Below are 72,089 nucleotides of genomic sequence, written 5' to 3'. Positions count from 1 at the left end.
AAATGTAATGCAACTTGAAATTTATGTTTCCAATTATTTTGTTTACAGTTAATCCCCTGTAACATACATGTGTAAGGTGCCCAGAGCTGTAGTCATGGGCGAGCTGTTGCTTCTAGACACACTGGCACCCCACAAACCTTGTCCCAGTCCATTAGTGTCGTACTGTGTACGTTGCATTGTACTCAGTTGCAGGCCGGAGGCCTCCGCTACATCCACGTCCTCTGGTCCAGGATCAGCCACACACACATATCACTGGACACCGGGTCAAATTCAAATTTACTGGACAGCTCAAGTATATTAGTCTTTAACATGCAGTATTGGGCACAACACCCTCCAGTTCCAGTTTCATCAACAACGTAGATTTCAAGCCTCTGCTCACTCTCAGCTCGGACTATTCCTACACTTGAGACTCCTGTCAGCCCCATGGATTTCCCATCCAGCACCACAGCACTCGCCAGGATCTGTTACATTTCTCTCACATATTTCCCCATCTGGTTTCCTCTCTATGGAAGGGATTAAGGCACACTTCCGAGTGCCTAGTTCAGGACATAGGCTGTGGACATAACTGGAATGTCTGCAAGAAATTCGGTATGACCTCACGCTGCCAGAATGCTATGAACTTCACGTGCCTCCAGCCCACTGCCACTTGAACTCGAATTTGTCACAAACTTTACACTACATCTTACTCAGACTGACTAAACCAGGAAATGCTTCCCCTTTTTTGCTTGACCTTTCCACCTCCCATGCTGTGCTGGTCCCATATATTTAACTGTATCCTATTCTGTACACCAGTAGTCCCCAACCTTTCTAACCTTGAGAGGGTTTGCTAGCCAAATCCAGTTCCCGCCCCCCTCACAGTAGTGGCAACCAAAGCCCCCATTATGGGTATAATGATAACCAAAGCTTTTCCACAGAAATCACCCCGAAGCAGTATACCAAGATCCAGGGGTTCCCACAATACCCCCACTCTGTATTCTCCCATCAAGTACTCTTAAAGCATTGTCGCATCCAGTTTCCAGCTCCTCCTCTGACAGGTAATAATAATAATTTTTATTTATATAGCACCAATATATTCCGCAGCACTCTACAATTAAGTAGGGACAAGTACAGACAACATAAACAATACAATGTATTAAATTTCAACAGTTACAGGGGGAGTGAGGGCCCTGCTCGCAAGCTTACAATCTATATGGATATGGTAGACACAATAGGTAGAACATGGTCATCAGCCATTATCTGTCTAAGAGCAGTTAACGTGTGCTATTGGGTGCATACAGGATGTGGAGACAGATGAATAGGCAGGAGCTGATTAAGATTAACATTTAGGAGGGAACAGGGGAGAGTTAGGTAGGTGAGTTGAGGTGATAGGCTTGGCTAAACAGATGTGATTTTAAAGCACATTTTAAGACTGGGGGGTAGATATTAGTCGGATTGTATGGGGCAGTGCATCCCAGAAAACTGGCGCAGCACGAGAGAAGTCTTGGAGATGGAGGTGTGAGGTTTGGATTAAAGAGGATGTTAGTCTTACATTAGTTGCGGAACAGAAGGCGCGGGAGGGGTGATAGACAGAAATGAGGGATGAGTTTGTATTGTATTCTGTGGTGAATGGGTAACCAGTCCAATGGCTGCCACAGGGTAGAGGCATCGGTGAAGTGGCCTGATAGAAATACGACCCTGGCTGCTGCATTCAGAATGGATTGGAGAGGAGAAAGTTTGTCTAGAGGGAGACAGATTAGAAGAGAGTTGCAGTGGTCCAGACGAGAGTAAATAAGAGAGACAGTAAGAGTTTTTGCAGTATCAAAGGTGAGAAAAGGTCGGATTCTGGAGATGTTTTTAAGGTGCAGGTGACATGAGCGAGTGAGTGATTGTATACTGGTAATAAAGGAAAGTTGTGTGTCAAATATGACTCAAAGACAGCAAGCTTGCTGCTTGGGAGTTATGTTGGCACCACCCAAAGAAATTGCAAAGTCAGGTATAGATAGGGTAGTAGAGGGAGGAAGAACAAGGAGTTCAGTTTTGGAGAGATTCAGTTTCAGATAGAGGGGGGACATGATGTTAGAGACAGCGGACAGACAATCACTGGTATTTTGTATTAGAGTGGGGGTGATGTCAGATGAAGAGGTGTATAGTTGGGTGTCATCAGCATAGAGATGATACTGGAAACCAAATCAGCTGATGGTTTGTCAAATAGGGGCAGTATACAAGGAGAAGAGGAGGGGACCTAGGACTGATCCTTGTGGAACCCGGATAGTAAGGGGACGATTAGAGGAAGAAGAGCCGGCAAAAGATTCCATGAAGGAGTGGTCAGAGAGATAGGAGGAGAACCAGCAGAGAGTGGCGTCCTTGAGGCCTATAGAGCAGAGCATAATGAGGAGGAGCTGGTGGTCCACGGTGTCAAAAGCGGCAGAGAGATCCAGGAGTAACATCAGGGAGTAGAGACCATTAGATTTAGTTGTTAGTAGATCATTAGAGACTTTAGTGAGGGCAGTTTCAGTAGAGTGTGAGGAGCGGAAACCAGATTGTAAATGATCGAGAAGAGAGGAATCTGAGAGATAGGAGATTAGACGCGAGTGGACCAAGCGTTCCAGGAGTATAGAGATGAAGGGAAGATTAGAGACTGGTCTGTTGTTAGCAGTGCATTTCTGGTCCAAGGATGGCTTTTTAAGTAAAGGGGTTATGATGGTATGTTTGGTTGAAGAGGAAAAGATACCCGAAGAAAGAGAGAGGTTAAATAATTTAGTTAGGTGGGTAGTGACTAGTGTTGAGCCACCCCCGTAGTGTTCGAGTTCGGTTCGGTTCGTCGAACACCCGTGTGTTCGCCGAACTGTTCGTCGAACTGTTCGTCGAACACCTTCGAACACCGTTAAAACCAATGGCAGGCAAACAAAAACACATAGAAACACATAGAAAACACCTTCAAAGGTGTCCAAAAGCTGACAAACTGCTCAGAAGACATAACTAACACATGGAAAAGTGACAAGTACATATAGTCATGCGAAAATAAAAGAGGTGGAGGAGTAAAAGGAGGGGGAGACACAGAAATAGGCATGTCATGCCCTTCTAAAATCCAAAAAGTGAGAAGCCGACACGGCCAGTCCGCTCCTGCCCGTGCCACCTCCGTGTCGCCGGGTTTGTGCCAGAGCCGCGGTGAACCCTGATGGCCAGCCCCCCTCTCCCAATACTGGTGCCTGTCCGCTGGTGGGTCGAGCGAGCCCCCATGTGGTGGAGGCAGCTCTAAGCTTTTTAATTTAAATTGTCTCTCTAATTTGAATGAATACACTTTAAATCCATTTACAAGGATCTATTGGAGGGCAAGTCTCATGCCAGCAGCCGCGTAATTCCAGCTCCAGTAGCGTCCACTAAAGCTGCTGCAGTTAAAAAGCTTTTATAAGGATCGAGCTCGGCTGTCCACCGCAAGGCATCCTACTGCCAGTCCCAGCCCCTATGCCTTGGGGTGCCTCCTGATGCTCTTCACTGAGTATCCCATGGTCCCGAAGCATTTCCTTTGAAAAAATTAAGTGTCTAAACTACAGGTGGTGTAGCTTGCTTAACAGCCGGGATAATCCGCTGACTAGCAGACACTGCTACTAGGCACAAAGTATTTCCTGGGCTAGATGCAGTTAAAAATTTGGAATTAGATACTCTCGTTGGATGCTGAGAAAGCATTCCATAGAGTCTCCTGGCACGCCATATATGATTCTCTTAAAAAGCTTGGGGTAGGGGTCTAGGGGACCCTTTTATAGCCAAAATCACGGCCCTGTATCACAATACGTCACCTAGGCTGAAGATAAATGGAACTGTAGCACCCTGAGGGCTCGGTTGCTACAGAGGTATTGCACCTCACCCAGAGGTGTGATATCTCACTCTCAGGTAAGGATGGAGTGTGGATCAGGACCCGACACCTGCATGCATTACACCACATTGCCGTGGGGCAGGGCGACCAATATGCTTCTGAGATGGGCACGACAGTCCCTGTCCCTGGCTGGAGTGGGGGGAGGGAACACTGAGGAAGGGGAACCCTGTAGTGCAGGAGCAGGGAGGAAGCAGTTCCTGGGTGCATTGAGAAGGGAGTATAAAAGGTGGGCACCATCTTAGTTCAGTGCAGAGAAGTCTGAGCAGAAATGGCAGGGAGCAGGGGCTCTGCATGAGCTCTGCTCTGGAGGCGGGCCTAGTAACAGAGGCCCAGGCCTGGAAGAGGGAGAAGGAAGGAAGAGGAGCGGAGAAGGCTCCAGGAACGAGGAATGAATGGATCCCAGGGGTGCGGACGGGCGAGTCGCCACCGCACGCCCGAATCCACCTGCGTGGAGGGGTCAGGCCAAAGGGGGAGACCGGTCCCCGAAACTAGTGGAGGCAGGAAACGACCCTCAGCTAGAAACCAGAGGCTGTGACATTTTATGTGGCACAGCCCCTCGCTTCACCCGCTAGGAAGGCACCACATAGGGTCAGGGAAACTGGCGCCAAGTTTACCAAGAGGAGGACCGAGGCAGCCGGACAGAAGGGTTGGTAAGAAAGGCCAGACAAAGGACACACAAAGGGGGTCCTGTGAAGCGCTCCAAAGTTACCTGGGAGTTGTCTGAGCCCCTCACCTGGTGAGCACAGTACGACGTGGGCAGCCGTTACCTGCAGACGTGGTCTGGATAATAAGAACTGTGAGTAAAGGCCCTGGACTGCATCACTGACTCTGTGTCGTTACTGCTGCTGCCCTGCACCATCACCCCCATCCTCCGCATACACTGCCCTGAGGCTATACTCCTCCCGTGGGGAGTTATGCTACGCTCTGCTGCACCCACAACACCAGCCTCAGCTGTCTGCCCTGCAGCGGCGGTTCACTCTGACCGCAATCCACGGGTGGCGTAGTCGGACATTTAAACATCAAAACCACATAAATAGTTCCGCCACTGGTTTGACCACCCTGAGCCATGGAACCGGGTCGCCGCCACGAAGACTACAACCACCAGCATCCACCAAAAAGGGTCCGGCTCCGGGTGTCCCAAGGCCCAGGGGTTGCATCAGAACATTTTCATCACCTTTCACAATCACCAATGGGACAAGGCAGGGATGTCCTCTGTCCCCTCTCTTATACATCCTAGTGACGGAGCACCTGCTCTCATCAATTCGCCATAACCCCAATATTAGGTGGATTGAGGTGGGAGGCACCGAGTACAAGTGCTCTCTATTTGCTGATGATGTCCTAGTATATATCACTCAATCACATATATCCATCCATGCTGTTATGGCTGAAATAGATCACTTTGTTACATGGTCAAATTTTAAAATCAATGCAGCGAAGTCTGAGGCCCTCGATGTCTCCCTCCCCAAATCCATATAGGATTCCATCCAGTCCAACTTTCCCTTTGCCTGGCCCTCACAGGGTATCAAATACTTAGGAATTCCTATTCATAGAGACCTCTCCCATCTATGTTATCTTAATTTTGGGCCCTTTATTGAACAACTCCATACAGACCACGGTTGGCAAGTTAGAACTGTAAGATTCACTACGTGAACCACTGGTGTTTTGTGGAAAAGCACATGTACACTGCGTTCCAAATTATTATGCAAAGAGTGTTTAGGAGTGATAAGGGAAGAATTTGTTTGTCAGTTAAACTCATTGATGGTGATGTGTGTCAGGGCTCTTTATATCACTGTAAGCAATTGCAGACACCTGTGCTAATTAGTTTGGCAGGTGTGTCCAATGAAAGGCAAGACTACTTAAGAAGTCTGTCTCACATTATTAAGCAGCCTACATTTTCTGCCAAAATGGGAAAGAAAAAGGATGTGTCGGCTGCTGAGAAGCAACAAATTGTGGAGTGTTTAGGTCAAGGCATGACTACAATCAACATTGTGCGATGATCAGGATGAAGTGTCTTGGCAATCAAGAAGTATGTAGCTGATTCACAGTACACATGTGTGCGTGCTGATAAGGGCAAATTGAGGACTCTTTCCTACAGGCAATTACGTCAGGTTGAAAGAGCAGCGGCAAAAAAGCCTTGTCATAGCAGCAGACAAGTTTTTGAAGCTGCTTGTGCCTCCAACGTCCCCCGAACAACAAGATGCAGGGTCCTTCAGAGGTTTGCAGCTGTGCATATGCCATCCTGTCGACCTCCTCTATCCACTTCACACAAGCAGAAACGGCTCCAGTGGGCCAAACATTACATGAAGACTGATTTCAAAACTGTTTTGTTCACGGATGAGTGCCGTGCAGCGCTCGATGGTCCAGATGGATGGAGTGGAGGATGGCTGGTTGATGGACACCCCACGCAAACACGGCTACAGCGCCAACAAGGAGGAGGTGGAGTAATGTTTTGGGCTGGAATCATGGGGAGAGAGATTGTCGGCCCCTTTAGGATCCCTGAAGGCGCTAAAGATGAACTCCATAATGTATGTGGATTTTCTCAAACAGCACTTCCTGCCATGGTTCAAGAAGAAGAACCGTGTATTTCACAGCAAGATCATTTTTCTGCATGATAATGCACCATCTCATGCTGCACATAAAACATCTGCATCTCTGGCTGATATGGGCATAAAAGGGGACAAACTTATGGTGTGACCCCCATGCTCCCCTGACCTGTACCCCATTCAGAACCTTTGGAGCATCATTAAAAGGATTGTCTATGATGGCGGGAGGCAGTTCACATCTAAGCAACAGCTCTGGGAGGGTATTCTGTCCTCATGCAAAACAATTGAAGCAGAAACCATCCAAAACCTGACAAAATCAATGGGCGAGAGAGTTCAGAAGCTTCTTTCGAACAAGGGGTCCTATGTGAAAATGTAACATCACCTAGAATAAAGTTTTGAGTTGAAAACTGTTTGATTTCAGTTTCTAACAACCTGCTAATGCTTATAATTTCAAAAATGACCATTTTTTTGGTCTTTATTAAAATGAAAAGGTTGATCGAAAAGTTTGGGGGATCTAAGAGTGTGGCAACCCAGTAGTCATGATTACTTCGAATTCTGACAATATGAGGGTCATGCTGCAGGTAGTGCAGGAAGAAGGCACTTATGTGTCTTGCGCATCTCGGAGCCCCAAAATTATTTTCCGGGCTAGATGCAGCTAAAAATTATTATTAATTTTAAATCTGGTGAAGCTTTAGTATAGATGGCCTAATAGGATCAGTGCTGCACACTGCTACAAAGCCCAAATTATTTTCCAGCCAAGATACAGATAAACATGATTAGTAATTTGAAAGCTTAAAACGGTTGGTAGGGTGATTTTAACCAATTATCAAGCTTTTACTCTCCCCAGGATGACACAGGGGTAGAAAAGTCGTTTCGGATCCATGATTTGTTCATCTTTATGAACGTGAGTCTGTCTACATTATCAGTGGAGAGCCACGTGCGCTTATCTGTCAGCACACCACCAGCAGCGCTAAACACACATTCAGACAGAACGCTGGCTGCGGGGCATGACAAGATCTCCAAGGCGTAAGTGGCTAGCTCCGGCCATTTATCCAGATTGGAAGCCCAAAAAGAGCAAGGGTCCAGTGACACAGTCGTGGCTTCAATGTTTACTTGGAGATACTCCTGTACCATCGTCTCTAGGCGTTGACTATGTGTCAGACTTCTTGTCTCCTGTGGCCTTGCAAAGGATGGGCTAAAAAAGTGGTGAAATGATTCCGCAAAATTGATGTTATCAGCAGATACTGTGGTTCTGTTACGGTTTGAGTGCTGAACACTTGACGGTCCCACGGTTGGCAAGTTGGAACTGTGAGATTCACTACGTGCACCACTGGTATTTTGTGGAAAAGCACATGTAAGATTCTGCAACAGTCTCTGCTGATACTCCTGCATGCGTGCATCCCTTTCTATGGCAGGAATAATTTCTGCAAATTTACTTTTGTACCGGGGATCTAACAGTGTGGCAACCCAGTAGTCAGGATTATTTCTAATTCTCACAATTCGAGGGTCATGTTGCAGGTAGTGCAGCAAGAAGGCACTCATGTGTGTTGCGCATCCAGGAGCACCAAGTCCCTGTTGTGTTGGTGGCGAGGTAACAATCATGCTTCCTTCCTATGTCCTCTCCCCCCAACCTCGCACAACAGAAATGTGATCAAGGTCTCCCTCATCTGATGAGTCTTCCATCAGTTCGTCCTCCACTTCTTCCTGGGCTCCTGCACCTTCCTCACTAGTTTGGCTGCTACCATGCGCCCTGGTAAAACCATCTCCCCCACCCTCACATGCCTGCCGCCTTGGTGCTGCCGACCGTCTGGACCTTGCAGATGTTAGCCCTTCCGCATACAACTCCTCCTCCTCTACTTCCTCCACCTCCTCTTGTGCCACCACCTGACTCCGAATTCTGTTTAACATGTGCTCCAGCATGTAAATCACCGGAATAGTCATGCTGATAATGGCATCGTCAGCACTAAACATCTTCGTCGCCATTTCAAAACTGTGCAGAAGGGTGCATAGGTCCCTGATCTGAGACCACTCCTCCAGCGTGATTTGCCCCACCTCTGAATCTCGTTGGCCCAGGCTATACGTCAGAACGTATTGCACCAGGGCTTGTCGGTGCTGCCACAGTCGCTGCAACATGTGCAGAGTTGAATTCCACCGGGTAGGCACATCGCATTTTAGCCGGTGAAGTGGCAGGCCCAACGACTTCTGTAGAGATGTAAGTCGCTGAGCTGCGGGATGCGAACGGCGGAAGTGAGCACACAGCGACCGTGCCCTCTGCAGAAGGCCATCTAGTCTGGGATAGTGGGCTAAAAATTGCTGGACAACCAGGTTCAACACGTGAGCCATACAAGGCACGTGTGTGACATTGCCCCGGCGAAGGGCCGCACCCAGGTTTGCAGTATTGTCGCACACGGCCTTCCCTGGTTTCAGGTCCAGTGGAGACAACCATTCATGAAATTGGTTCTCCAGAGCTGACCACAACTCCTCAGCTGTGTGACTCACATTTCCCAGACATTTCAATGTAAAAACCGCCTGATGACGTTGAGCCCTACTGCCAGCATAGTAAGGAGGTGTGCAGGATCCCTTCTGCGCAGTTAGAAAGCTTGTGGCATGACCAGACAGGCTTTGGGTGCAGGTGGAAGACCGAGAGGAGGTTGAGGAGGCAGAAGCAGTGGAGGAATTTTGACATAAAGAGGATTGACGCACAACTCGTGGGGACGGCAAGACTTGGACAGCAGCCCCTTGTCCTGCTGTCACCATAGTTACCCAGTGCCCAGTCAGCGACATGTAACGCCCCTGTCCATGCCTACTCGTCCAAGTGTCTGCGGTGAAATGCACCCTGTCACACACAGAGTTTCTCAAAGAAGCGGTGATGTTGTGTGCGACATGCTGGTGGAGCGCAGGCACACCTTTCTTTGAGAAGCAGTGCCGACTGGGCATCTGGTACTGGGGCACTGCGACGGACATAAGGTCTCGAAAATCCTCTGTGTCCAACAGGCGGAAAGGCAGCATTTCTGTAGCCAAGAGCTTGCATATGGTGAAATTCAACCTCTTAGCTTTCTCATGGCTAGGAGGAAATGGTCTTTTACTTGTCCACATCTGAGGGACCGAGGGCTGGCTATTGTGCTTAGACGGGGTTGATAAGGGTGTCCCCGGCAAACTGCCGGTCTGTGAGGAAGATGCAGGCGGACATGTTAGGTTGCCTTGATCCAAAGGTGGTGCTATCGATGTCGGACAGCGCTCAACACCAGCTGGTGTTACCACCTCCAAAGAAAATGATGACCTGCCAATCACGCTGGCTGTTGCGGGTAAAGAGGTGGCAGGTCTGCGCCCCAAAACAGGTGTGACTGCTGTCCCCCCAGTCACAGAGGATGAAGAGGCCGCGGCTGCACAAGATATGGCAGACGGTGGTTGGCCCGGCCGGCTAGGCCGCAGTGTAGCACACTGAGCTTCCCACTGCAACTTATGCTTCATGTTCATGTGCCGGTTCATGCATGAAGTACTCAAACTATGTATTTTTTGGCCTCTACTTAGCTTTTGCTGACAAATGTTACAGATAACACGAGTTGGGTCATCTTTATCGATCTGAAAAAATGCCCAGGCTATGCAAGGCTTAGCACCCATGCGACCTGAAGAGCCACCACGACTTGTGGTGAGAGGCAGAGTTGTGTTTGAGGATGCAGTTGTTGACGTTCTTCCAGTACTACGTCTCTGTCCAGGAAGGCGCAACCTGACCTCGTCGTCACTAGCATCTTCCTCCACCTCCTCTGCTGACCTCATCTCTTGGCTGACTGTGGGTTGACAGTAAGTGGGATCTCCAACCTCATCATCATCACCCTGTGCGTTATCACACCCGTCGTCCTCAGAGCCAACCTGTTCCTGCCCTGACAAAAAACTAAAGTTGTCGCTCCAATCAGGTATTTGAGTCTTATCATCGTCTTCCTCATTGTCTCCACCAACAGGAGTTACAGTTTGGGAATGAGGGTCTACATTATGGTCAGAACCTTCTGCGTCTGGTCCTGGATCCGACTCATAAAGATTCTGGGCATCAGTGCAGATCATTTCCTCGTCTGGATTCATAGAAGCGCTGGAGTCGACCTCTGATTCCCAGGCTATAGTATGAGTAAACAGCTCCGCAGACTCAACCATCTGTTCTACCTCATACTCAGACGGGCAGCTGGAGATTTGGGAGCTGTGAGGAAGCAAGTGCGATTGGGGTGACACCTTTGAGGACTGGAGTATTTGTGATGTTGAAGTTGATGTGGAGGAGAGCCCACTTAAAGGAGCACTTGATATCCGTTGAAGCACCTGCTGTTTTTGTGCCTCATCTGGAATTTGTAGCGATTGGCGTGGCCGTAAGAAAGGGATCTTATCACATTGTCCGCTAAAAGAAGTAGACATTTTAGTTTGGCTGGAAGATGGTCTTTCTTCTGCAGATGTTACTGTTGCTTTAACACCTACCCCACGGACACAACCTTTTTTCCCCTTCCCAACACGCCTATTCCCCTTTCCACCAGCAGCAGGCCTTTTTCCACTCATTTTGGTGGTTAACTAATTCACAACTCTGGAGTTGTTTGCACAAAAAAACAATGGATGGGAACCGAGCAGAGCTGAGTGGCCAAACAGTGGTATTAGGCCAAAACTATTGGCTGGGTTAGATGCAGAAAAAAATTATATTCAATTTGCAACCTGATGGAGGTCTGTATAGATGGATTAATAGAACAAGTCCCACACACAGCTAGAAGCCCAATATTTTTTCAGAGGTAGATGCAGAAAAAAATATATTCAGTTTGCAACCTGATGGAGGTCAGTATAGATGGACTAATACAACAAGTCCCACACACAGCTAGAAGCCCAATATTTTTTCAGAGCTAGATGCAGAAAAAAATATATTCAGTTTGCAACCTGATGGAGGTCTGTATAGATGGATTAATAGAACAAGTCCCACACACAGCTAGAAGCCCAATATTTTTTCAGAGGTAGATGCAGAAAAAAATATATTCAGTTTGCAACCTGATGGAGGTCAGTATAGATGGACTAATACAACAAGTCCCACACACAGCTAGAAGCCCAATATTTTTTCAGAGGTAGATGCAGAAAAAAATATATTCAGTTTGCAACCTGATGGAGGTCAGTATAGATGGACTAATACAACAAGTCCCACACACAGCTAGAAGCCCAATATTTTTTCAGAGGTAGATGCAGAAAAAAATATATTCAGTTTGCAACCTGATGGAGGTCTGTATAGATGGATTAATAGAACAAGTCCCACACACAGCTAGAAGCCCAATATTTTTTCAGAGGTAGATGCAGAAAAAAATATATTCAGTTTGCAACCTGATGGAGGTCAGTATAGATGGACTAATACAACAAGTCCCACACACAGCTAGAAGCCCAATATTTTTTCAGAGGTAGATGCAGAAAAAAATATATTCAGTTTGCAACCTGATGGAGGTCAGTATAGATGGACTAATACAACAAGTCCCACACACAGCTAGAAGCCCAATATTTTTTCAGAGGTAGATGCAGAAAACAATATATTCAGTTTGCAACCTGATGGAGGTCTGTATAGATGGATTAATAGAACAAGTCCCACACACAGCTAGAAGCCCAATATTTTTTCAGAGGTAGATGCAGAAAAAAATATATTCAGTTTGCAACCTGATGGAGGTCTGTATAGATGGATTAATAGAACAAGTCCCACACACAGCTAGAAGCCCAATATTTTTTCAGAGGTAGATGCAGAAAAAAATATATTCAGTTTGCAACCTGATGGAGGTCTGTATAGATGGATTAATAGAACAAGTCCCACACACAGCTAGAAGCCCAATATTTTTTCAGAGGTAGATGCAGAAAAAAATATATTCAGTTTGCAACCTGATGGAGGTCTGTATAGATGGATTAATAGAACAAGTCCCACACACAGCTAGAAGCCCAATATTTTTTCAGAGGTAGATGCAGAAAAAAATATATTCAGTTTGCAACCTGATGGAGGTCTGTATAGATGGATTAATAGAACAAGTCCCACACACAGCTAGAAGCCCAATATTTTTTCAGAGCTAGATGCAGAAAAAAATTATATTCAATTTGCAACCTGATGGAGGTCAGTATAGATGGACTAATAGAATGATGCTATGCCCAAAAGATTTTACTTCACTAGGTACAGTAAAAAAATTGGTATTCTATACACAGGTGGTATATCTTGCAACACAGATAGGCTACTCCACTGACTAACACACTCTGCAATAGGCCAAAAAGGATTAGCTTTGCTAGATTCAGCCAAATGCTGTGAAAAAAACTTGCACAGCACTGGCACAGACCTGCCTGGCAAAAACTGATAGGAACTGATGTAACCTAGTCCTGAAAAGGACTCCAATTACAATTAGTCTTTACTCCCACAATCTATCTATTTAAGAGCACAGACCTGCCTGATAAAAGTCGTAGGAAATGCTGTAATCACAACTATTCCCTACTCCCAAGCTATCTGTAGATTTGTGCGAAAATTGGCTTGAAATTAACAAGGTATAGCGCACACAGCAACAGCGGTGCCGTCTAACACGCAGCTGCAGCAGTGAGAAAATGGTGGCGACGGGGAAAATGGCTTGGTCTTATAGGGCAAGGACATGTGACATACACTGCCAATGACACATGCCCTTGCTTGTGTGAAAAAAAGCACTTCGCTCCGTGTGTGCACTGCTGATAGGCTGACAGATTGCACCTCCCCACTGCAAATGCGGGAAAGAGAAAAAAAAATGGAGATCTTCATTGTTCCTGCAGAGATCCATCCCCTGCCCCTCCCCCCACCCCGCTGTACACTCAAACTGCGTATTAACATTAATTTTCATCATTACTGAGAAAAAATCCAGTTATGATTTTGGTGCACGAACAGTTATCGAACATAACCTCGAACAGCCGAATTTTACTCAAATTGTTCGTGTTCGCCGAACGGCTCGAACACCGCCCAAAACAGCTCGAATTTGAGATTGGCGAACAGTTCGAGTAGAACAACGCTCATCTCTAGTAGTGACAGCTGGGGAAAGGAACTGAAGGAGATGTGAGGGAATAGGGTCAATATTGCAGGTTGTAGGGCGAGAAGAAGCGAGAAGTCTGGTCAATTCTTCTTCTGTGACCGGCTCGAAGATGGAAAGAAAACTTGAGGTGCGGGAGGGAAGGGGATTCAGACTGTGAGGGGATTGTGCAAAAATGTCTTGACAGATATGATTGATTTTTTGCAAGTAAGTGGCCAGATCGTCAGCGCTTAGGTTGGTCACAGTGTTCTGTACTTTAGGGCTCAGTAGGGAGTGGAAGGTTTCAAAGAGTCATTTAGGATTGTTGGCTAGAGATGCGATGAGAATGGTAATACCAGGTAGTATCATCCAGTCTCCAGCGTACCATACTTAAATTATGTCTAAACCCCCTAATATCAGTATATGGGCGTCCAGACCTGCTCTTCTGTGCAGCGCTACTCACAAAATTAAACATTTTGAGATGTGATCTTCATACCTGTTTGCTAGACCTGGAGCTAATGCATCAAGCTGGCAGACAGCCACGAGCCACAATTCATGTGGCTCCCGAGCTATAAGTTGGGGACCACTGCTGTACACTTATAAGCTCCACCACTGCCTATCTGTCCTAATGTTTTTATCCATCACTAACTAAGCCATAAACTATGTTCTACACTTTCCTTATGCCTGAGCTTAGTGTACCATGTTACCTTAGGCATTATCAGTACTGTACCAACGCAGCAGTATCAGTACCTATAACACTCTATATATTTTACACATTTCACATTACACAATAAAATGCACTAAAACCCAAGTTCATATTCACATTACAATTGTTGTCTTTAGGGGCAGATATACGACAGTCTCTGTCACAGAAGGAAATCCAGCTCACCACCTGCAGTTCCACACTTCTGGAGCACGGATAGCACCTGGGCATGGCGTAGCATCCAATAGAGAAAGCAGAAAAATCCTGCTCACAGAAAAAGTTCAAAAAAGTGCATTTTATTTTCCAAGGTACATGAAGCAAAGATTAAAATTGTGTGTTCACAAAAAAGAGAATACGGGCATCTTTCATTTCATTGATTTTATGCTTCTTATCTCATATGCAATATTCTGCTGATTTCTGCAAAAACATGTTATGGGGACAGGGTGAATAAAGTCATCATGATCTGGGGAATAGGGGAGCTACACGGGCTACATTGAGTTGCATTGGTTGTACATGGTATAAGAGATAATATTATTTGTTTGTATAAACAGAAATTGATTTGCTCACGACCTGTATGCAGTCCTTTGTCCTCACTGGTGATCTGGCATATCTGACTTTGGGTCAGAACAAAAACAGCTACAACAGTTTTGCACCAAACGTGGGACCGTGGTAACCAGCCTATTCGGAAGCTGTATGTGGGAGTTTCCTGAGAGATTGAAACTTCAAAATCCAGCTGCATCAAGGTAAGAAGACTTGATTCTTTCACCTTGTCTTTGTGCTTCCAATCTCTTGGAACTCTTGCAATATCTCTGGGTAAAGGCTGCAAAAACCACAGTTCAAGAACCGACATCACCAGTGAGTTTTGTGATTTCATGTATGAGAGCTGAATAATAGAGTAATCAGATTATAAGTATTATCTGTATTATTTGTCTGTCTACTAACTTGTTGTGTAGGGCAGAGCTGCAGACTTGGGGCAGTCTTTGTGTGATTCTATTGCTGTGACCATCTCGTATTGGTAGTACATTGTTTAAGGCTGTATAGGCTGTGTTTATGTAAGTGGTTTTGGGTGTTACCGGAGTATCAGTGAGCACAACAATCCTTAGAAGTTTGTACTTATTCCTAGGTTCAGTAGACAGGCAGTGAGGTTTGTGTGAATTTTTGTATATATGTTATGAGAACCTCTGAATGACATGAGTGATGAGTAACTAAGCATAAATGATAAATAAATAAATCCTTGATTGATATAAGGAGTTCCATTAGGCATGGTCCAATGTATGACAGAGGACATTCAACTCACTTTGAGTTGAAACATACGGAGTCATTGAGATAAGGGACTCATCCTGAATGATCCCTGAATGAGCATGCATGAAAGAATCATCACTTGTCATTCTGTGATTCTGTGAAAGGTGCACAGAAGAGTCCTGGGTTTAGTATGCCAGGCTGAGTACTACAAGATTTTCCTGTGGAATTTTTGGAGTTTCTGTGTTATGCTGAACAAATATAATAAGCCTGTTAAGAAACCATCATATTTGCTGCATTCCTTTAGTTCTGTTCTTATCTCTATGTTGTGCTAGTTGGGAGGGGCTGCTCCTGTGCACAGGGGAGTGAAGCTGCTGCAGCTACGTGCCTGCAAGTTTCCGTGCTGAGAAATGTGTGTGCTTTTAAAGAGACTGCACTGTACTGTACTGCCCACTCAAAGTAAATATTGTGCCTATTTTAGGAAAATTTGAAAGTGATTATCTGGTCATCAGTGTGTGTTTGTGCCTGCTTCCAGCTGTGTGTTCTGTGGTTGCTGTGCAGCTGGTTAAGGATCAGCAGATGGGGTAACCAACTGCATGCCTAGTCTAGTAGGTGAGAGGCCTATCATACAAGGGCCTTTCTACTTTAGTCAGCAGGTTTTTAGAGGGTGAGAGAGCTGTGTGAGCCTTCCCACTGTCCATGGAGCTGGTCTGGTAGGTGAGAGGCCTATCACATCTGGGCCTGCCTATTACAGTCAGCTGGTCTAACGGGTAAAAGATCTGCCAGAGCCTTCCCATTACACCCTGTAGGTCTACTTGGTGAGAGAGCTATGAGAGCCTTCCAGCTACCCCTTGCCAGCTCATTCTGACTGGCTAGAGTGTGGCCTGTGGACAAAGTTCAGGCACACTGAGAGGGCATTTGCATAAAGGTGAGCTGTGTGAAGAATAAGTTGAAGTCATGGGAAAAAGTAGCAATAGACAGAGAAGGAAAGGATGCAGTGAAAAATGTGGGACAAATACTGAAAAAGGCAGACATGCCAGAGTGTGGTTGTTTGGATGTGCAAAAATGGCACAGTTTCAGGGAGTGAAATAAGAGTTGGATAAAAGACAAGTGAAGAGAACAACAAGTGAATAAATGGTGTCAAGTGGCTAAGGAAGTGCATCAGTATGGCTGTAAAGAGACTTCAGACTGTGACTGCTACAGTTCCACCTTTACATGAACAGAGACCCAGACAAGATGGATGGACTTGTAAACATTGTGGTCATCCAATCCCAGACTGGGGAGATACTTGTGCGACATGTGCTACCACCCGATCTAAGCGAGTTACACTAAATCCTGTTCAGACAAGATCACATGTAGTGAAAGAAGATGCTGACACAGAAGCGGGGCCTTTGACTTTTGGGGAAGAAGCTGACAGTAATCCTGAGTGGGAGGAAGAAGTGGAACATCATGTCACCCTCACTGAACATCCTATCACCTCCACCACCAGACAACCATCCACATCAGGACCAAGCAGCATGAGTAGAGTAAGACAGATACAGGAGTATTATCCCTGGAGCCCTTCTGACCAGGTAGCTATGCTGAAACAGTTGCCTGACCCTGAGAACCAACCTTTCCCATTTTACAAACAAATACCGACAATACAAAGGATGTACAGTGGTGGCCAAAAGTATTGGCACCCCTGCAATTCTGTCAGATAATATTCATTTTCTTCCTGAAAATGATTGCAATCACAAATTCTTTGGCATTATTATCTTCATTTAATTTGTCTTCAATGAAAAAACACAAAAAGAATTGTCCTAAAGCCAAATTGGATATAATTCTACACCAAACTTAAAAAAGGGGGTGGACAAAAGTATTGGCACTGTTTGAAAAATCATGTGATAGTTCTCTAATTCGTGTAATTAACAGCACCTGTAACTTACCTGTGGCACCTAACAGGTGTTGGCAATAACTAAATCACACTTGCAGCCAGTTAACATGGATTAAAGTTGACTCAACCTCTGTCCTGTGTCCTTGTGTGTACCACATTGAGCATGGAGAAAAGAAAGAAGACCAAAGAACTGTCTGTGGACTTGAGAAACCAAATTGTGAAGAAGCATGAGCAATCTCAAGGCTACAAGTCCATCTCCAAAGACCTGAATGTTCCTGTGTCTTCCGAGCACAGTGTCATCAAGAAGTTTAAAGCCTATGGCACTGTGGCTAACCTCCCTAGATGTGGACGGAAAAGAAAAATTGACGAGAGATTTCAACATAAGATTGTAAGATTGTGCGGATGGTGGATAAAGAACCTCGACTAACATCCAAACAAGTTCAAGCTGCCCTGCAGTCCGAGGGTACAACAATGTCAACCGGTACTATCCGTCGGCATCTGAATAAAAAAGGACTGTATGGTAGGATATCCAGGAAGACCCCACTTCTTACCCCGAGACATAAAAAAGCCAGGCTGGAGTTTGTCCAAAACTTACCTGAGAAAGCCTAAAACGTTTTGGAAGAATGTTCTCTGGTCAGATGAGACAAAAGTAGAGCTTTTTGGGAAAAAGCATCAACATAGAGTGTACAGGAAAAAAAAAGAGGTATTCAAAGAAAAGAACACGGACCCTACAGTCACACATGGCGGAAGTTCCCTGATGTTTTGGGGTTGCTTTGCTGCCTCTGGCACTGGACTGCTTGACCGTGTGCATGGCATAATGAAGTCTGAAGACTACCAACAAATTTTGCAGCATAATATAGGACCCAGTGTGAGAAAGCTGTGTCTCCCTCAGTGGTCATGGGTCTTCCAGCAGGACAATGACCCAAAACACACTTCCAAAAGCACTATAAAATGGTTTGAGAGAAAGCACTGGAGACTTCTAAGGTGGCCAGCAATGAGTCCAGACCTAAATCCCATAGGATACCTGTGGAGAGATCTCAAAATGGCAGTTTGAAGAAGGCACCCTTCAAATATCAGGGACCTGGAGCAGTTTGCCAAAGAAGATTGGTCTACAATTCCAGCAGAGCATTGTAAGAAACTCATTGATGGTTACCGGAAGCGGTTGTTCGCAGTTATTTTGGCTAAAGGTTGTGCAACCAAGTATTAGGCTGAGGGTGCCAATACTTTTTTCTGGCCCATTTTTGGAGTTTTGTGTGAAATGATCAATGATTTGATTTTTGCTTCATTCTCTTTTGTGTTTTTTCCTCTCAAGCAAATTAAATGAAGATAATAATACCAAAGAATTTGTGATTGCAATCATTTTCAGGAAGAAACTGAGTATTATCTGACAGAATTGCAGGGGTGCCACTTGTGCAGACCTAGAGAGATTGATGACTGCAAAGGCTTGTGACAAAGGATCAAGCATGGAGCATGAGTGATCAATCTGTACATTCTGGGGAGATGTACTGTGAAGCACTGAAAGAATGGACTACTCTGAAACAATCAGAGCAGTCTGTACTCCTGACTGATGTGATACAGCAAAAAGGAGAGAGTGTAGAGACTTACTTTGGATGGTTAAAGCTGAAGTGGGCAGACAATGGGTACAGTGCCAGGAACACTCTTGATGTTAAAATACTGATAAATGCATTCATTGACAGTATGAACAAAGGCTTACGGGAGGCAGTGCAGACAGCCAGACCTGAATGGAGAAATATGGACCCAAAAGATCTCTTACAAGTCACTAGAGGAGTTGAAGAGACAAGGACCAAGCGACTAGTCATGTATGCTAGAGCACAAGGAAAACAGTGGAGACACAGTAGGGGACCTAATGACCTGACAAGAGTACAGTGCTGGAATTGTGGGGAAGATGGACATTACGCCAAACACTGTAAAAATCCTAAGAAGAAGATGGAGCAGACTGACTTTCCACCTCCTTTGCCTTCGGCCTAGGAAACAGGCAAGCCAGTGACAAATGTGTACTCTGTTCTTGTCTCCTCAGGACCTGGTCCTACCTTGATGATGACCATAACATTACAAGAGGAAAAAGAGGCAGAATTTTTGATTGACACTGGGACATCCGGGACTGTGGTGCACAAAGACTTCATAACGCCAGACATAATTACTAACGAGATTGTGGAATGTGTGGGGGTAGAAAGACTGGTGACTGAGGCTAATCTGACTAAACGGATGAAACTAAAATAACTAGATAACCAAGATGTGCTTGCAAAGCTCATTGTTAGTGAAAATACTCCTATGAATTTGCTGGGCGCAGATGTGTTAAGTGCTATCAAGGCTACCATACAATACTCTCCTGAAGGTATTACAGTCACAAGTCCCCTTTCAGACAAGCACTGGTGTAAAGTTGCAGCAATGGTGTATATGTCAAAAACAGTAAAAGTAGCACTCAATACCAGAATATCTGAAGACAAGGAACGAGTTAGGTGCCAGACACCATATGGGCAAAGGGAAAAACAAATGAGGGTCGGTTCTCCATCTCTCTGGTCATGATTAAATTAAAAGAGGGAACCACTCCTCCTTGTTTAAAACAATATTCCTTAAGCCTAGCCAAATCAATGGCCTTGACCAGAGATATAAAAGAATATGTTCAGGCAGGAGAACTGGTACAAAAAATCTCCCGCTGTAACACCCCCTTGTATCCCATTAAGAAAAAAGGGCCCAAAAGTTCCCCTGACACTTACTGAATGGTACATGATTTGAGAGCTGTTAATGATGATACAGAGCGTGTGACCTCAATTGTTCCTAACATGCACACATTTCCGTCACAGATCCCAGCGACCTCTAAATGTTTCGTAGTAATTGACCTGGCAACTTACAATTTTGCAAACAAAAAGTAATGTTTTTAGGCCACTTAATTGCTGAAGGTACAAGGCATCTGACTGAAGAGAGAACACAGGGAGTTCAAAATCTCTCTTTACCCAGGTTGCACCGACAGTTGCGAACCTTTTTAGGCTTGGCGTCCTATTGTAGGCCTTGGATAAGGTCTGCTTTCCAAATAATGCAACCACTCTATGACTGTTTGTCATCAGACCCTTTTAAACTCACTCAGGAAGCTATTGATTCGTTCCATTCTCTCCAACTGCTCATTGTGTCAGCCCTAGCCCTAGGTATTCCAAACTCAGACAATTTTCTTGTTGTGCACAAAACAAGGAGGTCATGTGACAGCAGTACTGACACAACAGAATGGTGACAGACACAGACCAATAGCCTACTATTCAGCACAATTAGACCCAGTGATCAGAGGATCTCCTACGTGTGTCTGTGCTGTAGGTGCTGCTGCAGTGCTGCTAGGAAAGGCATGTGGGATCACACTGGCTTTTCCTTTGACAATTTATTCCCCACATGACATCCATGCCATACTCATACAAGTTCAGCCGAAACACCTGTCTATGGCCAGACAGCTCAGACTTGAATGTGCTCTTCTGATTCTTGAGTATACCACCCTCAAAAGATGTAATATTCTGAATCCAGCTACCCTTCTGCCTGTGGAATCAGAAAAGGAGGAATTGGTGACAGTGTTATCAAGTAAGGAAGAGTACTTTGACATGATGCACGAACATGACTGCATAGAACTAATGAGACAAGAAACAGTGGGTTTTTCAGATGTTCATGATAAATATGTTCCTAATGCAGATTTTGAATTTTTTGTAGATGGGTCCAGATACCACCAGGATGTGAGATTCTACACTAAATATGCAGTAATATTCTCACATGAAGTAATCCAAGCTGAACCCCTCCCTCCTCACATGTCAGCGCAAGAGGCAGAGTTGAAGGCACTCACTGAGGCGTGTAGAGCTGCTGCAGGTAAAGTCGCTAATATTTATACAGATTTGAGTTATGGATGTAGAATTTCACATGATTATGGCCCTATCTGGAGAAGAAGAGCTTTTCTTACATCAGCTAGTAAGCCCATTAAAAATGTAGAGCTGGTAAAACAATTAATAGAGGCATTGATGTTACCTGTCCAGGTTGGCATAATCAAGGTGAAAGCACACACAAAATGTGACTCCCTGGAGGTAGTGGGCAAAAGAAGGGCAGATAATGCCACTAAAGTAGCAGCCTAGGGAGCAGAGGACAGTGGCGGGGAGTCAGCAAATTCCAACCACGGTCAGTCTAGATGTCCTGTAATCCCTCCAGCAACAGGCTGCCCCCTCAGAGAAAGAATACTGGGGAAAAATTGGAGCTGAGTTGAACTCAAAGGGAGTACGGGAGAATAAGGACAGATTGTTTTTACCAAGGTCCCTGTTCTCTGAGATGGCGTAAGCAACACATGGCCCCACTCAAGCTGGAAAAAGTCACATATGTACCCTGGTAAATGCCTTTTGGATTGCTCCTGGTTTCAGTTACTCAGCCACGAAACATGTTCAGTCCTGCCACATCTGCGCACTGCACAACCCAGGTAAAACAGTAAAAGTTCCTAAGAAAGTTACACCAAGGCCTCTCTACCCATTTCAGAGACTGCAGATTGACTACATACAGTTGTGCTGAAAAGTTTACATACCCCGGTTAGCCCAGGAATTTACAGGAACTGGAGGCTTTTTGCCAAGAAGAATGGGCACCTTTACCATCTGAGAAAATAAAAACCTCACCCACAACAACCACAAAAGACTTCGAGCTGTCATTGATGTTAGAGGGGGCAATACACAGTATTAAGAACTGGGGTAAGTGAACTTTTGATCAGGGTCATTTTGATGTTTTAGGTTGTCATTAAGATTTAAAAAGAGAAAACACAGTAGTTTGACAATAAATGGCTTCTCCCAACCAATAACCATGAGTGGAGGAAAAGTTTTTTTGTTATCATTCATATTCTCTGAAACAAGGCCAAGAAAGGAAGAATTTTGCTGGGGTATGTAAACTTTTCAGCACAACTGTACAACTACCAAAGGTAGAAGTGTATGAATATGTGTTGGCATGTGTAGATCTCTTCTCTGGTTGGCCAGAAGCTTATCCAGTAAAATCTGCCAATGCTAAAACGACTGCAGACAAACTGATGAAAGAACTAATCTTTAGATATGGTGTCCCAGAAATCATAGAAAGTGACAGGGGTACACACTTCACTGGAGAAATAATGAAGGAAATCAGGCATGTCCTGGTAATAAAGCAAGCATTTCACACCCCATATAGGCCGCAAAGTAGTGGGAAAGTGGAGAGGTTAAATGGGACACTTAAACTAAAAATTCAAAAAGCTATGGTAGACACAACAAAGAACTGGATAGATTGCTTGCCACTTCCACTCTTTTCAATCAGACAAACTTCAAGTAGAAAGACAAGCTTGTCTCCTTTTGAAGTCCTGTTTGGAAGTGTCTGAAAGACGGGTCTGTACTTACCACAGGTGCTACAAGTGCAACACGGTACTATGACAGCCTATGTCCAGTCCTTGCAGAAAAGACTTGATGTGGTGCATAAATATGTGTTTTCATTAGTGTTGAGCATTCCGATACTGAAATATCGGGTATCGGCCGATATTCGCGGTATCAGAATTCTGATACTTAATTCCGATACTTTTACAATATCGAATACCGGAATCGGAAGTTCCCATAATGCCTGCGCTCTGCAGTGTCTCTGAAGTATGACAAGCTGGATGGCAGCGCTCAGCTGAGATCCAGCCTGTCATCAGAATGCCATCCCAGCGTGGGAGAATTCTCCTGATCGTTTAAAAGCCGGCGGGCGGTAAAAAGCCGCCGGCTTTTAAACAATCACACAGCCCCATACTGCTTCCTCGCAGCCTACCACCCCGATCCTCCGCTCTCCTCGCCACCTCCCATCCCGATCGTAAGTTAGGACCAGGCGGGGAGCGCAGCACCAAGGAGCGGGGAGCGAAGGACCCGGGCGGGGAAGCCGGCAGTGAAAAGACTTCACCGCCGGCTTTCCCGTTCTGTGCTGCGCTTTCCCGCCGGTTATTTCAAATGAACAGCTGAGGTATCAGGTGATGCTGATCAGCTGTTCATTTGAAGTAGCCGCGGTGCCCTCAGAGGGTTCACGTGAGTTCATGCTTGACTGCATTGCATGAACTCACATGAACTTTCCCACGGCCGCACAGGTCAGCCTCACCTCCCAGACCATCAGCCCGTCATGATTGGTGTGTGTGGGTGTCTGTGCGTGTGTCTGTGAGTGTGTGCGGGGTGTCTGTGCGTGTGTCTGCGAGTGTGTGCGGGGTGTCTGTGCGATGTCTGCGGGTGTGTGCGACGTCTGCGGGTGTGTGCGGTGTCTGTGCGATGTGTGCGGGTGTGTGCGGGTGTGCGCGGTGTCTGCGATGTCTGCGGTGTCTGTGCGATGTCTGCGAGTGTGTGCGGTGTCTGTGCGATGTCTGCGAGTGTGTGCGGTGTCTGTGCGATGTCTGCGGGTGTGTGCGATGTCTGTGCGATGTCTGCGAGTGTGTGCGGTGTCTGTGCGATGTCTGCGGATGTGTGCGTGCAGGCAGACATAGGCCGATGTGACACTACTACTCCCATCGGCCTATGTCTGTCCCCCGTCCACTCGTGCCAGCAGGATCAGCTCGATGGGAGCAGTAGTTCCCATAAGCCTGATCCTGCTATTTAAATTGCCCTACTGTGTCCCCAATAAATTTTATTTACATGTCATTGGTGGCCAGTGGTTGCCTACAATAAATTAGTTCATACATTACCTGTCCCCTCCGATCGCCACCTAAAATAAAGTAAAAAATAAAAAACTACACCTATACTCACCTAGACACCTAATTCCCCGAAGCCATCGATCTCCTGTAATAAAATATAAAATAATAAACCACAACCTTATCCTTACCCCTCCGTAGTAGTCCACGAGTATCCCACGATGATCTCCAGTTTAGAGCAGCCACATAGAATGTGACCACTCTGAACCGCTGCCGCCGCTAGAATGATGGGGCCGTAAATCAGCCCCGTCATTGCATAAGCGGGTTCGCCGGAGTTCAGGCAGCGCTGCTCCGGTTAGCTCCTTTACGGCCCTGCTGTATCGTGAGAAATTCCCACGGTACAGCAGTGCCGTAAAGGAGGTCTCCAGAGCTGCGCTGCCTGAATGCACTCCGGTGACCTCAGTCAGTGGCTCCCGCTGCCGTGAGCGGACGTGTTCCCGGCAGTGTGAGCTTACAGCAGCCAAGCACAGCTGTCACCATCTCCAGATGTGACAGCTGTGCATGGGAGATAAGCGCAGGAACGTGGACAGGTAACTATTTTTTTTTAGTAAACTAAGAATTAAATAAAATTGTGTGTTTTATTTTAAATAAATTATTTTTTTCTGGGTGTAGTGTGTTTTTTCTTTTTACCACTTTGTAGGTTAGTAATGAGGGTGTCTTATAGACGCCCATCATTACTAACCTGGGCTTCATGGCAGCTGGCGCTGACAGGAACCCCAACCCTATTACCCCCTGCCATCGCACCAGGGCAGCATGGAAGAGCGAGGCTAAGTGCCAGAGTTGGCGCATCCTATGGATGCGCCATTTCTGGGGCGGCTGACGGCTGGTGTTTCTAGCCTGGGAGGGGGCCAATATTCATGGCACCCTTCCTGGGCTATTAATATCAGCCCCCAGCTGTCTGCCTAGCCTTTGCTGGCTATTAAATAGGGGGTACCCCACGTCATTTTTTTGGGGGGGGTCACCCATTTTAATAGCTAGTAAAGGCTAGGTATTCAGCTGGGGGCTCATATTAGTAGCCTGGGTATTACCCCCTTCCCGGGCTTCAAACATCTGCCCCAGCCGTCTGCTTAACCTCCGCTAGAGACTAAAATTAAGGGGAACCCCACGCCAATTTTTTTTTAAATAAATCCTTTATTTTAACACTAAATGACAAGTACAGTAATCAACACTGTCACTGTGCTTCATATATATGTGACTGACATGTTTCTATCTATCTAATCTATGTGTGATGCTCTATCTTTCTGTTATAAATTGTCGGGTACCGCTGCTGAATTGCTGGCCAGCTTTTTTAAAGAGACGGTGCATGAAAACACAATTGTTTTTTTAAATAAATCCTTTACACTAAATGACAAGTACAGTAAGCAACACTGTCACTGTACTTCATATATATGTGACTGACATGTTTCTATCTATCTAATCTATGTGTGAAGCTGTATTCTTTCTGTTGTAAATTGTCGGGTACCGGTGTATGCCGCTGATGAATTGCCGGCTTTTCGCATAATACATTCTACATTATTCTTAGTTGTTTTACTTCATGTAGAATTAACCTACAAGGAAAGAAAGGGTTTATTTTCATTCCGATATTTGTGTCCCATTGACTTGCATTGGTTTCCGGTATCAGAATCGGCGATATCCGATACTTTTTGGGTATCGGTCCGATCCAATCCGATACGATATTTCCTGATATCGGAAGGTATCGCTCAACACTAGTTTTCATCCATCCAGATCCCAATGCAAGTGCAGATGTCGTGCATCAGTTAAATCCAGGTGATTAGGTGGTCATACGCAGACATGTGAAAAGGAGCCTATATCCACGATTTTATGGCCCTTTCAAAGTCCAGCTGACCACATCCACCTCAGTGAAGCTAGAGGGAAATCCCACCTGGATCCAAGTCTGTCACTGCAAAAAGGTCACTTCACCAGCAGAATGACTGACCTTTTAATCACCCTGCTGGGAGTAGTAGGATCAATGCACCCTACAGAAACTCTGGATAAACTTTTAAATATGGACTGGGACAACAAACTTATTCGACATCATGCTTTTCTTATAAAGGACATGGAAGGAGAAAAGCCAAAGGACTGTTGGATTTGCACACACAGCACAGTATCTGCAAGGACTATGTCATACTTAGCCTTACCACTGGAGCCATGTGAGGTTTTAAAACCACACTGCATACATAATGAGAACTGGACTCAATCTAAGTTTTGATGAAAGGATGTGCCCCGTGACATATTTGCTTCATTGACTAGTCGGATGGGTCACCAATCCGTGGTTTCAGTTAAATATAACACGACCTAAGGTACAGATGTGGTGGCGGGAGTATGATTCAGAAGTTGGAGGTATAGTCGCCAAGAGGAGGACTGAGGTCCCTTATTCAGGTCTCATTCCCAATGATGGATTATGGTTCAGTCTTCAATACACTGGGGCATATACCTGTGGTGAGGACAATAGTTGCATACGTATATACATGCATGATCGAACCCAGGTTAATGAGACAGTATACCAAAATGGTGTTGAAGGCTGTAAAACATCATCTATCAGTAAAATTGTTAGGAAAGGAAGAGGTAAATGTACATTGCTATAGAAAGAAAACAAATGAATAATACTTGGTGCGCCCACAAAGCCATGTTGGGGCTTTTGAATTTATACCAATGTATACTGACCCCTTCCCACATTTGTGTTTTTCCAGGAGGAGAATTCTTGGTTTGCGGACACCGTGCGTACAGGTGGGTGAGCCAGATATAAGGGGAGTTTGCACTCTTGCCAAACTAAAATAAGTGAAATTAGAGACAATTGGTTAAAACAACACAGTGCAAACAGAGACACCTGGTGGGGGAATACATACTCCTTTTTATATCCAGCCAACTGGTTTAGTGGCCTAGTGGGTTGGATTCCTGTTATTGTACAGATTTGCATGCAGATTTTATTGTTTTGCTTATTGCTCTATGTAACTGTAAAAGCGCTGATATATATATATTACCCAAGCTATTGAATAATGTACAGTACAGACCAAAAGTTTGGACACACCTTCTCATTTAAAGATTTTTCTGTATTTTCATGACTATGAAAATTGTACATTCACACTGAAGGCATCAAAACTATGAATTAACACATGTGGAATTATATACTTAACAAAAAAGTGTGAAACAACTGAAAATATGTCTTATATTCTAGGTTCTTCAAAGTAGCCACCTTTTGCTTTGATGACTGCTTTGCACACTCTTGGCATTCTCTTGATAATCTTCAAGAGGTAGTCACCGGAAATGGTCTTCCAACAATCTTGAAGGAGTTCCCAGAGATGCTTAGCACTTGTTGGCCCTTTTGCCTTCACTCTGCGGTCCAGCTCACCCCAAACCATCTCGATGGGATCAGTGCTCACAGTGAAACATGAAGAGCCGGCAAATCAGCAGCAGCATACACCGGTACCCGACAATTTAGAACAGAAAGAATAGATAATCACACATAGATTAGATAGATAGAAACATGTCAGTCACATATATAATAAGTACAGTGATAGTGTTGGTTACGGTACTTGTCATTTAGTGTTAAAATAAAGGATTTAGTAAAAAAACAATTGGTGTGGGGTTCCCCGTAATTTTAGTCTCTAGCGGAGGTTAAGCATATGGCTGGGGCAGATGTTTGAAGCCTGGGAAGGGGGTAACACCCATGGAGCTTCCCAGGCTACTAATATCAGCCCCAGCTGAATACCTAGCCTTTACTAGCTATTAAAATGGGGGACCCCAAAAAAAATGACGTGGGGTCCCCCCTATTTTAATAGCTAGCAAAGGCTAGGCAGACAGCTGGGGGCTGATATTAATAGCCCAGGAAGGGTGCCACGAATATTGGCCCCCTCCCAGGCTAGAAACACCAGCCGTCAGCCGCCTGAGAAATGGCGCATCCATGCTTGCACAAACTTCATGAGAATGGGGCATTATCCACCCTTTTTGTACTGAGCACTTTATCACTGCCACATCTGTGGCACATGGCTGTGGCATTACAGTGAGTTGCAGACAATCCCTGCATGATTGGTGCTCTAAATAGCGCCAGACATGCAGGACGGGGACCCGAGCTTCCGCCCAAGCATCGCGCAAGTACTCGACGAGCTCCGAGCATCTCGAGTACTGATATGTTCGGGCATGCTCGCTCATCACTATTTACAACCTTTTCAACTATTTTTGGTGTTTTTTGTTTGTTTTTTTGATGGTAAGTAGTGATGAGCGAGCACTAAAATGCTCTGGTTCTCATTGTTCGGGTCGAGCAAATTGGAATACTCGGGTGCTCTACCCGAGCAACGAGCCCAATGTAAGTCTATGGGAAACTCGAGCATTTTTCAGGCGGCTCCCCCCCGGCGGTCTGCATAGGGCCTAAAAATTGCCCAAATCGATGGGAACAGTGCTCAAATGACATGGGAACAGCATGGGGAAGACACGTGGAAGCATTTCTGACTCCCAGGTCACTGCTGTCAACAACGTTGTCAGAGTATTACGCCACTTTTACGGACTCACAATAAAACATACAAAAACAAAAACAAAATGGATTTTCCTGGGAAATATATTAAGGAACATCCTTTCCAGGGTAATGACTTGTATATAAGGCAAAATAAATAATCAAAACCAAAAATACTCCTCCACACCTTGGGCTACGTTCACACGTAGCGTTTTTGATGCGTTTTTTCACTTTTGCATTGCTTTCAACCGTGACAAATGCATTCACTGGGAAATGTCATTTTAAAATTTTACAACCTTAGCTGGCCATGTGGTGTGTGACACATCATCAGACACATGCATACAGTGCTGAAAAGCCATGGGAACAGCATGGGGAAACCTCTGGCTTTCTGACTCCCCGGTCACTGCCTAAAAGTGTGCCCATCACAAGTGATCCTTGGCGCTTGCGAAGATGCCTCCTGCCATGAACCTATTGTTGCAGACTTGCAACAATCACCGTCCACGTCCTTGACCCACTGCAGCTTTCAGTTGTCCCTACCCCATTCCTTGGAATGCAAGCGCAAGTATGCTGCCATCCACCCACCCACCAACAGGCTTTAATACTATACTGCTAAATTTTTGACAGCTGCTTGCACTTGAAAAGTGGCCTTTTAGGGTGGTGGAGGCGGAAGCTTTTCATAACCTCATGCCGGCGGCATCCGGGTGTCCATACTCGGTCACCAGCCGCCACTGTTTCTCCCGGTGTCGTCTCCGCCTTTCACAAGCACGGGTCCCACAACATTACCCGTGCCTTCCTCAGTGCACTTACTGGGAAGGACCGCCTAACCACAAACACGTGGACAGGTGAATGTGGCCAGGAGGGGTACGGAGCCAGTCCACAGCTTTTTTTGCTGAGAGTTGTATTTAGCTTGGTGAAAGGACTGGCATAGTGGGAAACCGTATCTTTCTTGGGTGTCATTTCTCCAAGGAAGTCCTCTAATGCAGCTTGTTGCAGAAGAAATGGCAGCCCGTCCAACATCAACTCACACTTATCGGTTGTGCTTTGACACACAAACATCTTTCTTTGCGCATTTAATTTCATGAATACAGAGTTGGACAATGGCCTGATCTGCAATGCGGTTTAAGAAATAACATGCATAAGCATGTCCGATCCACATTAAAAAAGCAGCCATAGAGTGTCCGGGAACCTTCCCCCACACTTTTATCAACCAGGGCTGCTTATCGGCAGGGTTGGACGGGCCCACCAGAGAACCGGAGACTCCTCCAGTGGGCCCTGGCTTCTCCTTCAGAAGAGTTCATAGTGCCGAGGTGAGGCCATGATAATGATAGAGGCCACCATCTGCTTAGTTTTCTGCTACTTGGAATGCAAGCGCAAGAATGCAGCTAGCCACCCACCCACCCACAGGCTGCAACACTAAACTGCCAGATTTCTGGGCAGCTTTTTGCACTTGAAATATTGCCTTTTATGCTCGTGGAGGCGGAAGCTTTTCACAACCTCATGCCGGCGGCGGCCGGGTGTCCATACTCGGTCCCCAGCCGCCACTGTTTCTCCCGGTGTCATCTCCGCCTTCCACAAGAACGGGTTCCACAACATTACCCATGCCCTCCCCAGTGCACTTACTGGGAAGGACCGCCTAACCACAAACACGTGGACAGGTGAATGTGGCCAGGGACAGTATGGAGCCAGTCCACAGCTTTTTTTGCTCAGTTGTATTTCACCACAGCCATATTCTTTAGCTTGGTGAAAGTGACTCGCCCCCTGGGCCGTGGGGTACCCGGAACCGGGCTTCTGTTCGATGCTGGGGCTAATAGTGGCAACCCGATCCCGTGGCTCAGGGTGGTCAGACCAAATCGTGGCAGTCTATTTATCAGTGTTTTGTGAATGTCCGACTATGCCACCCGTGGATTGCGGTCAGGGATAACCGCCACTGCAAGGCAGACCGCTGAGGCTGGTGTTGGTGTGCAGCACAGGGGTAGGATAACTCCCCACGGGAAGAGTGTAGCCTCAGGGCAGTGTAGGTGGATGCTGGGGGTGATAGTGCAGGCCGCAATAGTAAGAGTTCAGAGTCCGCTTCAAACAGTCCAGGGTCTTTATTGTAGGTATTATTAATGACCCAACAGCGGTACCGGTTAGGAATGGACCTGGGTGTCTGAGAGCATTGGGGCGAGCCCCACTGGTCAAGGTGAGTGTGTAGGCCTACCGTTCTCTCTATGCTCTTTCTGACTATCCCCCTCTTCGTGATGTAATAGCCCACGTCCCTGAGCTGACCGTGTACTTCTCGCCCATATGGCTTGCAACTTGGGTTCCTTTTACCTTTGGCCTCTCTTGGCCTTGCTGGTCCCTTCTGTTGTGGCAGAGCCTCCGGGCTTCTTAGGCCAAAGGACATGAAATCCCTCGCGGGTTGGTTCTCTGCTGTGGGACTTAGAGTCTTTATAGCCTCGGACCCCAATGTCCGGTTAGATTAATTCTTTGCCAGGACCGGCTCTCGTCGCCTCTGTCCCTGGCCTGCAGTTCCTCCTCTGCCTCACGGACTCCTCAGCTGCTGCTGACCTGTCCCTTCCTCTAAGGAACCCTTCTGGTCACTTCAGAAGTGGGTTCTGGTCTCTCTAACCCTGCCCCAGTTCCAGCTTTTATAGGGCAGCCAGCTCCCCCTACTGGCCTGGGATAGGAGGTGCTGCATTCTAATTGTCCCTAACCAGGGACCTCCCTCCTGCTCTCAGACGCAGATTAATCACATTTGTGGCAACCAGGCCTGGGGTGCCACATTCCCCCCTAGTAAAAGTTAGTACTCCGGGACTAAGCCTTTTTGGCCAAAAACAACCGGGTAACATATGCACGACCATAAACACAACATTAATATATGGCAACAAACAAAACACAATTGAGTTCTTTAGGTCACAGTGTGGTCTGTGACCGGGTGTCCATATCACCAACACAAGGGGAGCCTTAACCAGGTGGGGGTCTGTCCTTGCCCCGAGTCCTTGACAGTCTTTATTCATTCCTTTGGTTAAGATTCAAAAGGAGGCACTTTGTGCAATTATTTACAAGAAAGTCCCGGTTACTCAAAGTTCATAACCTGTTAGTCCCTATAGTCAGCTGAAAGAAACTGAAAAGACATAATTACTGGTCATGCAATTAACTGTTTGAACATTTGACAACTATTTATAAGGGTTATTTACAGTTCTTTATACACCCTATATTTTCCAGCGAGCGGGTATTTGACCCCTAGTCCTCCGGGCTGACCTGCGTAACCCACTGTCTGGTGGTGGTCTAACCTGGCATTCCCCACTAGCATTTAGGGTACAGCTACTAGCTGGGTTTACAGCCAGTGCAGGCAGCTGTCTGCGGGCCCTTTGGCTTACCGCAGGCATGGCAGGCTCACTGTCAGCAGAGGGTTGACTCTCCTGGGCTGCTGGCATGGGTTCTTCTGCCTCCGGGGCTTCTTGTTCCTCTTGTTCTTCCTGCTCTCCTGTAGGCTCCTGCTGGGTTGCTTGAAGGAAGTGTAGGACGGGTACCACTATTGTATCGTTTATCCGAGTCCAGGACCGGGGGAACTCTCCGAGAATGGTGCTGACCATTTCTTCCTTGTCCACTGCGGGTTCAAGGTCATCTTGATCTTCTCCTGCACTCTGTAGTTGCTCGGGGCACCTTTTTAGGTGGTCTCTGGAGACAGTGTTAATGGTTTCTCCTCCATCCTTGGTAATTACACATACCTTCGGGTTGTCGTGGTTGGACCACAGTACTGTGTACGGGTCTCTCTCCCATTGGTCATCTAGCTTGTGAAGCTTTCTCTTCCACTTCAGGACCTGCTCATTAGGTTCCAGGGGACCAGCAGGGGCGTGTTGGTTGAAGAGCCTCTCTTGCTTTTCTCTCGCTTGAGCCAGACTCCTCTCCACACTCTCCTGTACCTTCTTGTACTGTAGCCGCCGTTCCATATCCCAGTCCGCATCTGGGGAGGTGTCCTCGGGTGTCAGGACTCCCATCTCCAGGTCTGTCGGCAGCTTACCTGGTCTTGCTCGCATCAGGTAGGCCGGGGTGCAATTTGTAGCATTCACCGGGATTTGGTTGTATCAGTCTATCAGGTCTGGCAGTTTTTCCGGCCACAGGCTACGTTCCTCCAGGGGCAACGTTTTGAGGAGATCAATGACGATATTATTCATTTTCTCACACAGCCCGTTGGTTTGCGGGTGGTAAGGCGTTGTCCGAATCTTCTTACAGCTGTAGAGGTTGTAGAACTCCTGGAAGATTTCAGCATCAAACGCTGGACCTTGATCTGTCAAGACCTGTTCCGGATACCCATGTGGACGGCAGAAGTGTTGTTGGAAGTCTCTGGCCGCTGTTTGGGCTGTCAAGTCTTTAACGGGAACCACCACCAGGAACCGGGAATAGTGGTCCACTATTGTCAGGGCATAGACGTAGCCCGACCGGCTTGGAGCCAACTTCACATGGTCCAGATCTACCAGCTCAAGAGGCTGTCTGGTGACGATGGGCCTCAAGGGTGTCTTCTGGCTGGTACCGTCCTTCCTTCTGAAGTTACATGGGCCGCAGTCCCTGCACCACTTCTCTATGGCCCCTCTCATACCGACCCAGAAGAATCGCTCTCTCAGTAGGAACTCCAGTTTCTTCCACCCGAAGTGTCCCGCTCTGTCGTGGTAGGCCTCCAGGACCATTGCTGCATCTCGTCTTGGGACCACTACCTGCCAGGTCAGCTCGTGCGTCCGGTGGTGGACAAGCCTTCTGCACAGCTTACCTTCATAGAGGAATAGCCTGCTTTTCTCCTTCCATAACTGCTTGGCTTCCCCTGGAGCGTCCGGGCCAGGGCTAGCGTCTGCCTGGGTTAACATATCTTTCATCAGGCGTATTGCAGGGTCACTATCTTGCGTTTCAGCCCAGCCGTGGTGGGGTAAGGGGTTGAACATGATGGTGGTTAGGTCTTTGTCTCTTATCCAGTGAAAATACTGGGTGGCCCCATACCCGTGGAACGCAGGGAGCTCTACTTCCTCCAGCTCTTCCGAGTCGTCTTCTCCTTCGGGTAGGTGAGGCATTCTTGATAGGGCGTCTGCATTGGCGTTGGTTCTGCCTGCCCGGTATTTGATTGTGAAGTCATAATTTGATAGCCGGGCCATCCACCGCTGTTCCAGGGCACCAAGTCTTGCATTGTCCAGGTGTGTCAACGGGTTGTTTTCCGTGTACACAGTGAACTTTGCGGAGGCCAGGTAATGTTTAAACCGTTCTGTGACGGCCCACACCTCTGCCAAGAATTCTAGCTTGAAGGAGCTGTAATTCTCCGGGTTTCTTTCAGTGGGCCTCAGCTTCCGGCTGGCATACGCTATCACTCGTTCCCTGCCCTGTTGGTTTTGGGACAGTACGGCTCCTAGCCCCACATTACTGGCATCGGTGTGGAGGATAAAAGGCTGGCCATAATCAGGGTAGGCCAGAACTTCATCCCCCATGAGGGCCATTTTCAGCTGGCGGAAGGAATCCTCTTCCAACTTGTCCCACATGAAGGGTGGCTTTTGACTTCTGGATTTAGACTGACCTATCAGGAGGTCCTGCATTGGAGCTGCCATCTTAGTGAACCCTGGGATGAACCTTCGGTAGTAGCCTACCAACCCGAGGAATTGCCTCACTTCTTTGATGTTAGAGGGGCTTGGCCAGCTCTTGATGGCTGTAACCTTGTCGGGGTCGGGGGCTACTCCCTCAGCACTCACCACGTGCCTCAGGTCCTGTACCTTCGGTTTCAACAGGTGACACTTTGAGGGCTTCACTTTCAGGCCATAGCCTGCCAGGGCTTTGAACACCTCTGCCAGGTGTTTTAGATGGTCCTCGTAGGTCTTCGAATATACAATCACGTCGTCTAAGTAAAGTAGGACCGTCTCAAAGTTTCGGTGCCCAAGGCAGCATTCCATCAGCCTCTGGAAGGTCCCGGGTGCGTTGAAGAGCCCGAAGGGCATACAGTTGAATTCACTTAATCCTATCGGGGTGGTGAAGGCGGTCTTCTCCTTGTCAGCCTCTGCCACAGGAACCTGCCAGTACCCGCTAGTAAGGTCTAGAGATGAGCGTTGTTCGACTCGAACTGTTCGCCAATCTCAAATTCGAGCTGTTTTGGGCGGTGTTCGAGCCGTTCGGCGAACACGAACGATTTGAGAAAAATTCAGCTGTTCGAGGTTATGTTTGATAACTGTTCGTGCACCAAAATCATAACTGGATTTTTTCTCAGTAATGATGAAAATTAATGTTAATACGCAGTTTGAGTGTACAGCGGGGTGGGGGGAGGGGCAGGGGATGTATCTCTGCAGGAATAATGAAGATCTCCATTTTTTTTTCTCTTTCCTGCATTTACAGTGGGGAGGTGCAATCTGTCAGCCTATCAGAAGCGCACACACGGAGCGAAGTGCTTTTTTTCACACAAGCAAGGGCATGTGTCATTGGCAGTGTATGTCACATGTCCTTGCCCTATAAGACCAAGCCATTTTCCCCGTCGCCACCATTTTCTCACTGCTGCAGCTGCGTGTTAGACGGCACCGCTGTTGCTGTGTGCGCTATACCTTGTTAATTTCAAGCCAATTTTCGCACAAATCTACAGATAGCTTGGGAGTAGGGAATAGTTGTGATTGCAGTCCTTTTAAGGACTAGGTTACAGCATTTCCTACGACTTTTATCAGGCAGGTCTGTGCTCTTAAATAGATAGATTGTGGGAGTAAAGACTAATTGTAATTGCAGTCCTTTTCAGGACTAGGTTACATCAGTTCCTATCAGTTTTTGCCAGGCAGGTGTGTGCCAGTGCTGTGCAAGTTTTTTTCACAGCATTTGGCTGAATCTAGCAAAGTTAATCCTTTTTGGCCTATTGCAGAGTGTGTTAGTCAGTGGAGTAGCCTATCTGTGTTGCAAGATATACCACCTGTGTATAGAATACCAATTTTTTTACTGCACCTAGTGAAGTAAAATCTTTTGGGCATAGCATCATTCTATTAGTCCATCTATACTGACCTCCATCAGGTTGCAAATTGAATATAATTTTTTTCTGCATCTAGCTCTGAAAAAATATTTGGCCTTCTAGCAGTGTGTGGGACTTTCTCTATTAGTCCATCTATACTGACCTCCATCAGGTTGCAAATTAAATATAATTTTTTGCCTGCATCTAGCTCTGAAAAAATATTTGGCCTTCTAGCAGTGTGTGGGACTTTCTCTATTAGTCCATCTATACTGACCTCCATCAGGTTGCAAATTCAAAATAATTTTTTGTCTGCATCTAGCTCTGAAAAAATATTTGGCCTTCTAGCAGTGTGTGGGACTTTCTCTATTAGTCCATCTATACTGACCTCCATCAGGCTGCAAATTAAAAATAATTTTTATCTGCATCTACCTCTGAAAAAATATTTGGCCTTCTAGCTGTGTGTGGGACTTGTTCTATTAGTCCATCTATACTGACCTCCATCAGGATGCAAACTGAATATAATTTTTTTCTGCATCTAGCTCTGAAAAAATATTTGGCCTTCTAGCAGTGTGTGGGACTTCTCTATTAGTCCATCTATACTGACCTCCATCAGGTTGCAAATTAAAAATAATTTATATCTGCATCTAGCTCTGAAAAAATATTTGGCCTTCTAGCAGTGTGTGGGACTTTCTCTATTAGTCCATCTATACTGACCTCCATCAGGTTGCAAATTAAAAATAATTTTTTGTCTGCATCTAGCTCTGAAAAAATATTTGGCCTTCTAGCAGTGTGTGGGACTTTCTCTATTAGTCCATCTATATTGACCTCCATCAGGTTGCAAATTAAAAATAATTTATATCTGCATCTAGCTCTGAAAAAATATTTGGCCTTCTAGCAGTGTGTGGGACTTTCTCTAATAGTCCATCTATACTGACCTCCATCAGGTTGCAAATTAAAAATAATTTTTTGTCTGCATCTAGCTCTGAAAAAATATTTGGCCTTCTAGCAGTGTGTGGGACTTTCTCTATTAGTCCATCTATACTGACCTCCATCAGGTTGCAAACGGAATATATATTTTTTCTGCATCTACCTCTGAAAAAATATTGGGCTTCTAGCTGTGTGTGGGACTTGTTCTATTAATCCATCTATACAGACCTCCATCAGGTTGCAAACTGAATATAATTTTTTTCTGCATCTACCTCTGAAAAAATATTTGGGCTTCTAGCTGTGTGTGGGACTTGTTCTATTAGACCATCTATACTGACCTCCATCAGGTTGCAAACTGAATATAATTTTTTTCTGCATCTAGCTCTGAAAAAATATTTGGCCTTCTAGCAGTGTGTGGGACTTTCTCTATTAGTCCATCTATACTGATCTCCATCAGGTTGCAAATTAAAAATAATTTTTATCTGCATCTAGCTCTGAAAAAATATTTGGCCTTCTAGCAGTGTGTGGAACTTTCTCTATTAGTCCATCTATACTGACCTCCATCAGGTTGCAAATTCAAAATCATTTTTTGTCTGTATCTAGCTCTGAAAAAATATTTGGCCTTCTAGCAGTGTGTGGGACTTTCTCTATTAGTCCATCTATACTGACCTCCATCAGGTTGCAAATTAAAAATAATTTATATCTGCATCTAGCTCTGAAAAAATATTTGGCCTTCTAGCAGTGTGTGGGACTTTCTCTATTAGTCCATCTATACTGACCTCCATCAGGTTGCAAATTCAAAATAATTTTTTGTCTGCATCTAGCTCTGAAAAAATATTTGGCCTTCTAGCAGTGTGTGGGACTTTCTCTATTAGTCCATCTATACTGACCTCCATCAGGCTGCAAATTAAAAATAATTTTTATCTGAATCTACCTCTGAAAAAATATTTGGCCTTCTAGCTGTGTGTGGAACTTGTTCTCTTAGTCCATCTATACTGACCTCCATCAGGTTGCAAAATGAATATAATTTTTTTCTGCATCTAGCTCTGAAAAAATATTTGGGCTTCTAGCAGTGTGTGGGACTTTCTCTATTAGTCCATCTATACTGACCTCCATCAGGTTGCAAATTAAAAATAATTTATATCTGCATCTAGCTCTGAAAAAATATTTGGCCTTCTAGCAGTGTGTGGGACTTTCTCTATTAGTCCATCTATACTGACCTCCATCAGGTTGCAAACTGAATATATTTTTTTTCTGCATCTCCCTCTGAAAAAATATTTGGGCTTCTAGCTGTGTGTAGGACTTGTTCTATTAGTCCATCTATACTGACCTCCATCAGGTTGCAAACTGAATACAATATTTTTCTGCATCTACCTCTGAAAAAATATTTGGGCTTCTAGCTGTGTGTGGGACTTGTTCTATTAGTCCATCTATACTGACCTCCATCAGGTTGCAAATTGAATATAATTTTTTTCTGCATCTAACCCAGCCAATAGTTTTGGCCTAATACCACAGTTTGGCCACTCAGCTCTGCTCGGTTCCCATCCATTGTTTCTTTGTGCAAACAACTCCAGAGTGTAGTGCCGGCGTCCCTGCCCTCTGCTAGGCAGGGACGCTGTTCCCCTCACCGCTCTGCTCCGTGCCCGGTGTCCCTCTCCCGCTCTGCTGGTAGCGCGCGCTCCTTCCCGGCCACTGTGCTTAGGGCGCGCGCGCGCGCCCTCCCTCTTAAAGGGGCCGCGCGCGCCGTCCTAAGGAGTCCCCGGCCAATGGCCGGAGGACTTTACCATATATAAGGCACCTCCTCCAAAATGGAGGTGCCCGAGCAATGTTGTTGCACCGTTCTACTCTGCTTCAGCCCTCAGGTCCCGTTGCCAGTTACCTGCCAGTTACCTGCCAGATTCCTGCCAGCTTGCTGTCCTAATCCTGCCTGATTTCCTGTTACCTGCCTGCCTGCCTGAGGTCCGACAGTCTGCCTTACAACTCCGGTCAGTCTGTCTAAGGACCAACTTGCCCGCTCACCTGGGAGCGCACATCAGCTACCTGCCTGCTTGCCTGAGGTCCGACGGTCTGCCTTACAACTCCGGTCAGTCTGTCTATGGACCAGCTTGCCCGCTCACCTGGGAGCGCTTCTCCGCTACCTGCCTGCTTGCCTGCCCGGAGGCTCCGCTGTCACGTGCTGTGACCACCAGCTATTCCAGACTCTTGCCCGCTCACCTGGGAGCGCTTCTCCGCTACCTGCCTGCTTGCCTACCTGGAGGCTCCGCCGTCACGTACTGTGACCACCTGCTATTCCAGAGACTCTCGCTTGCTCACCTGGGAGCACACATCCTCCATCTGCCTTGCTAGCCTACCTGGAGGTTCAGCCATCACAGGTCGTACCTACCCCTTACCTAGAGACTGCCCCGGTCACTTGCCGTGACCTCCAGCCCGTTCTTCCAGAGACTGACCCGGTCACTTGCCGTGACCTCCTGCCCGTTCTTCCAGAGACTGCCCTGATCACTTGCCGTGACCTCCTGCCCGTACACCCAGAGACTGTCCCGGTCACCTGCTGTGACTGCCTGCCTGGTCGCCACCCGCTCCCTTACAAGGACCGCTCCCTTGTATAGTAGCCCAGAGGTTCCGCCTCCCAGACCCGTTACAGTCTGCTCGGGCCATGGAACCCGGTGGCACCCAAGCTCCCTCGCTCTCGGACCTGTGTCATGAACTGTCCCGTCAAAGGTCCCAACAGGAGTCCATCCTGGGTCACCTGCAGAATGTCAATACTCGCCTGGACACTCTGACTGTTCCACCAACAACCTCCGCCAGTGCCATGTCTCGCAATCCGGCAGCTCCGCTGTCCACTAACACCATGATATCCTACCCCGCACCTCGGCTTTCTGCACCTCCTCGCTTCGGAGGCGACTCAGCCCAGGCTCGGGGCTTCATAAATCAGTGCACCCTGCACTTTGAACTATTGTCCCACCAGTTTAACTCCGACCGAGCCAAAATTGCATTCATCATGTCCCATCTCACCGGGGAGGCCCTGGCCTGGCTAAATCCTCTATGGGAGAGAGGAGACCCCCTGGTGTCCAACTTACCTGCTTTTCTCACGGCTTTCCGGAAAGTCTTCGACGAACCCGGACGGAAGACCTCATCCGCATCATCGTTGCTACGCCTCCGTCAGGAAAGTCTCACCGTGGGCCAATATGCCATATGGTTCCGTACCCTTGCCTCGGAGCTGGCCTGGGATAACGACGCTCTGGTTTCCGTCTTCTGGGAGGGTCTGTCCGGCCGTATTAAAGATGAACTTGCCGGTCGGGACATTCCTACCACTCTCGATGACTTAATAACTTTTGCCACCCGGATTGACCTACGGTTCCAGGAGCGTGCCAGAGAGGTCACCCGTGAGAGGAGGTTACCACGTCTAGCTCCTACTTTTCAGAAACCCATCACTCCTTCTGTCTCTAACCAGGTACACCCTCCTGAGCCTATGCAGGTCGACCAGACCATGATGGTCAAGACCCGTCAGGACTTACGCCGTGCCGAGGGGACCTGCTTCTACTGTGGCAGTAAGGAGCACCGGATCCGTGCCTGCCCGGAGAGGTCGGGAAATGCCTGTGTCTAGGTTCGCTCAGAGAGGTCCACCTAGACAAGAATAAATCCTCTCCATCCCTGCTGTTGTCAGTTTCAATCGTCTACGGGGAGAACCGTTATTTCGAACTAGCCCAACTGGACTCTGGAGCAGCCGGGAATCTTATTTCACAGTCCCTGGTAGAGAAATACCGCATCCCCACCAAACCTCTGGCTGTACTTTTGTCTGTTGCTGCCGTGGATGGGGGGCTCTTACCACGCCCCATCCAACTCATCACCGAATCCATTACTCTGCAGGTGGGAATGCTGCATTCTGAAAGTATCTCCTTCCATGTTCTGCCTGGACTCTCTCACGCCCTCTTGCTAGGCCTACCTTGGCTCCAGAAACATGCACCCGTTCTTGACTGGCAGACCGGAGAAGTCCTTCGCTGGGGACAGGGCTGCCATAAGACCTGTCTGGTTCCCGTTCATCCCGTCCGTCCTTCTCCTACCCCAGCTAATCTACCTGGACTTCCGATTCCTTATTGGTCTTATGCTGATGTCTTTAATAAAAAGGAGGCAGAGACACTACCCCCTCATAGACCATATGACTGCCCTATCGACCTGTTACCTGGTACTTCTCCTCCCCTTGGGCGTATTTATCCATTATCCGCTGCTGAGATCCGGTCGATGTCCGAATATATTGAGGAGAATCTGGCCAGGGGATTCATCCGGAAATCTACCTCCCCGGCGGGAGCAGGCTTCTTTTTCGTCAAAAAGAAGGACGGCTCTCTCCGTCCCTGTATAGACTATAGAGGCCTTAACCAGATCACGGTGAAGAATAAGTACCCCCTTCCGCTCATTCCGGAGTTATTTGATCGTCTGAGGGGGGCTAGAATCTTCACCAAACTGGACCTCCGTGGGGCGTACAACCTGGTTCGTATCCGTCAGGGGGATGAATGGAAGACGGCATTCAACACCCGGGACGGCCACTATGAATATCTGGTAATGCCCTTTGGCCTCTGTAACGCTCCTGCCGTCTTTCAAGAGTTGGTCAATGACATCTTCCGGGACCTTCTCTACTCCTGCGTAGTGGTGTACCTGGACGACATCTTGGTCTTCTCTCCGGATCTCCAGACTCACCGGAGGGATGTTCGTCAGGTCCTGCTCAGGCTCAGGCAGAACCATCTCTACGCTAAATATGAGAAGTGCCTCTTTGAGCAGACCTCGCTTCCGTTTCTGGGCTACATTATCTCTCAGACCGGCCTACAAATGGATCCTGAGAAACTGTCTGCCATCGAGAAATGGCCCCGACCAGAGGGGTTGAAGGCTATTCAACGGTTCCTGGGCTTCGCCAACTATTACCGCCTCTTCATCCCGCACTTCTCTTCCCGGACTGCCCCAATTTCCGCGCTCACCCGTAAGGGTACTAATCCCAAAGAGTGGCCGCCCGAAGCAGAGGAGGCCTTTCTTTCCCTAAAACAGGCCTTCTCTTCCGCCCCGGTGCTGCATCGCCCAGACGGCAACAAGCAGTTCTTCCTGGAAGTTGACGCCTCCTCCTCTGGAGCCGGAGCGGTACTTACTCAAAAATCATCTTCCGGGAGAATGGTAACTTGTGGCTTCTTCTCCAAACTCTTCTCCTCTTCTGAGCGCAACTATTCCATAGGAGACCGAGAGTTATTGGCCATCAAGCTGGCGTTGGAGGAGTGGCGTTACCTACTCGAGGGGGCTCTTCATCCGGTAATAATTTACACTGACCACAAGAACTTGGCTTACCTCCAGCATGCCCAGAGACTTAACCCGCGCCAAGCCCGGTGGTCCTTGTTTTTTGCTCGCTTTGATTTTGTTCTTCATTTTCGCCCGACTGACAAAAACGTTATAGCAGACGCCTTGTCCCGATCCTTTCTGGTGTCCGATCTCGAGGAAGAACCTAAACATATCATCGATCCCGCCAGAGTAATGCAGGTGGCTCCCGTGAGTCTAAATCGTCTCCCTCCCGGTAAGACGTTTGTTTCAGTACCTGATCGGGAGAAGATCCTACACTGGGGCCATTCGTCTAAACTAGCTGGCCACGCCGGTCAGAAAAAGACCCTCCAGCTTATTGCCCGGCACTATTGGTGGCCTACCCTGCACAAGGACATAATAGACTTTGTTTCTGCCTGTGTGTCCTGCGCCCGCAAAAAAGTCCCGAGACATCTGCCAGCCGGACGCCTCCTTCCGCTTCCTGTACCTGCTGCCCCCTGGCAGCATATAGCAATGGACTTTATAACAGATCTTCCCGTCTCTGCCGGTTGTACGGTCATTTGGGTGGTCGCTGACCGCTTTTCCAAGATGGCTCACTTTATTCCCCTGCCAGGCCTTCCGTCTGCACCCGAGCTGGCTAAAGACTTTATCCGCCACATCTTCCGTCTTCATGGCCTGCCCCTCCACATCGTGTCGGATCGTGGGGTACAGTTCACCTCACGTTTCTGGAGAGCCACTTGTAAACTACTAGACGTCACCCTGGACTTCTCTTCCGCTTACCACCCACAGTCCAATGGTCAAGTGGAGCGGATCAATCAGAACCTGACCAGTTACCTCTGGCACTTCGTTAATGCCCACCATTCTGACTGGGTGGATCTCCTACCATGGGCCGAGTTCTCTTATAATAATCACGAGAGCGAATCCTCCTCCAAATCACCGTTTTTTGTAGTCTTTGGTCAGCATCCTCGGATTCCTTTTCCTGTCTCCACCTCTGTGGACAACCCGGCTGCGGAATCTCTCGTTAGCAAATTTTCCTCCATATGGGAGAGTACCCGGTCCGCACTCCTTCTGTCATCCGAGCGTATGAAAAGACACGCTGACAAAAAACGCCTGGATCCTCCACAATTTCGTCCAGGAGATAAAGTCTGGCTCTCATCTAAATATGTTCGACTCAAGATACCTTCTTACAAGTTAGGGCCTCGGTTCATCGGTCCTCTGGAGGTCATCAGTCAGATCAACCCGGTGGCCTATAAATTGAAACTCCCGGCCAACTTACGGATCCCTAACTCCTTCCATGTATCTCTCCTCAAACCCGTGGTGCTTAACTCTTTTTCCAAGTCTACAGGTACGCCTCCTGATCCGGTTTCTGGTGAGGACGAGTTTGAGGTAGAGAACATTCTTGCCACCAAAAGGGTAAGAGGAAAGACCTTTTTTCTGGTAGATTGGAAGGGGTTTGGTCCTGAGGAGAGAACGTGGGAGCCCCGGGAGAACATCCATGCCCCTCTCATCCTAGCTAAATTTCTATCTGGCCTAAAAAAGGGGGGGCCTAAAGGGGGGGTACTGTAGTGCCGGCGTCCCTGCCCTCTGCTAGGCAGGGACGCTGTTCCCCTCACCGCTCTGCTCCATGCCCGGCGTCCCTCTCCCGCTCTGCTGGCAGCGCGCGTTCCTTCCCGGCCACTGTGCTCAGGGCGCGCGCGCGCGCCCTCCCTCCCTCTTAAAGGGGCCGCGCGCGCCGTCCTAAGGAGTCCCCGGCCAATGGCCGGAGGACTTTACCATATATAAGGCACCTCCTCCAAAATGGAGGTGCCCGAGCAATGTTGTTGCACCGTTCTACTCTGCTTCAGCCCTCAGGTCCCGTTGCCAGTTACCTGCCAGTTACCTGCCAGATTCCTGCCAGCTTGCTGTCCTAATCCTGCCTGATTTCCTGTTACCTGCCTGCCTGCCTGAGGTCCGACGGTCTGCCTTACAACTCCGGTCAGTCTGTCTAAGGACCAACTTGCCCGCTCACCTGGGAGCGCACATCAGCTACCTGCTTGCTTGCCTGAGGTCCGACGGTCTGCCTTACAACTCCGGTCAGTCTGTCTATGGACCAGCTTGCCCGCTCACCTGGGAGCGCTTCTCCGCTACCTGCCTGCTTGCCTGCCCGGAGGCTCCGCTGTCACGTGCTGTGACCACCAGCTATTCCAGACTCTTGCCCGCTCACCTGGGAGCGCTTCTCCGCTACCTGCCTGCTTGCCTACCTGGAGGCTCCGCCGTCACGTGCTGTGACCACCTGCTATTCCAGAGACTCTCGCTTGCTCACCTGGGAGCACACATCCTCCATCTGCCTTGCTAGCCTACCTGGAGGTTCAGCCATCACAGGTCGTACCTACCCCTTACCTAGAGACTGCCCCGGTCACTTGCCGTGACCTCCAGCCCGTTCTTCCAGAGACTGCCCCGGTAACTTGCCGTGACCTCCAGCCCGTTCTTCCAGAGACTGCCCTGATCACTTGCCGTGACCTCCTGCCCGTACACCCAGACACTGTCCCGGTCACCTGCTGTGACTGCCTGCCTGGTCGCCACCCGCTCCCTTACAAGGACCGCTCCCTTGTATAGTAGCCCAGAGGTTCCGAATCCCAGACCCGTTACACAGAGTTGTGAATTAGTTAACCACCAAAATGAGTGGAAAAAGGCCTGCTGCTGGTGGAAAGGGGAATAGGCGTGTTGGGAAGGGGAAAAAAGGTTGTGTCCGTGGGGTAGGTGTTAAAGCAACAGTAACATCTGCAGAAGAAAGACCATCTTCCAGCCAAACTAAATGTCTACTTCTTTTAGCGGACAATGTGATAAGATCCCTTTCTTACGGCCACGCCAATCGCTACAAATTCCAGATGAGGCACAAAAACAGCAGGTGCTTCAACGGATATCAAGTGCTCCTTTAAGTGGGCTCTCCTCCACATCAACTTCAACATCACAAATACTCCAGTCCTAAAAGGCGTCACCCCAATCGCACTTGCTTCCTCACAGCTCCCAAATATCCAGCTGCCCGTCTGAGTATGAGGTAGAACAGATGGTTGAGTCTGCAGAGCTGTTTACTCATACTATAGCCTGGGAATCAGAGGTCGACTCCAGCGCTTCTGTGAATCCAGATGAGGAAATGATCTGCACTGATGCCCAGAATCTTTATGAGTCGGATCCAGGACCAGACGCAGAAGGTTCTGACCATAATGTAGACCCTCATTCCCAAACTGTAACTCCTGTTGGTGGAGACAATGAGGAAGACGATGATGAGACTCAAATACCTGATTGGAGCGACAACTTTAGTTTTTTGTCAGGGCAGGAACAGGTTGGCTCTGAGGACGACGGGTGTGATAACGCACAGGGTGATGATGATGAGGTTGGAGATCCCACTTACTGTCAACCCACAATCAGCCAAGAGATGAGGTCAGCAGAGGAGGTGGAGGAAGATGCTAGTGACGACGAGGTCAGGTTGCGCCTTCCTGGACAGAGACGTAGTACTGGAAGCACGTCAACAACTGCATCCTCAAACACAACTCTGCCTCTCACCACAAGTCGTGGTGGCTCTTCAGATCGCATGGGTGCTAAGCCTTGCATAGCCTGGGCATTTTTTCAGATCGATAAAGATGACCCAACTCGTGTTATCTGTAACATTTGTCAGCAAAAGCTAAGTAGAGGCCAAAAAATACATAGTTTGAGTACTTCATGCATGAACCGGCACATGGACATGAAGCATAAGTTGCAGTGGGAAGCTGAGTGTGCTACAATGCGGCCTAGCCGGCCGGGCCAACCACCGTCTGCCATGTCTTGTGCATCCGCGGCCTCTTCATCCTCTGTAACTGGGGGGACAGCAGTCACACCTGTTTTGGGGCGCAGACCTGCCACCTCTTTACCCGCAACAGCCAGCGTGATTGGCAGGTCATCATTTTCTTTGGAGGTGGTAACACCAGCTGGTGTTGAGCGCTGTCCGACATCGATAGCACCACCTTTGGATCAAGGCAACCTAACATGTCCGCCTGCATCTTCCTCACAGACCGGCAGTTTGCCGGGGACACCCTTATCAACCCCGTCTAAGCACAATAGCCAGCCCTCGGTCCCTCAGATGTGGACAAGTAAAAGACCATTTCCTCCTAGCCATGAGAAAGATAAGAGGTTGAATTTCACCATCTGCAAGCTCTTGGCTACAGAACTGCTGCCTTTCCGCCTGGTGGACGCAGAGGATTTTCGAGACCTTATGTCCGTCGCAGTGCCCCAGTACCAGATGCCCAGTCAGCACTACTTCTCAAAGAAAAGTGTGCCTGCGCTCCACCAGCATGTCGCACACAACATTTGAGATGAGCGTTGTTCTACTCGAACTGTTCGCCAATCTCAAATTCGAGCTGTTTTGGGCGGTGTTCGAGCCGTTCGGCGAACACGAACGATTTGAGAAAAATTCGGCTGTTCGAGGTTATGTTCGATAACTGTTCGTGCACCAAAATCATAACTGGATTTTTTCTCAGTAATGATGAAAATTAATGTTAATACGCAGTTTGAGTGTACAGCGGGGTGGGGGGAGGGGCAGGGGATGGATCTCTGCAGGAATAATGAAGATCTCCATTTTTTTTTCTCTTTCCCGCATTTACAGTGGGGAGGTGCAATCTGTCAGCCTATCAGCAGCGCACACACAGAGCGAAGTTCTTTTTTTCACACAAGCAAGGGCATGTGTCATTGGCAGTGTATGTCACATGTCCTTGCCCTATAAGACCAAGCCATTTTCCCCGTCGCCACCATTTTCTCACTGCTGCAGCTGCGTGTTAGATGGCACCGCTGTTGCTGTGTGCGCTATGCCTTGTTAATTTCAAGCCAATTTTCGCACAAATCTACAGATAGCTTGGGAGTAGGGAATAGTTGTGATTGCAGTCCTTTTAAGGACTAGGTTACAGCATTTCCTACGACTTTTATCAGGCAGGTCTGTGCTCTTAAATAGATAGATTGTGGGAGTAAAGACTAATTGTAATTGCAGTCCTTTTCAGGACTAGGTTACATCAGTTCCTATCAGTTTTTGCCAGGCAGGTCTGTGCCAGTGCTGTGCAAGTTTTTTCACAGCATTTGGCTGAATCTAGCAAAGCTAATCCTTTTTGGCCTATTGAAGAGTGTGTTAGTCAGTGGAGTAGCCTATCTGTGTTGCAAGATATACCACCTGTGTATAGAATACCAATTTTTTTACTGCACCTAGTGAAGTAAAATCTTTTGGGCATAGCATCATTCTATTAGTCCATGTATCCTGACCTCCATCAGGTTGCAAATTGAATATAATTTTTTTCTGCATCTAGCTCTGAAAAAATATTGGGCTTCTAGCTGTGTGTGGGACTTGTTCTATTAATCCATCTATACAGACCTCCATCAGGTTGCAAACTGAATATAATTTTTTTCTGCATCTAGCTCTGAAAAAATATTTGGCCTTCTAGCAGTGTGTGGGACTTTCTCTATTAGTCCATCTATACTGACCTCCATCAGGTTGCAAATTAAAAATAATTTTTATCTGCATCTAGCTCTGAAAAAATATTTGGGCTTCTAGCTGTGTGTGGGACTTGTTCTCTTACTCCATCTATACTCACCTCCATCAGGTTGCAAATTGAATATAATTTTTTTCTGCATCTAGCTCTGAAAAAATATTGGGCTTCTAGCTGTGTGTGGGACTTGTTGTATTAGTCCATCTATACTGACCTCCATCAGGTTGCAAACTGAATATATTTTTTTCTGCATCTACCTCTGAAAAAATATTGGGCTTCTAGCTGTGTGTGGGACTTGTTCTATTAATCCATCTATACAGACCTCCATCAGGATGCAAACTGAATATAATTTTTTTCTGCATCTAGCTCTGAAAAAATATTTGGCCTTCTAGCAGTGTGTGGGACTTTCTCTATTAGTCCATCTATACTGACCTCCATCAGGTTGCAAATTAAAAATAATTTTTATCTGCATCTAGCTCTGAAAAAATATTTGGGCTTCTAGCTGTGTGTGGGACTTGTTCTATTACTCCATCTATACTGACCTCCATCAGGTTGCAAATTGAATATAATTTTTTTCTGCATCTAGCTCTGAAAAAATATTGGGCTTCTAGCAGTGTGTGGGACTTTCTCTATTAGTCCATCTATACTGACCTCCATCAGGTTGCAAATTAAAAATAATTTTTATCTGCATATACCTCTGAAAAAATATTTGGGCTTCTAGCTGTGTATGGGACTTGTTCTATTAGTCCATCTATACTGACCTCCATCATGCTGCAAATTCAAAATAATTTTTTGTCTGCATCTAGCTCTGAAAAAATATTTGGCCTTCTAGCAGTGTGTGGGACTTTCTCTATTAGTCCATCTATACTGACCTCCATCAGGTTGCAAATTAAAAATAATTTTTATCTGCATCTAGCTCTGAAAAAATATTTGGGCTTCTAGCTGTGTGTGGGACTTGTTCTATTACTCCATCTATACTGACCTCCATCAGGTTGCAAATTGAATATAATTTTTTTCTGCATCTAGCTCTGAAAAAATATTGGGCTTCTAGCTGTGTGTGGGACTTGTTGTATTAGTCCATCTATACTGACCTCCATCTGGTTGCAAACTGAATATATTTTTTTCTGCATCTACCTCTGAAAAAATATTGGGCTTCTAGCTGTGTGTGGGACTTGTTGTATTAGTCCATCTATACTGACCTCCATCAGGTTGCAAACTGAATATATTTTTTTCTGCATCTACCTCTGAAAAAATATTGGGCTTCTAGCTGTGTGTGGGACTTGTTGTATTAGTCCATCTATACAGACCTCCATCAGGTTGCAAACTGAATATAATTTTTTTCTGCATCTAGCTCTGAAAAAATATTTGGCCTTCTAGCAGTGTGTGGGACTTTCTCTATTAGTCCATCTATACTGACCTCCATCAGGTTGCAAATTAAAAATAATTTTTATCTGCATCTAGCTCTGAAAAAATATTTGGGCTTCTAGCTGTGTGTGGGACTTGTTCTATTACTCCATCTATACTGACCTCCATCAGGTTGCAAATTGAATATAATTTTTTTCTGCATCTAGCTCTGAAAAAATATTGGGCTTCTAGCTGTGTGTGGGACTTGTTGTATTAGTCCATCTATACTGACCTCCATCAGGTTGCAAACTGAATATATTTTTTTCTGCATCTACCTCTGAAAAAATATTGGGCTTCTAGCTGTGTGTGGGACTTGTTCTATTAATCCATCTATACAGACCTCCATCAGGTTGCAAACTGAATATAATTTTTTTCTGCATCTAGCTCTGAAAAAATATTTGGCCTTCTAGCAGTGTGTGGGACTTTCTCTATTAGTCCATCTATACTGACCTCCATCAGGTTGCAAATTAAAAATAATTTTTATCTGCATCTAGCTCTGAAAAAATATTTGGGCTTCTAGCTGTGTGTGGGACTTGTTCTATTAGTCCAACTATACTGACCTCCATCAGGTTGCAAATTGAATATAATTTTTTTCTGCATCTAGCTCTGAAAAAATATTGGGCTTCTAGCTGTATGTGGGACTTGTTGTAATAGTCCATCTATACTGACCTCCATCAGGTTGCAAACTGAATATATTTTTTTCTGCATCTACCTCTGAAAAAATATTGGGCTTCTAGCTGTGTGTTGGACTTGTTCTATTAATCCATCTATACAGACCTCCATCAGGTTGCAAACTGAATATAATTTTTTTCTGCATCTAGCTCTGAAAAAATATTTGGCCTTCTAGCAGTGTGTGGGACTTTCTCTATTAGTCCATCTATACTGACCTCCATCAGGTTGCAAACTGAATATATTTTTTTCTGCATCTACCTCTGAAAAAATATTGGGCTTCTAGCTGTGTGTGGGACTTGTTCTATTAATCCATCTATACAGACCTCCATCAGGTTGCAAACTGAATATAATTTTTTTCTGCATCTAGCTCTGAAAAAATATTTGGGCTTCTAGCTGTGTGTGGGACTTGTTCTATTAGTCCATCTATACTGACCTCCATCACGCTGCAAAATCAAAATAATTTTTTGTCTGCATCTAGCTCTGAAAAAATATTTGGCCTTCTAGCAGTGTGTGGGACTTTCTCTATTAGTCCATCTATACTGACCTCCATCAGGTTGCAAATTAAAAATAATTTTTATCTGCATCTAGCTCTGAAAAAATATTTGGGCTTCTAGCTGTGTGTGGGACTTGTTCTATTACTCCATCTATACTGACCTCCATCAGGTTGCAAATTGAATATAATTTTTTCTGCATCTAGCTCTGAAAAAATATTGGGCTTCTAGCTGTGTGTGGGACTTGTTGTATTAGTCCATCTATACTGACCTCCATCAGGTTGCAAACTGAATATATTTTTTTCTGCATCTACCTCTGAAAAAATATTGGGCTTCTAGCTGTGTGTGGGAATTGTTGTATTAGTCCATCTATACTGACCTCCATCAGGTTGCAAACTGAATATATTTTTTTCTGCATCTACCTCTGAAAAAATATTGGGCTTCTAGCTGTGTGTGGGACTTGTTCTATTAATCCATCTATACAGACCTCCATCAGGTTGCAAACTGAATATAATTTTTTTCTGCATGTAGCTCTGAAAAAATATTTGGCCTTCTAGCAGTGTGTGGGACTTTCTCTATTAGTCCATCTATACTGACCTCCATCAGGTTGCAAATTAAAAATAATTTTTTTCTGCATCTACCTCTGAAAAAATATTTGGGCTTCTAGCTGTGTGTGGGACTTGTTCTATTAGTCCATCTATACTGACCTCCATCATGCTGCAAATTCAAAATAATTTTTTGTCTGCATCTAGCTCTGAAAAAATATTTGGCCTTCTAGCAGTGTGTGGGACTTTCTCTATTAGTCCATCTATACTGACCTCCATCAGGTTGCAAATTAAAAATAATTTTTATCTGCATCTAGCTCTGAAAAAATATTTGGGCTTCTAGCTGTGTGTGGGACTTGTTCTATTACTCCATCTATACTGACCTCCATCAGGTTGCAAATTGAATATAATTTTTTTCTGCATCTAGCTCTGAAAAAATATTGGGCTTCTAGCTGTGTGTGGGACTTGTTGTATTAGTCCATCTATACTGACCTCCATCAGGTTGCAAACTGAATATATTTTTTTCTGCATCTACCTCTGAAAAAATATTGGGCTTCTAGCTGTGTGTGGGACTTGTTCTATTAATCCATCTATACAGACCTCCATCAGGTTGCAAACTGAATATAATTTTTTTCTGGATCTAGCTCTGAAAAAATATTTGGCCTTCTAGCAGTGTGTGGGACTTTCTCTATTAGTCCATCTATACTGACCTCCAACAGGTTGCAAATTAAAAATAATTTTTATCTGCATCTAGCTCTGAAAAAATATTTGGGCTTCTAGCTCTGTGTGGGACTTGTTCTATTACTCCATCTATACTGACCTCCATCAGGTTGCAAATTGAATATCATTTTTTTCTGCATCTAGCTCTGAAAAAATATTGGGCTTCTAGCTGTGTGTGGGACTTGTTGTATTAGTCCATCTATACTGACCTCCATCAGGTTGCAAACTGAATATATTTTTTCTGCATCTACCTCTGAAAAAATATTGGGCTTCTAGCTGTGTGTGGGACTTGTTCTATTAATCCATCTATACAGACCTCCATCAGGTTGCAAACTGAATATAAGTTCTTCTGCATCTAGCTCTGAAAAAATATTTGGCCTTCTAGCAGTGTGTGGGACTTTCTCTATTAGTCCATCTATACTGACCTCCATCAGGTTGCAAATTAAAAATAATTTTTATCTGCATCTACCTCTGAAAAAATATTTGGGCTTCTAGCTGTGTGTGGGACTTGTTCTATTAGTCCAACTATACTGACCTCCATCAGGTTGCAAATTGAATATAATTTTTTTCTGCATCTAGCTCTGAAAAAATATTGGGCTTCTAGCTGTGTGTGGGACTTGTTGTATTAGTCCATCTATACTGACCTCCATCAGGTTGCAAACTGAATATATTTTTTTCTGCATCTACCTCTGAAAAAATATTGGGCTTCTAGCTGTGTGTGGGACTTGTTCTATTAATCCATCTATACAGACCTCCATCAGGTTGCAAACTGAATATAATTTTTTTCTGCATCTAGCTCTGAAAAAATATTTGGCCTTCTAGCAGTGTGTGGGACTTTCTCTATTAGTCCATCTATACTGACCTCCATCAGGTTGCAAATTAAAAATAATTTTTATCTGCATCTAGCTCTGAAAAAATATTTGGGCTTCTAGCTGTGTGTGGGACTTGTTCTATTACTCCATCTATACTGACCTCCATCAGGTTGCAAATTGAATATAATTTTTTTCTGCATCTAGCTCTGAAAAAATATTGGGCTTCTAGCTGTGTGTGGGACTTGTTGTATTAGTCCATCTATACTGACCTCCATCAGGTTGCAAACTGAATATATTTTTTTTCTGCATCTACCTCTGAAAAAATATTGGGCTTCTAGCTGTGTGTGGGACTTGTTCTATTAATCCATCTATACAGACCTCCATCAGGTTGCAAATTAAAAATAATTTTTATCTGCATATACCTCTGAAAAAATATTTGGGCTTCTAGCTGTGTGTGGGACTTGTTCTATTAGTCCATCTATACTGACCTCCATCACGCTGCAAATTCAAAATAATTTTTTGTCTGCATCTAGCTCTGAAAAAATATTTGGCCTTCTAGCAGTGTGTGGGACTTTCTCTATTAGTCCATCTATACTGACCTCCATCAGTTTGCAAATTAAAAATAATTTTTATCTGCATCTAGCTCTGAAAAAATATTTGGGCTTCTAGCTGTGTGTGGGACTTGTTCTATTACTCCATCTATACTGACCTCCATCAGGTTGCAAATTGAATATAATTTTTTCTGCATCTAGCTCTGAAAAAATATTGGGCTTCTAGCTGTGTGTGGGACTTGTTGTATTAGTCCATCTATACTGACCTCCATCAGGTTGCAAACTGAATATATTTTTTTCTGCATCTACCTCTGTAAAAATATTGGGCTTCTAGCTGTGTGTGGGAATTGTTGTATTAGTCCATCTATACTGACCTCCATCAGGTTGCAAACTGAATATATTTTTTTCTGCATCTACCTCTGAAAAAATATTGGGCTTCTAGCTGTGTGTGGGACTTGTTCTATTAATCCATCTATACAGACCTCCATCAGGTTGCAAACTGAATATAATTTTTTTCTGCATGTAGCTCTGAAAAAATAATTGGCCTTCTAGCAGTGTGTGGGACTTTCTCTATTAGTCCATCTATACTGACCTCCATCAGGTTGCAAATTAAAAATAATTTTTATCTGCATCTACCTCTGAAAAAATATTTGGGCTTCTAGCTGTGTGTGGGACTTATTCTGTTAGTCCATCTATACTGACCTCCATCATGCTGAAATTCAAAATAATTTTTTGTCTGCATCTAGCTCTGAAAAAATATTTGGCCTTCTAGCAGTGTGTGGGACTTTCTCTATTAGTCCATCTATACTGACCTCCATCAGGTTGCAAATTAAAAATAATTTTTATCTGCATCTAGCTCTGAAAAAATATTTGGGCTTCTAGCTGTGTGTGGGACTTGTTCTATTACTCCATCTATACTGACCTCCATCAGGTTGCAAATTGAATATAATTTTTTTCTGCATCTAGCTCTGAAAAAATATTGGGCTTCTAGCTGTGTGTGGGACTTGTTGTATTAGTCCATCTATACTGACCTCCATCAGGTTGCAAACTGAATATAATTTTTTTCTGCATCTAGCTCTGAAAAAATATTTGGCCTTCTAGCAGTGTGTGGGACTTTCTCTATTAGTCCATCTATACTGACCTCCATCAGGTTGCAAATTAAAAATAATTTTTATCTGCATCTAGCTCTGAAAAAATATTTGGGCTTCTAGCTGTGTGTGGGACTTGTTCTATTACTCCATCAACACTGACCTCCATCAGGTTGCAAATTGAATATAATTTTTTTCTGCATCTAGCTCTGAAAAAATATTGGGCTTCTAGCTGTGTGTGGGACTTGTTGTATTGGTCCATCTATACTGACCTCCATCAGGTTGCAAACTGAATATATTTTTTTCTGCATCTACCTCTGAAAAAATATTGGGCTTCTAGCTGTGTGTGGGACTTGTTCTATTATTCCATCTATACAGACCTCCATCAGGTTGCAAACTGAATATAATTTTTTTCTGCATCTAGCTCTGAAAAAATATTTGGCCTTCTAGCAGTGTGTGGGACTTTCTCTATTAGTCCATCTATACTGACCTCCATCAGGTTGCAAATTAAAAATAATTTTTATCTGCATCTAGCTCTGAAAAAATATTTAGGCTTCTAGCTGTGTGTGGGACTTGTTCTATTACTCCATCTATACTGACCTCCATCCGGTTGCAAATTGAATATAATTTTTTTCTGCATCTAGCTCTGAAAAAATATTGGGCTTCTAGCTGTGTGTGGGACTTGTTGTATTAGTCCATCTATACTGACCTCCATCAGGTTGCAAACTGAATATATTTTTTTCTGCATCTACCTCTGAAAAAATATTGGGCTTCTAGCTGTGTGCGGGACTTGTTCTATTAATCCATCTATACAGACCTCCATCAGGTTGCAAACTGAATATAATTTTTTTCTGCATCTAGCTCTGAAAAAATATTTGGCCTTCTAGCAGTGTGTGGGACTTTCTCTATTAGTCCATCTATACTGACCTCCATCAGGTTGCAAATTAAAAATAATTTTTATCTGCATCTAGCTCTGAAAAAATATTTGAGCTTCTAGCTGTGTGTGGGACTTGTTCTATTACTCCATCTATACTGACCTCCATCAGGTTGCAAATTGAATATAATTTTTTTCTGCATCTAGCTCTGAAAAAATATTGGGCTTCTAGCTGTGTGTGGGACTTGTTGTATTAGTCCATCTATACTGACCTCCATCAGGTTGCAAACTGAATATATTTTTTTCTGCATCTACCTCTGAAAAAATATTGGGCTTCTAGCTGTGTGTGGGACTTGTTCTATTAATCCATCTATACAGACCTCCATCAGGTTGCAAACTGAATATAATTTTTTTCTGCATCTAGCTCTGAAAAAATATTTGGCCTTCTAGCAGTGTGTGGGACTTTCTCTATTAGTCCATCTATACTGACCTCCATCAGGTTGCAAATTAAAAATAATTTTTATCTGCATCTAGCTCTGAAAAAATATTTGGGCTTCTAGCTGTGTGTGGGACTTGTTCTATTAGTCCAACTATACTGACCTCCATCAGGTTGCAAATTGAATATAATTTTTTTCTGCATCTAGCTCTGAAAAAATATTGGGCTTCTAGCTGTATGTGGGACTTGTTGTATTAGTCCATCTATACTGACCTCCATCAGGTTGCAAACTGAATATATTTTTTTCTGCATCTACCTCTGAAAAAATATTGGGCTTCTAGCTGTGTGTGGGACTTGTTCTATTAATCCATCTATACAGACCTCCATCAGGTTGCAAACTGAATATAATTTTTTTCTGCATCTAGCTCTGAAAAAATATTTGGCCTTCTAGCAGTGTGTGGGACTTTCTCTATTAGTCCATCTATACTGACCTCCATCAGGTTGCAAACTGAATATATTTTTTTCTGCATCTACCTCTGAAAAAATATTGGGCTTCTAGCTGTGTGTGGGACTTGTTCTATTAATCCATCTATACAGACCTCCATCAGGTTGCAAACTGAATATAATTTTTTTCTGCATCTAGCTCTGAAAAAATATTTGGGCTTCTAGCTGTGTGTGGGACTTGTTCTATTAGTCCATCTATACTGACCTCCATCACGCTGCAAAATCAAAATAATTTTTTGTCTGCATCTAGCTCTGAAAAAATATTTGGACTTCTAGCAGTGTGTGGGACTTTCTCTATTAGTCCATCTATACTGACCTCCATCAGGTTGCAAATTAAAAATAATTTTTATCTGCATCTAGCTCTGAAAAAATATTTGGGCTTCTAGCTGTGTGTGGGACTTGTTCTATTACTCCATCTATACTGACCTCCATCAGGTTGCAAATTGAATATAATTTTTTCTGCATCTAGCTCTGAAAAAATATTGGGCTTCTAGCAGTGTGTGGGACTTTCTCTATTAGTCCATCTATACTGACCTCCATCAGGTTGCAAATTAAAAATAATTTTTTTCTGCATCTACCTCTGAAAAAATATTTGGGCTTCTAGCTGTGTGTGGGACTTGTTCTATTAGTCCATCTATACTGTCCTCCATCATGCTGCAAATTCAAAATAATTTTTTGTCTGCATCTAGCTCTGAAAAAATATTTGGCCTTCTAGCAGTGTGTGGGACTTTCTCTATTAGTCCATCTATACTGACCTCCATCAGGTTGCAAATTAAAAATAATTTTTATCTGCATCTAGCTCTGAAAAAATATTTGGGCTTCTAGCTGTGTGTGGGACTTGTTCTATTACTCCATCTATACTGACCTCCATCAGGTTGCAAATTGAATATAATTTTTTTCTGCATCTAGCTCTGAAAAAATATTGGGCTTCTAGCTGTGTGTGGGACTTGTTGTATTAGTCCATCTATACTGACCTCCATCAGGTTGCAAACTGAATATATTTTTTTCTGCATCTACCTCTGAAAAAATATTGGGCTTCTAGCTGTGTGTGGGACTTGTTCTATTAATCCATCTATACAGACCTCCATCAGGTTGCAAACTGAATATAATTTTTTTCTGCATCTAGCTCTGAAAAAATATTTGGCCTTCTAGCAGTGTGTGGGACTTTCTCTATTAGTCCATCTATACTGACCTCCATCAGGTTGCAAATTAAAAATAATTTTTATCTGCATCTAGCTCTGAAAAAATATTTGGGCTTCTAGCTCTGTGTGGGACTTGTTCTATTACTCCATCTATACTGACCTCCATCAGGTTGCAAATTGAATATCATTTTTTTCTGCATCTAGCTCTGAAAAAATATTGGGCTTCTAGCTGTGTGTGGGACTTGTTGTATTAGTCCATCTATACTGACCTCCATCAGGTTGCAAACTGAATATATTTTTTCTGCATCTACCTCTGAAAAAATATTGGGCTTCTAGCTGTGTGTGGGACTTGTTCTATTAATCCATCTATACAGACCTCCATCAGGTTGCAAACTGAATATAATTTTCTTCTGCATCTAGCTCTGAAAAAATATTTGGCCTTCTAGCAGTGTGTGGGACTTTCTCTATTAGTCCATCTATACTGACCTCCATCAGGTTGCAAATTAAAAATAATTTTTATCTGCATCTACCTCTGAAAAAATATTTGGGCTTCTAGCTGTGTGTGGGACTTGTTCTATTAGTCCAACTATACTGACCTCCATCAGGTTGCAAATTGAATATAATTTTTTTCTGCATCTAGCTCTGAAAAAATATTGGGCTTCTAGCTGTGTGTGGGACTTGTTGTATTAGTCCATCTATACTGACCTCCATCAGGTTGCAAACTGAATATATTTTTTTCTGCATCTACCTCTGAAAAAATATTGGGCTTCTAGCTGTGTGTGGGACTTGTTCTATTAATCCATCTATACAGACCTCCATCAGGTTGCAAACTGAATATAATTTTTTTCTGCATCTAGCTCTGAAAAAATATTTGGCCTTCTAGCAGTGTGTGGGACTTTCTCTATTAGTCCATCTATACTGACCTCCATCAGGTTGCAAATTAAAAATAATTTTTATCTGCATCTAGCTCTGAAAAAATATTTGGGCTTCTAGCTGTGTGTGGGACTTGTTCTATTACTCCATCTATACTGACCTCCATCAGGTTGCAAATTGAATATAATTTTTTTCTGCATCTAGCTCTGAAAAAATATTGGGCTTCTAGCTGTGTGTGGGACTTGTTGTATTAGTCCATCTATACTGACCTCCATCAGGTTGCAAACTGAATATATTTTTTTTCTGCATCTACCTCTGAAAAAATATTGGGCTTCTAGCTGTGTGTGGGACTTGTTCTATTAATCCATCTATACAGACCTCCATCAGGTTGCAAATTAAAAATAATTTTTATCTGCATATACCTCTGAAAAAATATTTGGGCTTCTAGCTGTGTGTGGGACTTGTTCTATTAGTCCATCTATACTGACCTCCATCACGCTGCAAATTCAAAATAATTTTTTGTCTGCATCTAGCTCTGAAAAAATATTTGGCCTTCTAGCAGTGTGTGGGACTTTCTCTATTAGTCCATCTATACTGACCTCCATCAGGTTGCAAATTAAAAATAATTTTTATCTGCATCTAGCTCTGAAAAAATATTTGGGCTTCTAGCTGTGTGTGGGACTTGTTCTATTACTCCATCTATACTGACCTCCATCAGGTTGCAAATTGAATATAATTTTTTCTGCATCTAGCTCTGAAAAAATATTGGGCTTCTAGCTGTGTGTGGGACTTGTTGTATTAGTCCATCTATACTGACCTCCATCAGGTTGCAAACTGAATATATTTTTTTCTGCATCTACCTCTGTAAAAATATTGGGCTTCTAGCTGTGTGTGGGAATTGTTGTATTAGTCCATCTATACTGACCTCCATCAGGTTGCAAACTGAATATATTTTTTTCTGCATCTACCTCTGAAAAAATATTGGGCTTCTAGCTGTGTGTGGGACTTGTTCTATTAATCCATCTATACAGACCTCCATCAGGTTGCAAACTGAATATAATTTTTTTCTGCATGTAGCTCTGAAAAAATAATTGGCCTTCTAGCAGTGTGTGGGACTTTCTCTATTAGTCCATCTATACTGACCTCCATCAGGTTGCAAATTAAAAATAATTTTTATCTGCATCTACCTCTGAAAAAATATTTGGGCTTCTAGCTGTGTGTGGGACTTATTCTATTAGTCCATCTATACTGACCTCCATCATGCTGCAAATTCAAAATAATTTTTTGTCTGCATCTAGCTCTGAAAAAATATTTGGCCTTCTAGCAGTGTGTGGGACTTTCTCTATTAGTCCATCTATACTGACCTCCATCAGGTTGCAAATTAAAAATAATTTTTATCTGCATCTAGCTCTGAAAAAATATTTGGGCTTCTAGCTGTGTGTGGGACTTGTTCTATTACTCCATCTATACTGACCTCCATCAGGTTGCAAATTGAATATAATTTTTTTCTGCATCTAGCTCTGAAAAAATATTGGTCTTCTAGCTGTGTGTGGGACTTGTTGTATTAGTCCATCTATACTGACCTCCATCAGGTTGCAAACTGAATATAATTTTTTTCTGCATCTAGCTCTGAAAAAATATTTGGCCTTCTAGCAGTGTGTGGGACTTTCTCTATTAATCCATCTATACTGACCTCCATCAGGTTGCAAATTAAAAAGAATTTTTATCTGCATCTAGCTCTGAAAAAATATTTGGGCTTCTAGCTGTGTGTGGGACTTGTTCTATTACTCCATCAACACTGACCTCCATCAGGTTGCAAATTGAATATAATTTTTTTCTGCATCTAGCTCTGAAAAAATATTGGGCTTCTAGCTGTGTGTGGGACTTGTTCTATTATTCCATCTATACAGACCTCCATCAGGTTGCAAACTGAATATAATTTTTTTCTGCATCTAGCTCTGAAAAAATATTTGGCCTTCTAGCAGTGTGTGGGACTTTCTCTATTAGTCCATCTATACTGACCTCCATCAGGTTGCAAATTAAAAATAATTTTTATCTGCATCTAGCTCTGAAAAAATATTTAGGCTTCTAGCTGTGTGTGGGACTTGTTCTATTACTCCATCTATACTGACCTCCATCCGGTTGCAAATTGAATATAATTTTTTTCTGCATCTAGCTCTGAAAAAATATTGGGCTTCTAGCTGTGTGTGGGACTTGTTGTATTAGTCCATCTATACTGACCTCCATCAGGTTGCAAACTGAATATATTTTTTTCTGCATCTACCTCTGAAAAAATATTGGGCTTCTAGCTGTGTGTGGGACTTGTTCTATTAATCCATCTATACAGACCTCCATCAGGTTGCAAACTGAATATAATTTTTTTCTGCATCTAGCTCTGAAAAAATATTGGGCTTCTAGCTGTGTGTGGGACTTGTTCTATTAATCCATCTATACAGACCTCCATCAGGTTGCAAACTGAATATAATTTTTTTCTGCATCTAGCTCTGAAAAAATATTTGGCCTTCTAGCAGTGTGTGGGACTTTCTCTATTAGTCCATCTATACTGACCTCCATCAGGTTGCAAATTAAAAATAATTTTTATCTGCATCTACCTCTGAAAAAATATTTGGGCTTCTAGCTGTGTGTGGGACTTGTTCTATTAGTCCATCTATACTGACCTCCATCAGGTTGCAAATTGAATATAATTTTTTTCTGCATCTAGCTCTGAAAAAATATTGGGCTTCTAGCTGTGTGTGGGACTTGTTGTATTAGTCCATCTATACTGACCTCCATCAGGTTGCAAACTGAATATATTTTTTTCTGCATCTACCTCTGAAAAAATATTGGGCTTCTAGCTGTGTGTGGGACTTGTTCTATTAGTCCATCTATACTGACCTCCATCACGCTCCAAATTCAAAATAATTTTTTGTCTGCATCTAGCTCTGAAAAAATATATGGCCTTCTAGCAGTGTGTGGGACTTTCTCTATTAGTCCATCTATACTGACCTCCATCAGGTTGCAAATTAAAAATAATTTTTATCTGCATCTAGCTCTGAAAAAATATTTGGGCTTCTAGCTGTGTGTGGGACTTGTTCTATTAGTCCATCTATACTGACCTCCATCAGGTTGCAAACTGAATTTAATTTTTTTCTGCATCTAGCTCTGAAAAAATATTGGGCTTCTAGCTGTGTGTGGGACTTGTTCTATTAATCCATCTATACAGACCTCCATCAGGTTGCAAACTGAATATAATTTTTTTCTGCATCTAGCTCTGAAAAAATATTTGGCCTTCTAGCAGTGTGTGGGACTTTCTCTATTAGTCAATCTATACTGACCTCCATCAGGTTGCAAATTAAAAATAATTTTTATCTGCATCTACCTCTGAAAAAATATTTGGGCTTCTAGCTGTGTGTGGGACTTGTTCTATTAGTCCATCTATACTGACCTCCATCAGGTTGCAAATTGAATATAATTTTTTTCTGCATCTATCTCTGAAAAAATATTGGGCTTCTAGCTGTGTGTGGGACTTGTTGTATTAGTCCATCTATACTGACCTCCATTAGGTTGCAAACTGAATATATTTTTTTCTGCATCTACCTCGGAACAAATATTGGGCTTCTAGCTGTGTGTGGGACTTGTTCTATTAATCCATCTATACAGACCTCCATCAGGTTGCAAACTGAATATAATTTTTTTCTGCATCTAGCTCTGAAAAAATATTTGGCCTTCTAGCAGTGTGTGGGACTTTCTCTATTAGTCCATCTATACTGACCTCCATCAGGTTGCAAATTAAAAATAATTTTTATCTGCATCTAGCTCTGATAAAATATTTGGGCTTCTAGCTGTGTGTGGGAATTGTTCTATTACTCCATCTATACTGACCTCCATCAGGTTGCAAATTGAATATAATTTTTTTCTGCATCTAGCTCTGAAAAAATATTGGGCTTCTAGCTGTGTGTGGGACTTGTTGTATTAGTCCATCTATACTGACCTCCATCAGGTTGCAAACTGAATATATTTTTTTCTGCATCTACCTCTGAAAAAATATTGGGCTTCTAGCTGTGTGTGGGAATTGTTGTATTAGTCCATCTATACTGACCTCCATCAGGTTGTAAACTGAATATATTTTTTTCTGCATCTACCTCTGAAAAAATATTGGGCTTCTAGCTGTGTGTGGGACTTGTTCTATTAATCCATCTATACAGACCTCCATCAGGTTGCAAACTGAATATAATTTTTTTCTGCATCTAGCTCTGAAAAAATATTTGGCCTTCTAGCAGTGTGTGGGACTTTCTCTATTAGTCCATCTATACTGACCTCCATCAGGTTGCAAATTAAAAATAATTTTTATCTGCATCTACCTCTGAAAAAATATTTGGGCTTCTAGCTGTGTGTGGGACTTGTTCTATTAGTCCATCTATACTGACCTCCATCACGCTGCAAATTCAAAATAATTTTTTGTCTGCATCTAGCTCTGAAAAAATATTTGGCCTTCTAGCAGTGTGTGGGACTTTCTCTATTACTCCATCTATACAGACCTCCATCAGGTTGCAAATTAAAAATAATTTTTATCTGCATCTAGCTCTGAAAAAATATTTGGGCTTCTAGCTGTGTGTGGGACTTGTTCTATTACTCCATCTATACTGACCTCCATCAGGTTGCAAATTGAATATAATTTTTTTCTGCATCTAGCTCTGAAAAAATATTGGGCTTCTAGCTGTGTGTGGGACTTGTTGTATTAGTCCATCTATACTGACCTCCATCAGGTTGCAAACTGAATATATTTTTTTCTGCATCTACCTCTGAAAAAATATTGGGCTTCTAGCTGTGTGTGGGACTTGTTCTATTATTCCATCTATACAGACCTCCATCAGGTTGCAAACTGAATATAATTTTTTTCTGCATCTAGCTCTGAAAAAATATTTGGCCTTCTAGCAGTGTGTGGGACTTTCTCTATTAGTCCATCTATACTGACCTCCATCAGGTTGCAAATTAAAAATAATTTTTATCTGCATCTAGCTCTGAAAAAATATTTGGGCTTCTAGCTGTGTGTGGGACTTGTTCTATTACTCCATCTATACTGACCTCCATCCGGTTGCAAATTGAATATAATTTTTTTCTGCATCTAGCTCTGAAAAAATATTGGGCTTCTAGCTGTGTGTGGGACTTGTTGTATTAGTCCATCTATACTGACCTCCATCAGGTTGCAAACTGAATATATTTTTTTCTGCATCTACCTCTGAAAAAATATTGGGCTTCTAGCTGTGTGTGGGACTTGTTCTATTAATCCATCTATACAGACCTCCATCAGGTTGCAAACTGAATATAATTTTTTTCTGCATCTAGCTCTGAAAAAATATTGGGCTTCTAGCTGTGTGTGGGACTTGTTCTATTAATCCATCTATACAGACCTCCATCAGGTTGCAAACTGAATATAATTTTTTTCTGCATCTAGCTCTGAAAAAATATTTGGCCTTCTAGCAGTGTGTGGGACTTTCTCTATTAGTCCATCTATACTGACCTCCATCAGGTTGCAAATTAAAAATAATTTTTATCTGCATCTACCTCTGAAAAAATATTTGGGCTTCTAGCTGTGTGTGGGACTTGTTCTATTAGTCCATCTATACTGACCTCCATCAGGTTGCAAATTGAATATAATTTTTTTCTGCATCTAGCTCTGAAAAAATATTGGGCTTCTAGCTGTGTGTGGGACTTGTTGTATTAGTCCATCTATACTGACCTCCGTCAGGTTGCAAACTGAATATATTTTTTTCTGCATCTACCTCTGAAAAAATATTGGGCTTCTAGCTGTGTGTGGGACTTGTTCTATTAGTCCATCTATACTGACCTCCATCACGCTGCAAATTCAAAATAATTTTTTGTCTGCATCTAGCTCTGAAAAAATATATGGCCTTCTAGCAGTGTGTGGGACTTTCTCTATTAGTCCATCTATACTGACCTCCATCAGGTTGCAAATTAAAAATAATTTTTATCTGCATCTAGCTCTGAAAAAATATTTGGGCTTCTAGCTGTGTGTGGGACTTGTTCTATTAGTCCATCTATACTGACCTCCATCAGGTTGCAAACTGAATTTAATTTTTTTCTGCATCTAGCTCTGAAAAAATATTGGGCTTCTAGCTGTGTGTGGGACTTGTTCTATTAATCCATCTATACAGACCTCCATCAGGTTGCAAACTGAATATAATTTTTTTCTGCATCTAGCTCTGAAAAAATATTTGGCCTTCTAGCAGTGTGTGGGTCTTTCTCTATTAGTCAAACTATACTGACCTCCATCAGGTTGCAAATTAAAAATAATTTTTATCTGCATCTACCTCTGAAAAAATATTTGGGCTTCTAGCTGTGTGTGGGACTTGTTCTATTAGTCCATCTATACTGACCTCCATCAGGTTGCAAATTGAATATAATTTTTTTCTGCATCTATCTCTGAAAAAATATTGGGCTTCTAGCTGTGTGTGGGACTTGTTGTATTAGTCCATCTATACTGACCTCCATTAGGTTGCAAACTGAATATATTTTTTTCTGCATCTACCTCGGAACAAATATTGGGCTTCTAGCTGTGTGTGGGACTTGTTCTATTAATCCATCTATACAGACCTCCATCAGGTTGCAAACTGAATATAATTTTTTTCTGCATCTAGCTCTGAAAAAATATTTGGCCTTCTAGCAGTGTGTGGGACTTTCTCTATTAGTCCATCTATACTGACCTCCATCAGGTTGCAAATTAAAAACAATTTTTATCTGCATCTAGCTCTGAAAAAATATTTGGGCTTCTAGCTGTGTGTGGGAATTGTTCTATTACTCCATCTATACTGACCTCCATCAGGTTGCAAATTGAATATAATTTTTTTCTGCATCTAGCTCTGAAAAAATATTGGGCTTCTAGCTGTGTGTGGGACTTGTTGTATTAGTCCATCTATACTGACCTCCATCAGGTTGCAAACTGAATATATTTTTTTCTGCATCTACCTCTGAAAAAATATTGGGCTTCTAGCTGTGTGTGGGAATTGTTGTATTAGTCCATCTATACTGACCTCAATCAGGTTGTAAACTGAATATATTTTTTTCTGCATCTACCTCTGAAAAAATATTGGGCTTCTAGCTGTGTGTGGGACTTGTTCTATTAATCCATCTATACAGACCTCCATCAGGTTGCAAACTGAATATAATTTTTTTCTGCATCTAGCTCTGAAAAAATATTTGGCCTTCTAGCAGTGTGTGGGACTTTCTCTATTAGTCCATCTAAACTGACCTCCATCAGGTTGCAAATTAAAAATATTTTTTATCTGCATCTAGCTCTGAAAAAATATTTGGGCTTCTAGCTCTGTGTGGGACTTGTTCTATTACTCCATTTATACTGACCTCCATCAGGTTGCAAATTGAATATAATTTTTTTCTGCATCTAGCTCTGAAAAAATATTGGGCTTCTAGCTGTGTGTGGGACTTGTTGTATTAGTCCATCTATACTGACCTCCATCAAGTTGCAAACTGAATATATTTTTTTCTGCATCTACCTCTGAAAAAATATTGGGCTTCTAGCTGTGTGTGGGACTTGTTCTGTTAATCCATCTATACAGACCTCCATCAGGTTGCAAACTGAATATAATTTTTTTCTGCATCTAGCTCTGAAAAAATATTTGGCCTTCTAGCAGTGTGTGGGACTTTCTCTATTAGTCCATCTATACTGACCTCCATCAGGTTGCAAATTAAAAATAATTTTTATCTGCATCTAGCTCTGAAAAAATATTTGGGCTTCTAGCTGTGTGTGGGACTTGTTCTATTACTCCATCTATACTGACCTCCATCAGGTTGCAAATTGAATATAATTTTTTTCTGCATCTAGCTCTGAAAAAATATTGGGCTTCTAGCTGTGTGTGGGACTTGTTGTATTAGTCCATCTATACTGACCTCCATCAGGTTGCAAACTGAATATATTTTTTTCTGCATCTACCTCTGAAAAAATATTGGGCTTCTAGCTGTGTGTGGGATTTGTTCTATTAATCCATCTATACAGACCTCCATCAGGTTGCAAACTGAATATAATTTTTTTCTGCATCTAGCTCTGAAAAATATTGGGCTTCTAGCTGTGTGTGGGACTTGTTGTATTAGTCCATCTATACTGACCTCCATCAAGTTGCAAACTGAATATATTTTTTTCTGCATCTACCTCTGAAAAAATATTGGGCTTCTAGCTGTGTGTGGGACTTGTTCTATTAATCCATCTATACAGACCTCCATCAGGTTGCAAACTGAATATAATTTTTTTCTGCATCTAGCTCTGAAAAAATATTTGGCCTTCTAGCAGTGTGTGGGACTTTCTCTATTAGTCCATCTATACTGACCTCCATCAGGTTGCAAATTAAAAATAATTTTTATCTGCATCTAGCTCTGAAAAAATATTTGGGCTTCTAGCTGTGTGTGGGACTTGTTCTATTACTCCATCTATACTGACCTCCATCAGGTTGCAAATTGAATATAATGTTTTTCTGCATCTAGCTCTGAAAAAATATTGGGCTTCTAGCTGTGTGTGGGACTAGTTGCATTAGTCCATCTATACTGACCTCCATCAGGTTGCAAACTGAATATATTTTTTTCTGCATCTACCTCTGAAAAAATATTTTGCTTCTAGCTGCGTGAGGGACTTGTTCTATTAATCCATCTATACAGACCTCCATCAGGTTGCAAACTGAATATAATTTTTTTCTGCATCTAGCTCTGAAAAAATATTGGGCTTCTAGCTGTGTGTGGGACTTGTTCTATTAATCCATCTATACAGACCTCCATCAGGTTGCAAACTGAATATAATTTTTTTCAGCATCTAGCTCTGAAAAAATATTTGGCCTTCTAGCAGTGTGTGGGACTTTCTCTATTAGTCCATCTATACTGACCTCCATCAGGTTGCAAATTAAAAATAATTTTTATCTGCATCTACCTCTGAAAAAATATTTGGGCTTCTAGCTGTGTGTGGGACTTGTTCTATTAGTCCATCTATACTGACCTCCATCAGGTTGCAAATTGAATATAATTTTTTTCTGCATCTAGCTCTGAAAAAATATTGGGCTTCTAGCTGTGTGTGGGACTTGTTGTATTAGTCCATCTATACTGACCTCCATCAGGTTGCAAACTGAATATATTTTTTTCTGCATCTACCTCTGAAAAAATATTGGGCTTCTAGCTGTGTGTGGGACTTGTTCTATTAATCCATCTATACAGACCTCCATCAGGTTGCAAACTGAATATAATTTTTTTCTGCATCTAGCTCTGAAAAAATATTTGGCCTTCTAGCAGTGTGTGGGACTTTCTCTATTAGTCCATCTATACTGACCTCCATCAGGTTGCAAATTAAAAATAATTTTTATCTGCATCTAGCTCTGAAAAAATATTTGGGCTTCTAGCTGTGTGTGGGACTTGTTCTATTACTCCATCTATACTGACCTCCATCAGGTTGCAAATTGAATATAATTTTTTTCTGCATCTAGCTCTGAAAAAATATTGGGCTTCTAGCTGTGTGTGGGACTTGTTGTATTAGTCCATCTATACTGACCTCCATCAGGTTGCAAACTGAATATATTTTTTTCTGCATCTACCTCTGAAAAAATATTGGGCTTCTAGCTGTGTGTGGGACTTGTTCTATTAATCCATCTATACAGACCTCCATCAGGTTGCAAACTGAATATAATTTTTTTCTGCATCTAGCTCTGAAAAAATATTTGGCCTTCTAGTAGTGTGTGGGACTTTCTCTATTAGTCCATCTATACTGACCTCCATCAGGTTGCAAATTAAAAATAATTTTTATCTGCATCTAGCTCTGAAAAAATATTTGGGCTTCTAGCTGTGTGTGGGACTTGTTCTATTACTCCATCTATACTGACCTCCATCAGGTTGCAAATTGAATATAATTTTTTTCTCTATCTAGCTCTGAAAAAATATTGGGCTTCTAGCTGTGTGTGGGACTTGTTGTATTAGTCCATCTATACTGACCTCCATCAGGTTGCAAACTGAATATATTTTTTTCTGCATCTACCTCTGAAAAAATATTGGGCTTCTAGCTGTGTGTGGGACTTGTTCTATTAATCCATCTATACAGACCTCCATCAGGTTGCAAACTGAATATAATTTTTTTCTGCATCTAGCTCTGAAAAAATATTGGGCTTCTAGCTGTGTGTGGAACTTGTTCTATTAATCCATCTATACAGACCTCCATCTGGTTGCAAACTGAATATAATTTTTTTCTGCATCTAGCTCTGAAAAAATATTTGGCATTCTAGCAGTGTGTGGGACTTTCTCTATTAGTCCATCTATACTGACCTCCATCAGGTTGCAAACTGAAAATAATTTTTTTCAGCATCTAGCTCTGAAAAAATATTTGGCCTTCTAGCAGTGTGTGGGACTTGTTCTATTATTCCACCTATACTGACCTCCATCAGGTTGCAAATTCAAAATAATTTTTTGTCTGCATCTAGCTCTGAAAAAATATTTGGCCTTCTAGCAGTGTGTGGGACTTTCTCTATTAGTCCATCTATACTGACCTCCATCAGGTTGCAAACTGAATATATTTTTTTCTGCATCTACCTCTGAAAAAATATTTGGCCTTCTAGCTGTGTGTGGGACTTGTTCTATTAGTCCATCTATACTGACCTCCATCAGGTTGCAAATTGAATATAATTTTTTTCTGCATCTAACCCAGCCAATAGTTTTGGCCTAATACCACAGTTTGGCCACTCAGCTCTGCTCGGTTCCCATCCATTGATTTTTTGTGCAAACAACTCCAGAGTTGTGAATTAGTTAACCACCAAAATGAGTGGAAAAAGGCCTGCTGCTGGTGGAAAAGGGAATAGGCGTGTTGGGAAGGGGAAAAAAGGTTGTGTCCGTGGGGTAGGTGTTAAAGCAACAGTAAAATCTGCAGAAGAAAGACCATCTTCCAGCCAAACTAAAATGTCTACTTCTTTTAGCGGACAATGTGATAAGATCCCTTTCTTACGGCCACGCCAATCGCTACAAATTTCAGATGAGGCACAAAAACAGCAGGTGCTTCAACGGATATCAAGTGCTCCTTTAAGTGGGCTCTCCTCCACATCAACTTCAACATCACAAATACTCCAGTCCTCAAAGGTTTCACCCCAATCGCGCTTGCTTCCTCACAGCTCCCAAATCTCCAGCTGCCCATCTGAGTATGAGGTAGAACAGATGGTTGAGTCTGCAGAGCTGTTTACTCATACTATAGCCTGGGAATCAGAGGTCGACTCCAGCGCTTCTGTTAATCCAGACGAGGAAATGATCTGCACTGATGCCCAGAATCTTTATGAGTCGGATCCAGGACCAGACGCAGAAGGTTCTGACCATAATGTAGACCCTCATTCCCAAACTGTAACTCCTGTTGGTGGAGACAATGAGGAAGACGATGATGAGACTCAAATACCTGATTGGAGCGACAACTTTAGTTTTTTGTTAGGGCAGGAACAGGTTGGCTCTGAGGACGACGGGTGTGATAACGCACAGGGTGATGATGATGAGGTTGGAGATCCCACTTACTGTCAACCCACAGTCAGCCAAGAGATGAGGTCAGCAGAGGAGGTGGAGGAAGATGCTAGTGACGACGAGGTCAGGTTGCGCCTTCCTGGACAGAGACGTAGTACTGGAAGCACGTCAACAACTGCATCCTCAAACACAACTCTGCCTCTCACCACAAGTCGTGGTGGCTCTTCAGGTCGCATGGGTGCTAAGCCTTGCATAGCCTGGGCATTTTTTCAGATCGATAAAGATGACCCAACTCGTGTTATCTGTAACATTTGTCAGCAAAAGCTAAGTAGAGGCCAAAAAATACATAGTTTGAGTACTTCATGCATGAACCGGCACATGGACATGAAGTATAAGTTGCAGTGGGAAGCTCAGTGTGCTACAATGCGGCCTAGCCGGCCGGGCCAACCACCGTCTGCCATATCTTGTGCATCCGCGGCCTCTTCATCCTCTGTGACTGGGGGGACAGCAGTCACACCTGTTTTGGGGCGCAGACCTGCCACCTCTTTACCCGCAACAGCCAGCGTGATTGGCAGGTCATCATTTTCTTTGGAGGTGGTAACACCAGCTGGTGTTGAGCGCTGTCCGACATCGATAGCACCACCTTTGGATCAAGGCAACCTAACATGTCCGCCTGCATCTTCCTCACAGACCGACAGTTTGCCGGTGACACCCTTATCAACCCCGTCTAAGCACAATAGCCAGCCCTCGGTCCCTCAGATGTGGACAAGTAAAAGACCATTTCCTCCTAGCCATGAGAAAGCTAAGAGGTTGAATTTCACCATCTGCAATCTCTTGGATACAGAAATGCTGCCTTTCCGCCTGGTGGACACAGAGGATTTTCGAGACCTTATGTCCGTCGCAGTGCCCCAGTACCAGATGCCCAGTCGGCACTACTTCTCAAAGAAAGGTGTGCCTGCGCTCCACCAGCATGTCGCACACAACATCACCGCTTCTTTGAGAAACTCTGTGTGTGACAGGGTGCATTTCACCACAGACACTTGGACGAGTAGGCATGGACAGGGGCGTTACATGTCGCTGACTGGGCACTGGGTAACTATGGTGACAGCAGGACAAGGGGCTGCTGTCCAAGTCTTGCCATCCCCACGAGTTGTGCGTCAATCCTCTTTATGTCAAAGTTCCTCCACTGCTTCTGCCTCCTCAACCTCCTCTCGGTCTTCCACCTGCACCCAAAGCCTGTCTGGTCATGCCACAAGCTTTCTAACTGCGCAGAAGGGATCCTGCACACCTCCTTACTATGCTGGCAGAAGGGCTCAACGTCATCAGGCGGTTTTTACTTTGAAATGTCTGGGAAATGTGAGTCACACAGCTGAGGAGTTGTGGTCAGCTCTGGAGAACCAATTTCATGAATGGTTGTCCCCACTGGACCTGAAACCAGGGAAGGCCGTGTGCGACAATGCTGCAAACCTGGGTGCGGCCCTTCGCCGGGGCAATGTCACACACGTGCCTTGTATGGCTCACGTGTTGAACCTGGTTGTCCAGCAATTTTTAGCCCACTATCCCAGACTAGATGGTCTTCTGCAGAGGGCACGGTCGCTGTGTGCTCTCTTCCGCCGTTCGCATCCCGCAGCTCAGCGACTTACATCTCTACCGAAGTCGTTGGGCCTGCCACTTCACAGGCTAAAATGCGATGTGCCTACCCGGTGGAATTCAACTCTGCACATGTTGCAGCGACTGTGGCAGTACCGACAAGCCCTGGTGCAATACGTTCTGACGTATAGCCTGGGCCAACGAGATCCAGACGTGGGGCAAATCACGCTGGAGGAGTGGTCTCAGATCAGTGACCTATGCACCCTTCTGCACAGTTTTGAAATGGCGACGAAGATGTTTAGTGCTGACGATGCCATTATCAGCATGACTATTCCGGTGATTTTCATGCTGGAGCACATGTTAAACAGAATTCGGAGTCAGGTGGTGGCACAAGAGGAGGTGGAGGAAGTAGAGGAGGAGGAGTTGTATGCGGAAGGGCTAACATCTGCAAGGTCCAGACGGTCGGCAGCACCAAGGTAGCAGGCATGTGAGGGTGGGGGAGATGGTTTTACCAGGGCGCATGGTAGCAGCCAAACTAGTGAGGAAGGTGCAGGAGCCCGGGAAGAAGTGGAGGACGAACTGATGGAAGACTCATCAGATGAGGGAGACCTTGATCACATTTCTGTTGTGCGAGGTTGGGGGGAGAAGACAGAGGAAGTAAGCATGATTGTTACCTCGCCACCAACACAACAGGGACTTGGTGCTCCTGGATGCGCAACACACATGAGTGCCTTCTTTCTGCACTACCTGCAACATGACCCTCGAATTGTGAGAATTAGAAATAATCCTGACTACTGGGTTGCCACACTGTTAGATCCCCGGTACAAAAGTAAATTTGCAGAAATTATTCCTGCCATAGAAAGGGATGCATGCATGCAGGAGTATCAGCAGAGACTGTTGCAGAATCTTACATGTGCTTTTCCACAAAACACCAGTGGTGCACGTAGTGAATCTCACAGTTCCAACTTGCCAACCGTGGGACCGTCAAGTGTTCAGCACTCAAACCATAAAAGAACCACAGTATCTGCTGGTAACATCAATTTTGCGCAATCATTTCACCACTTTTTTAGCCCATCCTTTGCAAGGCCACAGGAGACAAGAAGTCTGACACATAGTCAACGCCTAGAGACGATGGTACAGGAGTATCTCCAAGTAAACATTGAAGCCATGACTGTGTCACTGGACCCTTGCTCTTTTTGGGCTTCCAATCTGGATAAATGGCCGGAGCTAGCCACTTACGCCTTGGAGATCTTGTCATGCCCCGCAGCCAGCGTTCTGTCTGAACGTGTGTTCAGCGCTGTTGGTGGTGTGCTGACAGATAAGCGCACGCGGCTCTCCACTGATAATGTAGACAGACTCACGTTCATAAAGATGAACAAATCATGGATCCGAACCGACTTTTCTACCCCTGTGTCATCCTGGGGAGAGTAAAAGCTTGATGATTGGTTAAAATCACCCTACCAACCGTTTTAAGCTTTCAAATTACTAATCATGTTTATCTGTATCTTGGCTGGAAAATAATTTGGGCTTTGTAGCAGTGTGCAGCACTGATTCTATTAGGCCATCTATAATAAGCTCCACCAGATTTAAAATTACTAATCATGTTTATCTGTATCTTGGCTGGAAAATAATTTGGGCTTTGTAGCAGTGTGCAGCACTGATCCTATTAGGCCATCTATACTAAGCTCAACCAGATTTAAAATTAATAATAATTTTTAGCTGCATCTAGCCCGGAAAATAATTTTGGGGCTCCGAGATGCGCAAGACACATAAGTGCCTTCTTGCTGCACTACCTGCAACATGACCCTCATATTGTCAGAATTCGAAGTAATCATGACTACTGGGTTGCCACACTCTTAGATCCCCCAAACTTTTCGATCAACCTTTTCATTTTAATAA

This window comes from Phyllobates terribilis, unplaced genomic scaffold, assembly GCF_046119375.1.
Source record: "Phyllobates terribilis strain yellow unplaced genomic scaffold, ASM4611937v1 Scaffold_2__4_contigs__length_985480577, whole genome shotgun sequence".
NCBI classification, from domain to species: Eukaryota; Metazoa; Chordata; class Amphibia; order Anura; family Dendrobatidae; genus Phyllobates; species Phyllobates terribilis.
This window is presented reverse-complemented; position numbering follows the sequence as displayed.